Raw genomic sequence first — 71,100 nt, forward strand, 5'->3', positions numbered from 1 at the left:
GCCTTCCTCATCAGCTCTGATTGCATTCCCTGAGAAGCTGGGGAGAGGTAGCACGGTGTCAAGGGCCAAGGATATCCTGCTGTTTGGAGAGGGGGAGCCACAAAACAGAGGTCCCACGGACCAGGGCGGACCCCTCATTTGTGTCATTCATGGGACACTGCCCAGGACCCCTCATCACATCTGTTCAGGCACTGCTCCCCCCAGCCTTCAAGTGGGTTTTCACTGCACCAATTCAGGTGTCAGGCTTTAGCTTGACATTAGTACCCCAGCCCAACTTACAGACAATGTCACCTATCTCAGCAGGAGACAAGAAAAACGTCACACAGAGATGACTCAATCACACTTGACACTTATTAGCAGAGCAACTTTACTCTGCAATGGACTAAGGAAGAAAGAAGATACAGCCTGGCTGGGGAGACTTCTTCAATGAGCTTTAGACAGTTTCCCCATCAAAAGCTGACGAGAGGAACCGTCAGCTCCTTAGTTCAATGCACCATATAGATTTTCTCCCTTCGACAGGCTGACAATAGAAGTTAGGAAGGGGAGCCCTTTACTCAGCCCTTTACATCCCAGCCCATCCTTCTCAGCCCACCTTGGTGGCAGATGGGAAAGGACCTCCAGGACTGACACACAGCTGCCAAGAGTGACAGGTAGAAGCTGTGACCCCATGACCAAGTCCTCTGCACAGCCCTACAGACCTCACCTCAGCCCTCCTGCTCGGCACCTTCCTCCCCCAGGTTTGTCTCCTAATGCGTGTGTTGATCTGGCCAGGTCGGAGGGAGTCTGGCGGTGGCTGGAGGTCGGGCTGCCCGTCCAGGCTCTGCGGAAAGAGCTGGTACTTACGGGGCCTGGAAGAGGAAGACTCTCCAGTCAGCTGTCTTCAGCTTGAGCACGTTGGACTTCTTGCTGTAGTCAGAGGCTTTCGTGGCTAAGGCGTGGTGCACACGGATGGCGTTTTTCAGATCCACTTCAGAGAGGTCTTTGTCAGGTTTATATTCATCCTGTGAAGAGGAATGTTAATTGGATAATGACAACACTAACATTTGCGGGCTACTTTAATGAACCTGCCTTTCTCTCTGTGCTATAATCACGAGTGCCGAGACCAGGAAAAGCACTGCTTTGTACAGTAAATGCTAGGAGCTGATAATGATAATAATTAACATCTGGCAACTTCTTCCATCATTAAGTTCACTGGGAAGATGTGAAGGAGATGAAAGTTTTAAACGTAATTATCAATAGTTATCTCTAACACGGCACACGCCTGAGGCTTTGGGGGAAGGCATAAGACAGGGCCAAGTTTCTGCAGAACTTCACCCACAGCGCAGCTGAAGCCAGGATGCAACTCCCGGTCATCGGCAGGTATCAGCGAGCGCCTGCCCTGGTGCTGCAGCTTTGTGTGGCGGAGCATCTGGGCTGGGGTTCTGCACCGTCTCAGGCAGCCCTGGCACAGCAGCATTCCTGCAGCCAGTGCACCTCCGTGCAGGTGTGGGGCTTGCTGGGCAGTTGCCAGACTGAGCACGGCCCACCTGAACCATGCTTGGTCTCCCTTCAGTACGTGTGCCCCTCTGGCATGGTCTCTCATGTAATTCATTAGATGGGCACTTGCAAATTGCAGCAGCATTCCCTGTATTCCTGCTTTACTTCCTCCATGGAAGGGCAATTTCACACAAGTAGGAAATGTAGCAATAACTATGTATGTATATATTTTATAAACAGATAGAAAATATCGAACATGGGATTCTGAAAGGATGATCTTGGCACAGCCCTTTTTAGGAAAAAAAGGAGTTCAATCAATCCTGTGTTTACCCTTTGCTTTCTCAGTGATTGAGCTCCCGGTCACTTAAAGCGATACCCTCCCTCCCACTCTGCACCCTTGCCAGCTCAACAGCTGGTCCAGCTGGGTGGTGGGATGGAAAGATGGACAGATGGATGGATGCATGCACACACGGATAGGTGGATGTAAGAAAACCTGGCCCTGACTAAAACAAACCACCACCCCACCACCCCCAACCATGTCAGAGGCCGTGTCAAGACAGGGTGTCCCTGGAAGGGCCTGCCTTCCCCTGCTGATTACAGTGCAAACCTACAGGACTAATTGGCTCTTATGTTTTGCTTTCCTTGACTGTCCTTGGCTGTCAGCACAAGGGCAGCGCTGTTCAATGGTGGTGGTCTATGTGTCCCAGCCCTTCCTTAGGTTTCAAGCTAGAGCTTGGTCTGTTCTGCAGATTTGCAAAAAGATGTTTTTTTCCTGTGTCCTGGTGGTACAAATCCAGCCGTTCAGGGAAAAGCCATGCTACAATCTCCTGGTTGCTAACCCTGGTCAGTAAGGCTGTTCTCTGGTGTAGGGTCAGCAAGGTCTCCCCTCTGTTGTTCTTCAGAGCACTGGGGACCAGCACTCCCCAGCCCACGGATGTGGCTCACCCAGACCCTTGCTCCCGATGGGAAATAAGCCTCTGAAGCCTTTCCTTCCCTTCTTTTTTGAAGCAATCATCCCACCTGGGAGAACGGTTGCCATACTGTGTTCACCAGCACGTGATACTTGGCCTTGTGCAAAGAAATGCCAAGGGGCCCAGAGCCCAGAAATGTCTGGCTCACGCAGCTGCCTTCTTAAGAGTGAATGCCAAAGAAAAGCCCTGGCTTTCCAGCAGAGGAAGGGGCGGGTGCTGCAGGCACCCTGCGTTCAGGGTGACATTGGGATGGGCTGTGCTGCGTGGCAGTATAGACAACCTTTCCACAGTGGGGATTTTGGTAGCCAGAGGAAGGGGCTATTAGCCTTTTAACAAAGAAAAACAAATGCTTTGCCTTATGTGGACCTAGTGTGTTACCCCACTCGGAGAGAAATAGTTGCTTGAGGAAGACATTGCTGCTCAGGCCTCATGTATTGTAGAGAGACTTCCAATTCTGGATGTTTTTCCAAGGCTGAGGCTCTTTGGATCTGAATAAATCTGACTGTGATGCCCATAATCCCTTATTTCAAGACAAGCTTTCTGAAAATACAGTGCAAATAGCTAGGCTTAATGGCATGTGACAAGGAGAAACTGCCATGGCTGCAAACTGGTTTGACTAATGACTAATCAAACTGGTTTGATCTTTACTTCAAATGGTATCATCATGTATTGCCTCTACTGGTTTCAGGCTCACAGGCAACAATGTAGGTGTAAGGAAATGCCAAATCTTCTTCTTTTTCTGACACTGGGCCCAGCAATCAGCAAAAATCAGCAAAAGGTTGAATCAAGCAAAGGTGGAATCTCTACCTTCTGCCTCCCTGCTGGTGGAACCAGGCTGTGTTTGCAGGAGTGCATGGTGCTGGAGGCTCACTTCTGCACAGGCCGGCTCTGCCAGGACATCTTAATGCCTGTGCTGCGGTCGTCATCATGGTACCTATGGCTGCTGATGCTGGGAGACCTCTGCGTGCTCTTGAACAGGCACCCTCCGCAAACAGCTCCAAGGCTGTACGATGCTACGCACACACGGCTGGAGCCATCACCGTGTCCAGCACTTACACCGCAGTGTAGGCTACACCGCGTAGCCTCCCCCTGGAGAATAATCCCATTGCCCTTCAGCAAAGCATGTCAGCTCTGCTCCGAAGCCTCCAGCAGCTTCTCTACATTTTGCCCCACTCCCTTTCTGAGCTTTGATGTAAGTTTAAGTGTGTGCATAAACTGCTGCTGAGGAAGAGACGTGTCCAAAAACATAATAGTAACACAGACGCCTTCAGAGAAGAGATTCTGGTTTAAATCTCAATGAAACTGATTTATACTAAAATGTAAGCAGTATCATATTTGGAGGAACTTCAGGCAATGTTTTGTCCACGCTATAGTATCGCTAACCTCACTCTCACCTTTTTCATGGTGTTATCCTGCCATACATTTCCTGGCAAAGGGGTTAATTTGGTATCACAGGACTGTTGAATTTTTGTCTTCTGTGTCCTGCACTGTTCACACAGGTACTTGTCACTGGGAAATGGGCAAGGTATGCTGTGCCACATCATTCCAGTTACTCTTAGCCCCCAGCCCTTGAATGGGTACATGTTTATTTTTCCCTTGCTTCTCCAGGTGTAGGATGGCGGGGGTCAGCAATTTTCAGGGTCTGTTTTGGGGATGTCTTCTACAGGAATTGAGCCCAGGTGTGGACGCTTTGTTTCAGAATCCCTCTAAATTAATTTCATTCACTTTCAGCTTTTAATGTTGATGGTGCAGACAGACAGTTCATGTGCCTCTCCTGCCTGCACAAAGGCTCTGCTTAAGCACGCACGACCACCCCCTTGCCTGGGCTTAGTTTCTGCCATGGCAGTACTCCATGTATTTGGTTCACTCTCTGATGCCAAGCTCTCCCCTACTGCCCACCCCTGCGAGCGGGTGGTGGGAGGTCCACAACTAATGAGAGCTCCCCAGCTCACAGCTTGTTTTGTCAAGAAAAGGCATCTCTCTCTTGTGCCTGCCTTCGTAGGGCACCTGGACGGGGTGAGAGAACCCAGTGTTTTGGTCCTGCTGCTCTCTCCTCTGGACTCAGCACCAGCCCTGAGCACTGATGTGAATATGGACATGGAGCTACAGAGATTTCTCATGCTCTGGCTTGTGAGTGGGTTTTCCTCTTTTCCCTTTTCTTCAGCTCACATCTACCAGCCTAAACAAACCATTTAATGAGGAAAACTAACCACTGCGCCCTTTCAGTCTGGTCATGAACTTGGCGCTCCAAGTAGCACCACCATGGCAAGGGCCTGTCTGCATGGGACAGCATCCGTGGCTCGGGGCTGCGCTGGGAACTCCTTCATGGTTAGGGGCTGCAAGGGCAGACCCTGCGGGAAGACCTGTACCCTTTCCAGCACTTCCATATAAAAGCACCTTGTGCTTTACAGCTTTCCATCATTCCTCTCAACACCCCTCCATGTGTGGTGATTAAGGGTTATTATCCCCATTTCACAGAGGTGAAATAAGTTGCCAAAGGCCATGGAGTGAGTCAGTGCCCAGTGCAGATTAGAGCGCAGGAGAGGTGCGCCCTGCTCCCAAGCCTGCATTTCTTCCTCAAGACTGTGCTGCATCCCTTTAGGGGATCAAGCAATTGCTTCAGCAGACTATGCTAGAACACGCTAATCCAGCAATTAACACCAGCGAGTCAATGACATGTGACATCCCTACATCAGCATCTTTATGGCTGCTGCCTGAATTGCTTGTTACAGACTGACTTCTACCTGTCCAACCCACCATCCACCCACCCACTCTTCTGCCTATCTTATGTCCACCTCTCTCTGTATCTCTATTAAACTTATAGGAATTTCCTATTAAAGCCTGGATCCTTGGTTTGGTCTGAGCAAAAACTGGAACAGGCTGAACCTGTGCTCCATGGCGTCAGGTGGCTCTGGAAGCAGGTACTTTTTCCTCTATCTTCACATCAGAAAATCCTTTCCCAGTGATTTGTGCTCAAGCCAGGTTCTACCTTATGTTTATCTGCAGGTATCTTCCGCTGAGAGCTTGGGAGGCTGGCACACCATTTCCTTCCTGTATTGTGCAACTCTCTTGTTCTGCAAACCACCCCACAGGCAAGAAATTGCACCAAGAATCTACAGGGCAGGTGGATGTTTATCCACTCTCTGTTGTGGTGCTGGGAATGTTTGGAAGTGGCAGGGCAAGGACTTTGTCTTCATGGTCTCATCCTTCTGTCCTGTCTGTGCAAGCCTGATAGACACTGCCTACAGCCAAGCCCAGCCCAAGGAATCCTCTGAAGAGGACCCTATACAGTCTGGCAGCAGCTCATGACTAAGAAACCCCTCTTTGCCCAAATCCTTTTCTCAAGCGCTCCTCAGGTTAATTTTTGTTGTTGTTCCAAATGCTACTTCCCTGGGGCACCCTTGGCAATTCCAGTCCCTCCTAGTAATTACACATCAGTTATGGCTGTTATTTATCAGACACTTTCATAACCTAGCCAAATCTTAGGTGTTTTCCTTTTTCAGTCCTTGTCTGTAAAGAAAGCCCTCAGTCTCTTAACCATTTGCTCCTGAAGGTCATCTAGATAAGAACATTGGTCTTCTAACTGCCACATCAATCTCATCCTCACTTTCTTTTTAAGTTCTAAACACCTAGTACTAACATAACGAACTATGTTCATATAATGGTCTGGATGGTTACTGCTGCTAGCCTTGTACAGCAAAGAAAACCCAACCCCTCTGCCCCGTCAGCAGCAATGACACTCAGTGTCAGCTTCACGGCTCCTTCTAGTGCTGTCCAAGCAGTCAAGAAAATCTTCAGTAAACTGGATTTTGGTCCAGCATGGGAAGAAAATTCTGTCCTGAAAGTGTATTTCGTTCCAAATATATACTCCCTCAACAGACTCATTCCAAGAGACATGCCCTAAAGCCCTTGGTGAAAAATTCATGTAGATCCAAATGGTTCCTGTGGTTTTGATGAAATTGCATTTTTTTTCCATAGAAAAACTGTCATAAAATTAAATGTTGATGATAGTTCTGTACAAGTTAAATCGTCATGCATCACCCATGGTCAGCATGTGGACTCCATGTGCAGACATCTAACGCGACAAGAGACTGAGATGTAAGAAGAGTGCCACTGACTTGAAGAATGCCACACCTAGAAGGCTAGAGGAGATCTGGGCTCTCCTCTATGCTGCAGCTTCCCTCAGCTGCAGGAGAGAGTGGCAAGGCTGTAAAAATACCACTTGGCTAAGAGCAATCCATACTGTAAATTACCATCAGCTGCTGCCAGATTTCTGTTGGCTTTGTGACATGTGCCATAGGATCTGGCAAAACACGAGAATCATTGGGGTGTGCTGCGAGCTCTGAGTCATAAGTCTGTGCTGCCCTGAGGATCTTTCAGCCTTTCTTATATAATTCAATGTTTGTTTACTCTCATTGCTTTGGAGATAATACTGCAATACATAGGAACATCTACCCACAGGGAGTGCTGTTCCAGCAAGGTGAGTTCAATGGGTTACTGCACAGCATGTGCTACTAAGGTAGTTCAGACCTAGTTCAGTGGGTTATGCTGTTGCATGATGAACAGACATTTGGCATCCCTGGCTGGTTCACACTGACATTCAAGTGAGCCCCTATCCAGGCTCCTTGGATTTTCCCATAGAAAAGACTATCCATGGAAATCCTCCTAACGTCCAAGTGTCTTGAAAGGCAGAGAGCTGAATGCTATAGCTCCTCCGTGGTGACTTTGCCTCCCATGAGGACCTGGGATTTATACTTGTGTTGACTAGAGGTGGCTACAGAACAAACAGAGATGAAGAGGCTGAAAGTGTCACTTGGCAACCCATGAAAGGACCCAGCTCAGCAAGGTCCTGAAGGAGAAGAGAAACTTTAAGCATGGTCCATACCAGACTCAGCGAAGCTGCTCATAAACAGCTCTATGCCATCAAATAAAACAATAGGCAGGATAAGACTGCTCTGATGCTCTGCCTCTTCAGCCTCCTATTGCATGTCTCACCAATATCCTATTTCACTTATTCCATATCATCTGTTCATTCATCCTCCCCAACGGCTCCTACTTGCTGGGACGCTTCTGCAGAAATCTTGCCTCAGTGTTCCCTATTTCATACTTCTTTCTGTATGGCCCTCTTTTGAGGCTGTGAACAGTGCCCTTAGCATGAACACCACCACCAAAGATGACAGATCCTCCAGTTCTGTATACTGGTCTCTGAAGGAGCTCTGTAGATGTCCATGCATGCATTAGGACATGGATTCACCTCTACTTGCATCTATGGGTCTCCTGCTTAGGACAGCATGACTGCTTTGGAGACAGCATGAAACAGCAAATGGGATAGTCCACCACAGTTACCTTTTGTAAATAAAGAACGGTCCCTTTAAGCACAGCATAAAATTTCTTCCAACCTCTTCTTCCTCTGGGAGCTAAAAAAGGAAGAACATTTAATTATACATGTTTGCTTCTGCCAGTGCTGCTTGACCTTCACATTTCTGGCAAAACCAACCCTTCTCCTGACCCACCACAGGCATGCACTGATGCCCAGACCTCATACACTTCCAACCTATTGCTTATGAGTGGCTTGTCTGCAGGGACACGTTTGAGAGACTGGGCTGGGAGGTGCAGCCTCCCAGCAGGAACACAAGGAGGTCAAAACCAGAGATGAGCTGGTATAGGGGTACCAGTGGACACATGCAGGAAGTCTCTGCTCCTCCAAACCCAGTTTGATGGTCCTTGGACTAAATGCTTAAGGAGCAGAGACATTCCCTGAGCTCCTCGCTTCAGATGAGTTAGGCAGACATACCCTGGATAAGGCCACTTCTGTTCCACTGAGGAGGGAGCGTTACCACCAGCCGTCTTGATGGACTTGGGCACAGAAAGCTTGCTGGAAGCTGGGGAGGGGCGGGAGGTGAGGGGAGCCATCTACATCACCACAAGACAGCTGATCCTCCAGGCATTAAGAAAGTGCTGGAAGCGAGGGAGGCCTTTGGTGATAATCTCTACTCAAGACTTTTAATCGGCTGCAGTGACTGGGCCAATCATATCAATTAGCAAAAGGGGTTATCCAAGGTTTCATTAACCTCTGCTCATTAACAGTTCCCAAATATGCTTTCCTTTACCTTTCCTGTAATCCCATATGCTGACTGCAGAGCTACGAGGCATCCTGTTGCCCAGCCAGCACAGGGCAGCTGTTTCCAGCACATGGCGGAATATGGAGAGGAACAAAGCTTCCAAGACCAGACTGTCCCCAAGGTCAGGGCTGGGGTGGACAACTGCTGTGGAACCAGCCTCATCCCATTGCTCAGAGTGTGGGATTCAAGATTAAGCCCATGAACAGGATGGAAGACCAGGTCTATCTGTGTGGGACAGGCACTGTTAGGTTCCGTGGCAGTGAGAAGGGGAGACTGAGGCCTCCTGAAAACATTCGTGTCTACAAATGCCTCCTCTACAAACACCCTCCTTTCCCTGTGCCCTGGCACTCACAGATCTGGGGATCTCTCTTGTGTTCCCTGGGACACGGTGAGGAAATGCCTTCGGCAGGAGAGCCAGGGAGAAGGCTAGGGCAAGGCTCTGGTACTGCCTGGGGCACACCTTCTCCTGTCCGCTTAACACGTACTTCTCTTCCCATCCATGTCTGCATGGGTTTTACGCGTGAGGACACCGTGCTTGTAGGTGACTGCGTTCAGCGCTTGGGGGATGTCCAGGAAGGGGTTGCTGCTGTCAACAATCCTTGTCACTTTCTTCGCACTGGCTCCGAATTTGTCATCTACCAGCTCCGAGAGTGATTTCCTCAACTCGTCCTCATCACTTGGAAACAAAGTCAGAGAAGAGATTGAGTGGAGGACATGTGGGTTGGGTCACAGTGTGCCCTATCTGCTTTGGTTTTAAAGAGAGTTATTTATTACAAGACTAGTCAGAGAAAGAAAATGAAAGGAGACGCAGGGACTGTAACACGCAGAGTGTGCCAATGGTGGTGATCTGGACATAGCCAGGGGGAGTGTGGGTGGCAGTGGTCCCACTATGAGGTTACTCGAAACAGGTAAGGGAATGGGTGCTTGTCTGAACACCAGGAAACTGCAGACACACCATTGCTGAGGACTACAAGCATTTCACAGGGAGAGTCTCCAATTCTGTGCCCTAAAATCAGAGCTTAAGGAGGTCTTTGGCTGAAGACCAGGTATCACAGGGTTTCTCAACCTCTGAAAGGCAGCCCCTGGAGCCTCCTAGATACTGCAGGAGCTTGAGGAATGTCCTCTGCATCTCTGAGGAACAAAAGCTCTGCAGACATTAGGGAGATGGGCCACTTGATCAAAAAAACACAAACCCTGGCATAGATTATACGTCAGCTCCCCATTTGTGTCCTCAGGGTGGGCCAGCAGAGAGCAAGGAATGCTGGTCATTTCCATAAAAACTGCTTCTCCTCACAGACCTCCTGGTCCTGGACCCTGGACAGCAAGGGCTGAGCAGCTTAGGGAAGCGTCCACTGACTCCATCAAGCCTGCCTCTTCCTGTTTGGAGTAAAACTTACTCTGACGCATAGAAACTAGAACACGTATGGGGAGTGGTATTTCCCCGTGTACCTGGGACATTAAGGAAGGAGAACAGGGAATTTCTGCCCTGTGTGATACATGTCAATGTCTAAATGGTATGAGTTGTCACCTTAGGTTGCAGATTAGATTGGGACCAAACCTCAGCAGAGGAGTGACCCAGGGATGAATCCACTAGCTGGGATGTGAGCAGTAAAATACCACACTTCCCCACCCGCAGCAAGTAGGTGGCCAAAGCATCAGACACCTCTTGGAAGAGAGGGATGATTTCTCAGCCCTCAGCACCCACAGGAGTCCTAGAGCTTAGGTAGAGCCCAGACACTACGCTTGGGTGGGGAGTTAGTGGGGCTTAGTTCTCTGAGCTGCACCAGAGGGACCCCTCCGAGCTCCTGCTTGCTGCAGGATGATGGTCGTATACCTGCCTGTCCGGCTGGGCTTTGTGAGCTAGGGCATTTCATTCCTTGGGATGGACGGGGACAGAAGGCAGAGGTCTTGCCTGTGCAAGGTTATGAGTCAGTGCCACGTCTCAAAAGAAAACCAGGTACCCCACGTCAGGGAGCATCTGTCCCACAGCAGAGGAGCTGAGAAGTCTCTCATGTTGCAGCCTGTCCATCTTCAACCAAGCAGGACACCCTGCAGCAAGGCAGGTCCCAGGCCGGTGTGGGGCGAATGAGGGGGTGCAAGGATACAAGCAGGGTGGGTGGAGGAGGGCAGGAGGGGGTCTAGATGCTGCTGACTGGAACTGCACTGCTGCAGCGGTGCCCGGGGGGACTGACACCCCTGGGATGTGCCCGAGCCAGGGAGCGTGTGCTGGCAGGCATTGTGTAACCACTGCCCACATCCAGCGAGCAGATGCACTTCTGCTGAACTTCTCTTACATAAACGGTCTCACTGGCACCTTCTGCAGAGCTACAGAGCTCCCTCTCGTGACTGCGTCCACCCACCAACCCGGCCTCTGCTGCAGAGCTGGCATTGCTGCTTTCCCCTCACACAGATGCCACGCAAGGTTATTTTTAAAGTGAAATTGATGCTACATGACCTGCTAAGAAACCACTGCACTTCCAGGGCCACCAGCTGGCTGTGTCCCTCCAGAAGGAGGCACCGGCCCACAGCGAGCATGGCTGCCATCGGGGCATGGCTGGCAATGGAAGCTCCTGCTCTGCAAAGCTTGACCCAGGTAGTTAGGGAGGGAGGTAGGATCAAACCAGACACTTTTCTGGCCAGGACAATAAGAGGAGAAGAGCAGGTGATGGAGCTAATGGCCCAGAAGATCCTGCTCAGTCCCACGACCCTCTGGAGACAAAAAAGGTCTGAGGCTAAGGAGGAGAAGAGGGGAAGGGAAGGGAAGGGAAGGGAAGGGAAGGGAAGGGAAGGGAAGGGAAGGGAAGGGAAGAGAAGAGAAGAGAAGAGAAGAGAAGAGAAGAGAAGAGAAGAGAAGAGAAGAGAAGAGAAGAGAAGAGAAGAGAAGAGAAGAGAAGAGAAGGGAAGAGAAGAGAAGAGAAGGGAAGAGAAGAGAAGAGAAGAGAAGAGAAGAGAAGAGAAGAGAAGAGAAGAGAAGAGAAGAGAAGAGAAGAGAAGAGAGAAGAGAAAGGAGGAGAGGAGAAACGTCCACTGTGTTAGCTTAAGGTCCCAGGTCTGTCATGGGCTTCCCCATGGCAGCAGTGGGGAGGCGTTGGGGCTAGGGAGCACAGCGCATCCCTCGCTGAGGGTCCTGGCCTATGCTCTGGGCAGGAGATGGGTAGCAGAGCAGGGGAAGAAGGGCTGAGGAAGGTGCTGCGTGAACCTGTCATGGAGGCCACCATGCTAGCTGTTCCCAGACTTGTTTCAGGGTAACAAATAATGATCTGTAGGAGGAGACAGAGTGCATCTCATCAAGTTTGTGGATGACATAAAGGTGAGAGGTACAGGGCCACCACTCAGAGGGACAGGAGCCTCACTAAATGCAGCACCCCAGTACTGCACTGGCATGTAGTGGTCCTGCAGAAGTTGGTTGGGGCTGACTGACTGGAGAGCAGCTCTGCAGAAAAGGCCCTGGGGCTCTTGGTGAACAGGAGGGTGAACAGGAGCCAGCCAGTGTGTCCTGGCAGAAACAGAGGCCAAGAGCATTCTGGGCTGTGTAACAGCGGCACAGTGAAGAGGCTAAGAGAAGTGATCATCCTCCTCTACTCTGCACTCATTACATCGTACCTTGATAGAGCAAACAGTATTGGGCCCCCAATTCAGCTAATGGCATAAACAAGGTGGAGAGAGTTCAGCAGAGGCCACCAAGATGCCTGGGGGCTGGAGCACTTGCAATGTAAAAAGTGACTAAGGGAAATGGACTTGTTCAACCTAGAGAAGAGATGGCTTTGGGGGACCTCATGGCAGCCTTCCAATATGTGTGTGAGGAGGTTATCGAGGGGACAAAGCCAAGCTCTTCACTATGGTGCATGGCAGGAGGACAAGAGACAGTGAACATAAGTCAAAAAACCAGCAGTTTCAAATGGATAAGAAAAAAATGTCACTCTCAGAATAATTAAGCATTGGTTCATGGATCCAGAGGGGCTGTGGGTTCTCTATCCTTGGAGGTTTTCAGGATCAAACTGAACAAAGCCCTGAGCATCCTGGTCTGAATTCAGTGTTGACCATACTTTGAGGAGGAAACTGGACTGGAGATCTTGCAAGATCCCTTCCCATCTGAGTGACTCTCTGATACTATTTCCAGAAGAAACTATGTGGAAGAGATGGAAAGTCTCAGTGAACAAAATAACCCTAGATCTTGAGGTCCTTGTGCAAAGACCCCTGAAGCACCTGGAGAGGTACCAGCATTTTATAGGTGTAATAGTAAATAAAGAGGGCATTCCCTTCCTTTATGTCATGCCTGTGGACCCTGTGTCCACAGACTGCCACCAACCTCCCTGTCTGCTTTTGTGTCTAAGCCATAAATAAACCCAGCTTGCCTACAGGAGGGACTTCAGTGCTTAAGGGCTTGAAATGTTCTGGGAGCTTCTGAGGCTAAAAACATGACTCAAGACCTCTCAGCTATTCTGAAAGACACACTATCTCTCAAATGCTTAACATATACTTACATGGCCCACTCCAGCTTCTCATTCTTGATAGAGTTATATAGTGTCTGAAACAAGAACATGGTATTAGCTGTGTCTCTCACAGAAGACATGTCTGGGTTGTGGAGATCATCTCCTCCACACCCTGTCGGTGTTCTTGGAGAGATATCTTCCCTACTGAACTGTCCTGGAGAAGTATTCACCAGTGAGCAGGACAACTGCTGTCCTGCTAGACCCCTTTTTGTCTATGCGCCATGCTAGGTATTGAACTGGACACATCATCAGCAGAGGGGTCCGGCAGCCAGCCTTGCTCAGGAGCCTGTATATGACGTTTTTTACTAATTCTGGGTGCTGCGCCTGTGCTGAGTGAATTCTGGCCTACACAAAGATGGTAGAAGACTCTGGAGTATGCCAAGACACCTCCAGTGTCTCGACTAGGGGAAAGGGATAGTGGAAGCTTGAACGCTGCCCTAAGAATCGGGGAAAGGATGAATGACCTTGGGGATCAGCTTTTCCAGTTCCTCCTGTGCAAAATTCTAGTGGCTTCCCTGGGGCACTGGGAAAGGAGCAGGAATGGGCTAGGAAAACAGAATGCGGAGGGGGCCTTGACCATACCCTACCGGGGTAGGGTGAGGTCTGCTGGGAGGCAGGGGTGTCATCTAAAGCACTATGTGACATCCCTGATGTGGCACTGGTCGTTTCAACCTCCTTCCATACAGCAAAATCCAGGTCAGGTTGCTGGACCTGCAGCAGGTGCAGACAACAGTGGTGGTGTTAAACCATGTGGAAGGAGAAAATACTCACTTTGGGGTGTTTAACCAATATCCGTTGGTACTGAACTAGTTGTATTGGAGCATTATATCTAATTACGTGGAAGTGAAGGCAGGGAAAAGTATCAGTGCCAGATGGTCATATTTGGGGTGGGGGGTACCTTGTTCTGTGCATTGTCTGGTGCATCACAGAGCTACTGTGGGGGAGGGGGACCCCTGGTATGCTCCGAGGGCAGGTGTGCCACAAATCTGGATAAAACACCATGAGGAAACAGACCTCTGGTGGCTCACTGCAAGTTAGCAGAAGCTATCCATGTGGGTTACAATTCTTCTAATGAAACACTTGTGCACTGGAAAATGCTGATTCAAGGGCTCAGAGTGTCCCAGAAGGACTAGTTGGCACTACAGTAATAATGACAGTATCCCACTGTCTATTTATATCACGTTACCTTCAGCAAATCCTTTGCAAAGTCCTTCCCATCGTTCAGCCCATCCAGGTTTGCTATGAACTGTTGACATGACATCTTTTTGCCAATATTCTGTAAGGCAAAGAAGCAGCTCATTAAACTTCTGGAGAGTTTTGACTTTAACCAGAGTGTCTTTTAAAGAACAATTTTATATGTATAAAGCCTGGGTTTCCCCCAAGAGCTCAAAGCTGAAAGGTCTTCTGTTCTGATTTTCTATTGGGCTCTTTTCTTTATTTGCTCATGCCAGCACCCAAGCGTTTCAAATGACCTCTTTTTTAATGGTGGAGATAAAACACCTGAAAATAACCTCTCCAGCTCTGGCTCCAAACTTTCTAAGTGATCTCACCTCTGGTCTCCAGGCTGGTCCTGTTACAGGGTCTGTGTCTCAAAACTCAAGACAAGCACTCAGACTGCCTTGGAATTGCAACGCTTGGATGAGTCTCCAAGCCTGCCGTGTGTGAAATTGTGTGAGCATGCAGTGTCAGCATCTGAAGACAGCCAGCATTGGGCAATGACTCGTCCTTCACAGAAACTGTTATTTTTGATTGCCATTACGAAGAGAGGTGATCTAGCTACTGGTACTGCATGAACTTGAGTGCTGTGGCATGTGAGGGCAATACACGTACACTGGGAGAATCTCACAACCTGGACACACTCATCACCAACTAATGCCAAGACTACTTGGTGCTGATGCTGCCAGGTCATTTGGCATCCCTGATATCAGTCTGTGGCATCTGTCTTCCCAAACCCTTTACCCTTCATAGCCAAGTGAGTCACTTTCTCAGCCTGCAAGTGTCGAGGGGTTGGAGGCAGGCAGCCTTTTTCCAAGCCTCCCCCTGCAATCCTACCTCTCCAAAGGACTGGAGCAGAGGTGTGGAGGAGCCAGTGGGAACTGTAGGTTCAGAAGAAGGAGTCTGATACTACAAAGGAAAGACAGGTGTCTCCAGGGCCATGTCATATTTGCAGCCTTCACACCCTGGAGTGAAGTCCCCAAAGACAGACCCTGTGGTGACGTCACATGGAGTGGACAACGGAGTTAGTGAGAGGAGAGCATGAGCTGCCACCAGCGGTCCTAAGGATCCCAACAGCATCCTGACACTGGGTGGGCTTTGCGTCAAGGTATCGACAGGGTGGCCATCCAGGAAGACCTGGGAGGATGGCCAAGAACAGCAGAGCCAGGACCCTGCTTAGGGACTCAGTGAGGAAGAAGAAGGGCCTCACTGGGCCACTGGGAGGGGATGGAGCTGCAGCAGATGATATAGGATGTGCCCTGCAGGGCAAGATGCGTCCTCTGTGCAAGAAAATAACCTCTTGAAAGAGACTGACACCAGAAACCCCTGCCCACAAACATGCACAACAGATGACCTGGAGGCTTCTCCCCAAGTGAAAGCATCAGCAAAGAGTGAGGCCTTGGGATTAGCCCACAACAGCCCCCACACCTGCCATCTCTGTGTGCAGACATACTCTTTGGCGACACAGGGAGCCGGCGCTGCCTTTGAGCAGCTCTGTCTGATACTCCTAATTATGCCTCCTGTCGGTGCCAGCTCCAGATGAGCTGGCACCCTTGAGAGATGAAGAAAAAGAGGAATAAAGCACTGCTACAAATCTGCAGTGCCTGGGGACACGGTGCGGCACAACATGAGGCTCAGCCATCTTTGCTTTCTCACAGGGGAGCCCCACGGCTGGCGCCCGCAGCTGGACCCCATCGCTAGAGGCTACTGCCAGCTAGTGCTCAGTGGGCACACTAGCTGCAGAAGAGCTGTGGGGAAACCTGCAGACATGCTAGGTTTTTTCAGCAGAGGGAAAAGAGATTTGTGTGCTTGCTGGCGGTGAATTACAGCCAAAAAAAAAAAAAAGCCAGCAGCACAATGGCATGTGGATGGAGAAAGGAAGGAGGCTGAGAGAGCGCATTAAAAAATGCCATAACGAACCTCCACGAGGGAGGGAGTTTGGAGGTGAGGTAGGTATGTTGCCTGAGACCTTGAGGCACCAAATTACTTTGCACAGAGAGAAGGTGATTACTTCTACCCCTGCCTTGAGGCAGGAAAGCAGAGTGCATAGCACAGGTCTTTCTGCCTGCAGAGATCTTGCTGCAGTGATCCAGCAATGAATGCAGAGGCCAACACATTTTAGGAAGTGAGTGGATACAGTGCGATAAAGTGGCACAAGTTACCAGCCTCATAGGCCCTTCTTCGGGTTTCTCGTGTATTGCATCCAGGACATATATCAGTCCCAGGAGATGGCTTCTTTTTTATTCTGTGATCAGTCTCTTTTTCTTGCGCAAAAAGATCTCCGAGCTCAAACTGAGACAGCAGCCACACTGTGGAAAATCAGCTAATTGCCGAGCAATTGAGAAGGATGAAAACATACCCTTTCTCTGACAACCAGAAGAGGTGATGAGAAAGCTCCAGCAAGGATGCTGATACTGTGAATCAGCTTGTTGGACAAGGTTGTCGAAGCACTGCAGAGGCAGGGGCAGGATTCAGGCTGGCTGTCAGTAGGATTGAGCACAGGATGCTGGGGTGGCTCAGATGCAATACAACCTCAAGTCAACAATATCTTAATACTTCAGCTTGCTGCTTTGAGAAATGGGCTGGAGCCAGCCACTGAAATACAAAGTCCTGCAAGTGCCTCCAAATCAACACCAGCTGAATAGAGAGAACAAAAAAACATCCAGGACACAGACTTTGCAGCTTCACTTGATCAACACTTGCAAAGAAACAGTTCTGTGATCACAAGTGCCTCATTATCAAAGGCACCAGCACCAGGGACCATCTGAGCTTTCGCACACTGTAACAGTATTTAGCAAGTATGGGGAATCCCAGGAACAACTCTGGAAAGGGCCACTATGAGGGCGCAGTGAGGTGCCTTCTCATGCAGAGGCCATCTTGCTGATTCAGCAAGATCATCACGTGGACATAATCTTCAGGGGAATGGATCTGCACACCTCAAAGCTCAGTGTTCAGATGTTCTATGTCCTTTGCTGAACTGGGACCTCTGGGTAGGGAGATGCATCTTCACTTCTGGCCAGCCACACAGATGGGGGCATTTTGGTTTTTTGTGGTGCATCAGTCACTTACCAGCAATAGAACAAGCCAGCGAGGCTGCTTCACAGCCACACATAGCTACTATTCCCGATACGTCCCCCTGGCAGAAAAGAACTTCATCCATCTTTGCTTGCTCCAGCCCATGCAGCAAAGCATGAGAAATCACTGTCAGACAACCAGCTAGCACCATCTGCTTGGATCGCGAGCGAGTGAGCGAACAGTGGATTAAATAGATGAGAAGGGATCGATAGTTAGATGAACGGGTAGAGACAGTATGGGAATGGATGGACAGAGGTGGATGGGTGCAGACAGTGTATGAAAATGGAGAGTTGTGCAAGGAGCACAATGGTGGTTAGAGTGCATAAGAATAAATTAGGAAGGATGAGATTGATCTGACGGTGGTTAGACGGGGCTGATCCTGCCGTCCCATTGTTTCAACCCAGTGTAACTTCCCTGTTTACGGTTGGGTTCTTGCCTCCTCTGGGCCTCAGCCATCTGCTGCTGAGCTGACTCACCCAGGATGATCGCAGACCATCTCCTGAAGTGTCCAGGATGGCTCTATCCATCTCCAGAAGACTCTGGGCTGCAGCCTGGCTTTCCTTGGCTGCTGCCAAGTGCCAGCATTAGGAGGCTGGGCAGGTGAGTATGGAGCCGGGTGCTCAGTGGGAAAAGCAGGTGCCATGTGAAAGCCCCAGGAGGAGAAGCAGGTTCCTGGGGGCCAGAGGCCGTGAAGGGTGTCTGTCTGGGGTGCTCTCCCCAGCACTCCCTTTGTGAGGTGTTAAACCACTTGGGCTTCTGGGCTGAAGGCCCCAGGTATCAAACATCTCAGCTGCAAAGTAGTGGGTGGAGTGCATCTCCTGTGAGCTCCCCAGCGTGAGCATCGTGCTCCTAGCAGGCCCTGCTTTTACTCAGGCTCTTTTAACCTCTCCCAACTACTCATCTTCAGAGGAAAAAACCCATACAACTACCTTCATGCTTCAGCGTGAAGTGAGGGTCATTGGTCTGACTGGACCAAGGGATCTGGTAGTGGATGTGTTCTAGGCTGCAGAAACAAAATCACCCCGCTGCAGGGAACAAATCTGCAAACTTTGGGTACCAATGACCCCTGGGCCACGCAAATCTGCTGTGGGCAGACTGGTCACTCTGCAGGTGATGCCAGCGGCTGCTCGTATCTCACAGCTTTTCAGCTCTCCCAGTGCTACTAACATGGCAGTATTGCTAACACCAAACCACAAGCTTGGCATAAGGAGAATATCACAGGCTTTGCAAGATTAATAGTGCTGGACATGTGGAGTTAGGAGCTGCCAGGGATCCCATTTCAAGCTTTGTTCAGTGGCCATGAGAGCTGCTGGCCTGCTTTTTCAACAAAAGCTAAAGCTTATCACATTTCAACGCGAGTCCAGAAGCTGGGCTTTGCTGAAGTACCAAAATGCAACCGTGAGTGCTGGTGATGCATAGGTGTTGATTGGTCACTGTCCTTCCGTGGCCAGCAGTTCCAAAGAAGGAGGTTGAAACATTGAGTTCTGACCACTGATGGTTGAAAAGGAGACATCCCAAAGCTTTGTCTCCAAGGGGCAGAGATGGAGCAGAGGAGTACTTTGTCATAAGATCTCCTGGAGCTCAAACAGCACCAGCAGAGCAAGGTGGAGAGTTGCAACAACCTGGATTATACTACAAGGCTTGTAATGTTTGTTGGTGACTGCTCGCTTTTAAACACCAGCTCCAGGTGATTCTATGAAAATGGAGTGTCTCAGTTTAGAGACAGTAAGTTTCCTGGACAGTTTGGAAACAGGGTCTGAGTGCACCTGTGGTAGAAAATCAACAGTACTAAGGCAAAACTCCAGTGTGGCCAGGTGCAAATCTCATGTTTTAAAGCTAGTCTCATTACTTTTAAGCCAGGACTCAGTATATGTGGTGGTCACTGCTGGAATGGTGAACTAGCCCATTCTAGAGACACTGCTGTAGGGAACTGCCCCTTTACAGAGACATATCATCAACCACCCTTTCCTAACCAAGGGAAGTGCCCACTCCACAGCAATGCACAGTAAAACACTGAAACACACACACACAATATTAAAAAAGGAAACAAAAAGTGATATGCAATATCATTTCAGCATCTTTAACAAAAAGGGGTGAGAGATGAAGCCACACAATCCCAGGTACACTGCAGTTTATGGAGGTTTCTTTACACAAGGAGAACTTCATGTGATGCACACCAGCTGCTAATGGGTTGCTAAGTAGCGAAGGACACTGCACAAGCACTTAGGAATCCAGACAAACAAAAACCTTTTTTTTTAACACAGAGAAAAACAAGTCAAATGCCAGTGCTTTAAAGCAAAACACTAGAATGACTGCACTTACCACCTGATAAAGGATTAAAGAGCAGAAAGAGAAGTTCCAGGAGCAGAAGGAAGAAAAAAAAACAGGAGGAGAAGGAGAAGAAGAAATTAATGTTACACATGCGGAAAAATAAAGAGAAGATTTTTCAAAGAACAGCTCAGGTGTTTCTACACCTGGTCAAAAGAAAGCTATTTTTTCTTCTCCTAGATAGCATGAGATAATTTCTTCTTACCAGGCCTCTTAGCCAGCTTGTCAGTGAAAAATAGAAATGGTAAGGTTTTGGAAGTTTAGGGGTTTTTTGGCCTTTTCAATAATTTCTATCTTCCCAGAGACATATTTTGTATCTTTTTAATTAAAAAAACTAGACAAAATAAGCTTATTTTGGAGTGAAGTTGCATAGTTTGCCTCTGCCACAATGCTGCTTTTGCTGTTGCAGGAAATGCTTTGATGAAAATATTTCCTTGGCTCCAACCATTTCGGATGTTGAAATGAAAGATGAATGCTGTGTGAGACCCTCCCAGAAGCCATTCCCACTGCTATCCCACCGCGTGCAGAGACACTTTGCCTAGACATGTTACTGGCAGCCATGTGGGTGGGAACAGACCCAGTGGCCAGTAACGTTAGTCAAAGGCTGCCCGTTCCCCAGAGGATGAGGCTGCAGCAGCTTAACCAGCTTGGTGCAGGCCACAGTGCACATCTGGAAAGGATGCTCTTGCTGAGACCAGTAATTCCCTTCACTGACTGCAGTGTTCAAACCTGGCCACTGTCATGAAGGCAGTATCTGTGCTGTAATGATGGGGAGGGTCTCCCAGGGGGACTGTCAGGATGGCAGCGGTGAAGCTGGTGGTCTTTGCATCTTTGCCATCATAGGTGAAGAGCACTCATGTAGTGTCCTCTTCCCACTCCCACAGAAAAAGGCTCCTCTCAAAGGTGATTATAAACCAGTAGCAAAAAAAGAGCTAGGTTATGGCCTACTGTGCCCTCATTAACAGGCTAATGAAGAGAAAATCAGGGCAAGTCTCTGCAGATGCACAACAAATCATTACCAGCTGGAGGCAGAAGAGGACTCTGATGATACAGCTTGGAAATCTTGGGATTGTAGGGCAGAAGAAGGGTGTGCAGGTTTCACATGCACAGGCTGCTATAACAAGCTGCCACCCCGCTACAAGTTCCGGGGAGTCTGTGACTCCAGGTCTGAGCTCTCAGAGGGGCTATGAAACAAGGCACCTCAGTGACCCGAGACTTGAGGAGCCCCTCTACCCCTGTAAAGGGGGCATAGCCCTTAGGCTCACAGCCACACTCTATGCCTGCACCATAAGGCTGGAGAGCAGGGAGGAGATCTGGGTCAACGGTGCCTAAACCTTCCACAGCACTGAGCAGGGCGCAGAGTCCATGCACGCTCCCAGATGTACGCTATGGCAGGGGTCTTCAAAGGCACACAATGTCCCAGTGCTGTCCCCTATGCCCAGTCCCATCTCCCCTCTGCAGTTATTTTTCCTCCCACTCTGCTCTCTTCTCTACACTCTGGTTGACCTTTTAGGAACAAATCCAACCTATGCCGCCTGAAAGAGCCTCTAAAAGGTGGTGAGAGATCTTCTTAACAGCCTCTGCTGTTTTCCAACCACACCTTTGGGCACTGGGCTCTGCTCACCCTGCTCTTTGTCCAGAGGCCTCTCTGATATGAAACTCTCCAGTGGCTGTCTGTTACATCTTGGGGAAAAGGAACAGCTGGGACTTACTTTGTCTTTTGGGAAGGAAAGATCAAATCTAGACCTGTATGAAACCACTGACGCCCTTGCAGCAGTTTCTGGGATGAGGGGAGCCTCGGGTGTCTGCACCACAGAAAAGAGCAGCACAATTGCCAGCTCCAGAGACTGGTGGTGCAGATCCCTCCATGAGAGCTCCTGGGAGAGGGCTGACGCATGCAACAGGTCCTGGGAAGGAAGCTGCATTGCCTGTGCCTGTATAAGATAACCGATGTCAGCAGGAGATATGCCTTTGGCCTGAGTGTGGAGTGACACTAAGAGGACTGTCCCCAGGTCTGGGCCTGGCAACCAAAGTTTCCCGTGGAGCTGGTCAGAGTACTCTCTGCCAACCGATCTCCATTTTCCAGCAACACATCCTGCATAAGGGGACAGACCTTTATACTGGGAAGGAAAAATGGAAGGATGCATCTCGAGTACTACTTACATGGCCATGAAGGTCTGTATTTAGCAGCATCAGGGCACAGGTGAGCGTATGAATCCCATCTGAAACACACAACAGTCAGATGGCTGTGATTACTCCCCTTCCCACACGGTTCCCATGTTTGCTGTCTTGGCAGCCCACCCACTGCAAAACCAAGGCTAGTTGCTATGTCTGAGACCCTTAAAGAATACCTGTTTCTTTCAACTGTGCAAGACAGTTTAAAGATAAAAATAAAAATCCCCTTTTCCTTCAAACTTTACCTTTTCCTGAAATGATCACCAGGTAATTGGCTTTAAAGCAGTTTTGTCAACGGCTTTCTAAAGACCAGACTTTCTGCTGAGTCTTCCTCCATATCCATTTTGTGCCAACGCCATTGCAGAATGGGGCAGAGACTCTGGCAAACAGAGCTAGTTTCCCCCCAGCTGATCACAGTCACCTCATGGATTTGTCCTGAGGTCTTTAGCCATCATGCCCGGGCAGCCTGTAAGCTCGAGTTGTTCAACAGACATTACTACAAGTGAGTGCAGCATTTTTGGCGCTCTGCCTTAATGAATCTCACATGAAGTTTTCCGTCCCTTTGAGACAGCACAACCACCACTTCTGTACCAGGTAGCCTGGTGGCTTGCTGTTATTTCAAAACCATGCTGTGTCTTGAAGCTGGTCAAGGTCAAGAGACTAGTCTCCACGCAGCACCTCACAACAGTGAGATGCAAATGCGCTCTGGCACATGAACTGATCCTTGCAAGGACCTCACCTTGCAAGGGCTAGAGAGCACCAGGGAGGAGGCGGGGCAGAAATACTACAGCCTTGGTCTTTGGCCCTGCCCTTGGCATGACTTGGTGTGCTCACACAGATGGGCTGCTCCACAGACCAAGCCAGACATGACATGATGCTCCTGGCTCATCTCCCTTGTGCATCCTGCTCTGTGAATTGATGCCGTAGGGTCAGGCTGTGACTTACCCCCAGGCCTGGCTGGGGAAGTGACACTGGTCTCTTCTTGTGGGGGTAGATGTGCAGCCACAGAGAGACAGCTGTGGCCCGTCCCCATCCCAGTCAGCCACTAAACAAAGGCACCATTTGTGTGGAATAGTGACAAGCCTTGAGCACCCCATGCTCAAGGCCAAGCTCTACGCACTGCCAAGTAAAGGCAACCAAACACACGAGCCCAGGATGAAGGCAACTGAGCACATGAGCTTCTCCCTTTCCTGGAAGTAGTATGGTCTCTGAAGAAGGAAGGGTTTCTCATGGGAACATCACGTATTTCTCTATGAGGGCTGACAGTCCTGGGGACATGGTGTGATGGACATCCCCCTTCAAGAGAGAATCACTTCCCAAGAAAGATGCTTCCTTCACTTTCACAAGAAGCAGCTTTGGGCTTAGGACAACGTGCCTCCCCAGTGCATATTTTGGAGTCTCTGTGGGAGGCTCTGGGCTGACATCTTCATCTGGCTTTACTGTACCACTCTGGTCAGGTAAATCATGTCCCACATGGCCCCAAGGTGGAGCTGGTGTCCCAAAACCTGCTATTCTCTCGCCGTTGCTTGGCTCAGTTGCATTCACTTTTTCTCTCGGTTCACGCAGTGTCACAACACAACCATATAGTTCTTCCATGTCTGGGCTTCATCAGTACAGGAAAGCACTAATAATGTGTCCAAGACACCACTCTCTGGGAGAAAAACCAGCCACCCCACTCAGTGGTCAGCAGGTCAGAGCTTCTGCCACCCTCATCTGCAGCATCCCATCATACAGGCTGAAGTGACCCTTGGTGTTGCAACAGCCATGTCTCCATCAGAGGGGGAGTTATTGAATCAGCATGTAGCAATGCCCTGAAATGTCTTACAGGGCCTTAAGACCTCCTCAGCCACCTGACCATCTCCAGACAAAACTGCCTTGACTTTATCATGCCTCTATGCCAATAGACCATCACGGCCAAAGGTGTTTCTTTAGAAATCTAGATAACACACAGTGGCTCAAATTTCATCTTGGTGGAACATCCTTTGCAAGTTTAGGCTGGATGCAACAAGAAGGAACTGCTTCCTGAAGAAAGAGCTTGCAATAGCTTTCTCAAATTACCACGCATCTAGTGCACGCTTTTGCAGTATCTGCAAAAGATGTGACCTCAAGGAGCCACTTTGCTTCCCTCCATTGCATCAGCTTCAAGTAGTTGGATTACAACTGTATTTTTCAAGCCCCATTCAATTCCAGTACTGAGTGCAGCTCTGTCCTGCTTGGGACTCATTCAGTTTACATTTGGTCTGCAGTAAGTGGTCCTGCCCAGCCTTGTGAAATGTGCTGCCACCATCACAGGCAATGCTGTGGGCCTAAATGTTAATGAACAGGTCATGACAGCAGCAGCAGTAATGTGTTTCAGATCCAGTTTTCCTTACTCTTAATAGTTTTGTATTGTTCGGGAGTGTAACATTTTTAAAACAGGTCCTACCAGCAGCAGTGACATCTCCACTGAGGGCCATGCAGCTATGGAAGAGTTTAATTTTCTGGCTTCATTCCTGCTTGCATGAGCAGGCACCTTCTCGCAGAGTGCTCAGAACTGGGATCTAATTTCTCTTCTGAACAGTTACCGTAGCACGGCTCCACCAGCAGCTTTGTAACCCACATTGCCATGGCAAAGCTTGCGTTTTGTTTGACTTGTCACTGCCCTCCAAACATCCTCATGCTGAAGGGTGTGGGACGGAGTGGGAGATCTGACCCTCTGTGCTCCAGCTCAGCCTGTGCTCAAGGTGGTGTGTGCGTGCCCTCACAGTGGGTGTTAGACAGCTGAGGACCAGAGGGGGAGCAAGGGGAGAAAGAACTCCTCTGTAGGAGTGGGGTGGGTGCAATATGGTTGGGGATCACTTCCAGCGGGAGGTGTTGAAGAGGGTCAGGACTTGGCTATGGGATATTTCAGTTGGGGACTGCTGCTGATAATTCAGCCTGCAGCTTAATGTCTACAGGTGGAGGACCCTTCGCAGGGGAAGGTCCTCTTTGGATCAGTGGGGGAGAACATCACACAAACACAGGGAAATGAAATCTAAACCTGGACTTTATTGGGATACCACTGATAAAAACAAAGAGGTCATTCTGTTTTGAGAACAGCTTGTGTCCAGTTAGCTTGGCAGAGGGACTGGAGGGCTCAAGTGACACTAGGCACTGCTGCTATTTGGGAAGCCTGCAAGGCAGTGACAAGCAGGAGCTCTCAGACACAAGTGGCACAGTACATGCTGCAGGGGTGGAGGAGGACAACTGGCACTGCAGCCTGATTTCCACCCATGGGGGCATTTCTAGATGCCTGTAAGCAGGTGTGTAGAGACATTCATGTAAGTGTGAACATGGGCATGCTCATGAATGGATGTGTGCATGTGCACGTGTACCAGGAATAACCTTTCCCATTTAAAAATGTCAGAATAAACTGTATCTACTTAAAAAAAATAACGGAGGGGGGCTGGAAGTAGCTACAAAATTTGCAACTCCAGTGAGCCCAGAATTTTACCCAGCTGTGCTTCCTCCTGCTGCAGTTATAGATGCAAGGAACACAACTCCTGTGTGAGGCAAGCCAACAGCATTCCTCAATCTGAATGGAAATGTCTTCTTCCATTCAACGGACAAGGTCTTGGGCTGAGCTAGCACCAGTCACTCATTTGCCCACTGCCAGCAACCACTTTGCAAGCCACGACTGCAGTAATTTGCAGCCCCTGAGAACACTCACCACTTCCCCTGGTGCTGGGCAAAGCATGGCCACTGATCCAGGCTACAGCTGAGGAGCTTTCAGCACAGCTCATATGCACCTGGGAGGACAAGGCTCCCTGGGAGCCCACACTCAGACCCTCGGAGAGCCCCCCTGGCTCTCTTGGGGGGGTCTGTGCGGCACCTGGTGTCCCCCGTCTCTCCCAGGGCAGGGATAATCAGCAGGGCAGGATCCCAGAGAAGGGGAGAAACTGCAGCCTTGCCCAGCGGGTGCTACGCAGACCCGGCTGTGGACGGCCGGTTTTACACTCAGGCTCTGACACAGGTGCACTGTGAGTGTGCAGTGGACACCAGAGCCAGGGAAGGAAAGCGGTACCTTCAGACGTGCTCTCCCCGGGGTTGCACTGGCAGTATCGCCGGGAGAAGTGAATCAGCACCCGCTCCCGCTCCTGTGTCTCTCCCATCAGTGGGAACGCTTTCAAGAACGTCCTGCAAAGAGAAAGTGATACTTAAAGATGTCATGGATCAATCTGCTGGGCAGCACCCATGCTAAGGAGGGAGATGGAGGGGGTCCTCAGAGCCCAGGAAGGCGTTTGTCCTCCCCCCAGCCTGCGCACCCCTGGGCCCCTGCAAGTGCCGTGCAAAAGGTGTCTACGGAGCCAGCCCTGAGCTGTGTAGGGAAACATGCTGCCAGCTGAGACCTGACCCACCTCTGGCTTGATGGCACCAGGATGGGTTGTCCGTCCCCAGGGAAGAAGTTGCTCCCACTTGCTCTGATTTTGTACGGGATGGGATTCCTGGGAAAGCTGCTCTCCACCATGGGGAAGCAGGTTGTGGGCCCTCCTGTCAAAGCCCGCTTTTGGTGGCCGTAGCTTGTGCCAAATGTGACACCAAAGCAAAGATTAAACGACAACCTGGAGCTCCCCCCAGTCCCTGCTCCTATCACATGGGCAGCCTCCACAGCGTCGGGAAGCCCGAAGGAGAAACCCACCGCGCTGCTCCGCTCTGTCCAGCCCAGGCCCTACGCGGGAGTGCCAGAGACCAGCTCACCTGAGTGCTTTGTCAAGGGTCAGGCCAGTGAAGTCAAAGAAGCTGAGATACTCCTCTGCTACCAACTTGCTAAATTCGTTACTGTAATTAAAGAGGGAGTAGTCAGCCCTTTCATCAGGGAAGAAGACACTGTCTACAAGAGGAACATCAGACTGCTGCCTCCTGGCCAGCCCAAACTCCCAGCGAGACACTGCAGACCCAGGGGGACTGTGATCCCAGACCCAGGGGGACTTTCTCCTAGCTTGAAATGCCGCTGGAAGACCTCCAAAGGGCTCTAACGTGCCCACAGCCTAGCACTGCGTGGCCAGCCCTAGACACCTGAGAATGAGATGTGGGCCCCCAGTGCCCCCCTCTGCTGTGCTGCTGGCCACGCAGAGCCTCCTCCCAAACCAGCCAGGAGGAGGAGGCCATAAGGATGTCCTGTGCTCATCAGGCACCTTCTCTCCTACCTAGTCCTCTCCCATTGCTGGACGTGTGCCCTCCTCCTACCGCAATATTCCTGCTCTCCACTCCATGTTGGCTCCCATCCCACCCTCTCACCACAGCACCTTGCTCGCATGTCAGATGGATGCCCCTGGGAACTGGAGCAGGAGAGCTCAGCCAAGCTTCTGACCCTGCTCATCACTGAATGCTTCTCCAGAAACCATTCCCCTGCCATGTTTTTGAAGGATGCTTGGAGACGTGTTGCCTTTAAAGCCAAAATGGGTGCTGTTAAGTCCCTCTATCTACACAACTCAGGTAGCAGAAGTGCAGAAATAATCAATGAATGCTGGCAAGAAATGGGAGATGATCTCAAGATGCTCAGCCTTTGCCATATACAATTCCTTTTCCTTCTCCCCACAAAATGAAAAGCGTATTGCTACACATTGCACATCCAGTTTCACCCAGGACATGTTACAGGCGAACTCATTGCTTTTCCTACAGCATTGTTTCATCTTCTGCTGTGAGGTGGATGCTGTAAAGCCTCTGGCATGGATGCTGTTTGGAAGCACGACACACAGCGGGATCAAGCAGAGCAGCGTGACAGCTCCAGGGGAGAAGTCCAGGCTGAGTTTTGAGAGGCAGAACATAAGTATTGGTGCTGGAGTTTGTGCAGGAGACTGTTTCAAAGCCATGTGAAGCCACAAGGCCTCACACTCATAAAACAATCTTATCGTTTGGGATTGCTAGCTCTGGGAAAGAACATGTCCTCATGGCCCCATGGCCCCCGAGTTAGTCTGTCTGAAGCAGTGCCACATTGACTGGCGTGCAGATTCCTGCTAGCTTCCCAGGGACACTGCTCCACTTGTCCTGAAACTTCACCGCAAGGTGATGTGAGATGCAGAAGATGACCACGTGTTTGTGAAAGGAGATGTCACCACATCTTCACCCCTGTGCCAAAGAATGAGCAGAACCAAGCAAGTCCCAGGCCTCCTCTGGGATCCTCTCGGCTCTAAGTCTGCAGAAGACCTCATGCATTGGCTGTGCCAGTGCTGGGAACTAGCCAGCACTCTCCCTTCCACAGGTCAGGTCCCACTTCACACATGCAGCAGTAGACTCCCAGAAGAAAATGTTTGATTCCTTCTGTTTGGGCACCTGTTTACAAGGTCTCCTGGGAGCCTGCTTGGGCACTCTGGGCACTGGGCACACAGCAACAACTGCCACGTCCTGCAGCACTGCAACGATCAACAGGGGAGGACAGTGTCTGACTCCCCCCACTTAACTCAAGCTGGGCTTGAAGGACCGGCCTTGCCCAAGACTCCCTAAAGCCAAAAGACTTGGCATGTCTATAGCCCAGCACAGACCTTGGTTGGGCTGAGTTGCTCTTGAGATGTCTCCATGGCCTACACTGGGAGCTACACCCTAATTTACATTCCTAACTAGATCTATAGTCAGACAGGATGAACGTGAGTGGGAGCTCCCCTTCACCCCACTCTCCCATCAGGGCAGTCCGGGAAGGTAGGCAGGCCTTGCTGCCTGTCCTTCAGCTCACTGGGTCTTGCTGAAGGTCAGGAGTCCATAGGGAATTTGTGACCCCGAGGACAAGTGGTCTGTGTCAACTGCTGTGGTGACAACAGTCCCCATCCTGGGTGCCCATCACGCCTTCCCGTGGGCCTCACTTGGTTCCTCTCGGCTTGGAAAAGCTCCAGGCAGGGACTGCCAGCTCTGCCGAGGGAACCAGACAGTGTTGCAGGACACCTGAAGGCAGCCAGCCCCCAGGAAGCAAAAAACTCCTGCGTCTAGCCAGGGGCTCAGTGACATTGATGGGACCCTTCTCCCTGAGCTCCAGAGCCAGTTAACATGCCCCAGGCATGCCTGGGACACAGAGTTCCAACACTGGCCAGGGCAATTCCATGGCCTACACTAAGGTGGGCTTAGGTGCTTGCCCTGGTTTCCTCATTCAAGAATTGGCCTTCTCTCTCTCTGTGCCAGTCCCAGCCCCTCCTGCAGGAACGGGTGACGCTTCCACCATGCAGCTCAGACACGACGGAGACATCCCCACAAGAACAGCAAGGCGTTTCCCATGGGGACATGTCCAGCATCCTCTAGCTGGTGGCCCTGCCACACAGACAGCCTCTACAGACCTCCTCTCACCTTACACCCCAGCTTGACACTTCCTCCCTCTGCTTGGTTTGGGAAGGTCCAGGCACCAGGAGTGCTTACTGCCCTGCCTGGGTCACAAGGCACCCCGGGGGTAACACAGGAGCCCTGGCCTTTTCTCCCGGTTTCATTCCTGCGTGGCTGGACGTGGACAGATGTGTGTTGCTTTACAGCCTGAATCACGCTGTCCTACAGAGCTAAGCCTGTATTGTCCAGGATCCCTTTTGTGCCACAACCACCTGGGTCAAAAAAAGATTGTCCATAGGAAGTTTGACTAAGTAAAATTCACCTAATCTCCAGGGGAGGAAAATACGCTATGTGCCCATGCCATACTGCCCATGGGACTCTGACAGACCCCCAGTTCTCAGTGCACTGCGATGCTGAAACTGTGCTCTGCTGCCGGCTCTGTTGCTGCCTGCGTGGTTTTGTGAGCCCAGTGCTCTCTTGGGAAACCTTGCAAGGAAGAGCCTGGCACTACCATCTTCATGGTCTGGCAGCTGAGACAGCTCAACCTCCGTCCAGCAAGAGACGTGTGACCGTGGGTAGTGACCGAGCTGAGACAATGCCACAGACAAATCCAGGAACAAGAATCTTCCATGCAGAATTCAGTTGCCAAAACACATGCTCATCAGAGAGACAAAGGTGATTTCTGGATTTGAAGTCAACTTCACCGAATCGTGTCAGCTGGAAAGAAACTATTTTGAGATATCCAACCTCCATGTCCTTGTTCATCAAGCCTTTCCTACTTGTTTGACAATGATGAATGGTTTTGGGTTTGGGTTTGGTTTGGTCTTTTTGAAAATGTTCACAAAGAAAAAAAAGGGGTTCAAATGAGTTAAAAAGCTTTAAAATGAGATTTTACTTTTTGAACAATCCTCCTAGCCAGTCCACCTCCTACATGGCGCTGGCCTGAAAGCATCACTTAAACTTACCCTACTCCCACCACTGCAGGTTGGTCTTACATCATCTTAAGCGAGCAAGACCAACTTAAAACACACCTATCCTCATCCTTCTTCCTTTCCTGCTCTGCAAATGCACCTGCTTGGTCCAAGAGCCTGCAGCCCTATCTAGTTCTTGTGCTGGGAAATGATTCAGATGTCAAAAACCCAGCTGATCAAAACAAACGTTTTCTTTTAGAGGCTGTGTCAATTCCCAAATGTGGGTCACCAAACAGCTTTCCAAGGTGTGAGGATTGCAGGTGTGAGTGAGGACTGCAGGAACTACCAAAGGGACACACTCAGATGCACTCCCAGAGACCAACTGCTTGAAACTTCCCTCACTCAGTGAGCTGGCATGGCAAATTTGCAAGAAAGGGGAAGGATGCTAGACCTGAGGCAGCAGCAACCAGCAATGCACCTGCTACAAGAACCACAGCAAAAGAAGAGAACAAGGATGCTGCCAGGTGATACAAAGAGCCTCTCTAGGAGATCATTCATGGGCTCCTTCTGTCCCAGGACTAAGCTGGGAGTCACAGACAATCCTTGGTACTGAAAGCTTGGGTATTTGCTGAGGGACAGTTGTGTCCTGCTGATCTGGACAGGAGTGAGACATTTCAAGGACAGAAAAAAAACCCCAGCAACACAGATTATATCTGATCCAGGAGAAGGATGATGGGGATTGGTGTCCTCACACCCACTGGCATCCTAAAATAATCTGTTACTGGTACACTCGTTACTGTTCTGTCTCTTAGAAATTTCTGTAACTCTCCCACTTTTGAATCAACACTTTTTATTTCCCTTCTGCCTTGCCCAGGCAAGTCTACCAGTTGAGGCGCTTGGACCTCCAGTGTGTACCCTGCTCTCTATCAAACCCTTCCTGCCATCTGTGCAGACTAGGCCAGGAGACACTGCAGCAAGAAGATTTTGGGGTGCAGACATTAAAAACCTGGGGACTGGCAGGGAGCCCAGTGCAGATCCAAGTCTGGATCCCAAACCCTTCAGCCTGGGGATTGCTTTAGGCGGGGTCTTGCTGGGCCTTTACCAAACACAGGAAGCTCTTGGTTCTGGCGGGCAGCAGCTTGTGGCAGTTAATGTCCAACACAGGCAAGCAACATGCAGGATTCAGATTGCAAGGGCATTGGACCTGGACCAGTTTCAACTGCAAGGATCTCCAACATCCCCGACTCCATCTAGCAAGCCCTTGTAACAGCAGGCTTGTCCCTTCCTGCCTTTGTCCTGTCCTCCCAGTACAACCAGTGCTCCCCCAGACCATCCCCACCACAGCTGTGTTTCTGCTGGCCATGCTCAACGCTGCCGTCTCAGTCAACCCCCTCATAGGGTTGGCTGCAACCCAAAGCCCCACTTACTTTTTCCCGAGCTGGCGTGCCACATCGCAGCGCTTGAACCCTTCGAGGTTGTAGAGGCGCTTGGCCAGCCTCTTGGCAGCCTCGCTATCTGCCCTGCAGCCGTTCGCCAAGGTGTCCGTGCTGCCCTGGTCAAGCTGCTCCGTGCTGCCCATCTCGGAGTCGGAGTCTGACAGTGCATCTTTCAAGCTGGCGTCGCTACACAGAAACAAGAAACAATTCAGGGAGCAGCAATATGACTTGATGAAACCCACAGAAAATGCCACATTTTGATTTCTTCTTGTCCTAACCAAAAAATATGAAAAAACAACAACATGTTTGTGAACTGGACAAACCCTCTTTCATTTCAGGTCAAATGAAATAGTTTAATTTAATAGTTTAATAGTTTAATTTCAAATTTGTAGAAAAAGATTGAAGAGAAGGTGACTGATCCCTGAGAAATGAGGATGTATCCATTCAAAGCAAGCAGCCCCAACACCTTTTTAAGCTTCCTCTCTCTCCGCTGGTATGGAAAGGGGTACCAAGTTCTTCCAGAGCTGTGGACGTTCAGGAAATCTTAGGGATAGATGGTATGCTTTTCAGTTCAGATTATTGCCGAGGATGAGAAACTGCACTTACACAATGCCCATGGGACTGTGAGCCCAGGCCCGCTGCCGCTGGTGGGCTGCTCCTCTCCCAGCTGCCGCTGGCGTTGTGGCCAGCAGTTCCCACAGACAACAGGCTGAGCGGCCCCACTGGCACGTGTAGGTGGGGCTGTGTCTCTGTGTTTTCTTGCCCAAGGCCAGATACGGCATTATGGCACCTATTTGCAGGTTTTGGGGCAGCGTGGCTCATGGAAGGCCTGATAGCTAGCTGGAGACACGGCCGCGCTCCAGCCCTCCCATGACCTGGCTGCTCACCACCTGGCTTCCTCATGCAAGGAACTGCCCTGCAGATGAGCTGCTGCCTGCCGGGGGCGATGGTTTGGGTCTGAGCTGGTCCAGAGGATGAAGCCTCTGCTGATCTCCTCACTGCCCGCAGAAGAATCTTTGGGGAGGCCTCTCAGGGGCACCCCGTCCTAAGTGAAACCTTGAGGCTTCCCTGCACGTCAGAGCACACTTGGGAGTGTGCCTGGCTGCCGCCAACCCGCCAAGGCCTTCTGCAGATGTCAGGCAGACAAGGCGGTGGCCTGCCCAGAGCAGCCCCGGCTTTGCCTGCTGTAGGAACAGGAGGGACCTGTAGCAGCCAGGTGAATGGTGGTGCCCTCCAGAGCAAACGTGAGCACAGAGTGCTGAGCCTGGGCTTTTCTTGGGCTCGCAGGGCTCCTGCAGGACCCCGCAGCTCACCTGCAGGTTGGGGTCCCGGGTTTGAGAACAGGTTGGGCTCAGACAGAGGCCTGCTGGGGACAGGCTGGTTAGTGCCACGGCACCTTGGTCCCCAGCTGCAGTCCTAGCCTACAGGTAGGAAAGTTTTTCCTGCTGGTGTTCGGCCTCTCTGCCATGACAGCACATGAAAGGAGCGCAAAGGGAAAAAAAGCAGCTCCATCTCCATCACGTCCTCTGAGCCTTGCTCCTGGACTGGGACCCCATAAGACAAGGAGCCCTTTGCCCGAGGAATTCCCAGCCTGCCTTACCTGATGGAGTTAATGATCTTGGTGGCATCTTCCTCCGACCCTTCCACGTGGAACCCATTTGGGATACTCTTCAGGGACAACCGGCTCAGCACGTTCTCCGACCTGCTGCTGGTAATTGAGTGTCTGAGAGGGCTCCCAAAATCCCCCTCCACTGGCTTTGCTGCTGCCTGCTCTTGCTTATCAGCAGCCATGTGGTGAAGGGCTTCTCTCTGCTGGGCTACCAGTTTCTGCTCCAAGAGCTCTGGGCTTTCCTTGACCCTTTGCTGGATCAATGGGGTGAGTGGGGCCTCAAAACTGACACAGCTGTCTGTCTCGTCTGTGAGAGAGAGGACATCCAAAGAGTCCAAGCTGCTGTAGTATGTTCCCTTCATAAGGTCAGACTCAACGATCTTCTCAAAGGTCGAGCTGAACCCATCCCTGATGTCTTTGAATTGAAAATGCTCCTTGTCATCCTCACTGTAGCTCAGCTTGGCATCTCCAGAAGCAAACCTGGACCAAAAGGGGAAATGCAGAAAATACTGTTAAGGTAATTGCTTGCACTGTTCCACTTGGAGCTAGGAGGCAAGAGAAGAGGCAGAAATGGAAGCTGTGATTATAGGCCCTCGGGACCTTTCTGTGGTATAACCTGCCTGGTTCCCTATTCTATTACAAGCTTCCAGAGCTGAAAAAGGCACAGTTTTATGATGAGCAATCCCAGGTGCCCAGCCAACCCTTAATTTGGTCATGCCCCAGTAAAAAGCCAGACCTCTGAACTGGAGACGTTTGCATCTGACACCTGCTACTGGATCCACTGCCAGAATGGATTTAATCTGCAGGTTATCTCTCACTTCAAGTGCTCCAATTATGGCTACTTCAAAAGCATAAATATCCTTAAGATTGAGGCCATTTCATCTAACTTTGAATGTCGGCAGCAAATGTCCTTGATCCCTTTTATAGCAGAGAAAAAGCAGAAGCTTTTAGGGAGCAATTCATATGCTGTAACTTAAGCCTTTTTTCTTAGATGAGGCACCCTAGAAGTGCAAGGCACCCTACAAATAGTTTTCTCTCCACTGAGAGGGATGTAAAAGGCGATGGACACACATTCAGGCAGGGGAGGCTCCATGTCACTTTACAGCTAGCCTGGGGGATTCAGGCGTAGCGTTACAGGCATGAGAGGAGGCTGTGAAATGCATGAACCTCCAAGCCTAGCTTCCCGGTAAGCATGGATGATTCTCAGCAATCCCAACTGTTGGCTTTGAATGCAGGGGCATTCATTCCAGTGTACATCTCAATACAAACCCATGCTGGGAGAATTCATCTGAGTCAAATCCAGCAACACCCGCTGTGCTGGGAGCCCTGGAGAGCTGGGAGGGCTCAGTCCCTCCTGGAATAGACCAGGCTGCAAGGACCTGCCTAAAGCACCCCGGGTTTCTCAGGTGAAGCTAGCCTCCCCGCTTCCAGCAGACGCTGCTGTCATTGGCTTTGTCACAACCTGGCATTTCATGCTGTGACACGGGTGAAAGCTAGGGGAAGAGTAAGCTGCTTTTCCTCTGCCTGTGATGGAGTTAACTTTCTTCATAGCAGCACATATGGTGCTGTGGTTTGGATTTGTGCTAAAACAGTGTTGATAATGCACCAATGTTATATCTATTGCTGAACATGCCTGCAGAGCGTCAAGGCTTTCTCTATTTTTCGCTCCCCAGCAAGTAGGCTGAGGGTAGGCAAGAGGCTGGGCAGGGACGCAGCTGGGACAGCTGACCTGAATTGACCAAAGGGATATTCCATGCCATATAATGCCATTCTCAGGAAAAAAAAAAAGTGGGTTTGTTCTTTCGAAATAGCCATAGCTCAGAGACTGGCTGGACATCAGTCTGCTGCTGGGAGGTGGTGAGTGATTGCTTTTGCATCACTTGGTGGGTCTTTTTTCTCTCTTTCCTTCACTTATTAAATTGCTTTTATCTTGACCCACAAGTTTTCTCGCTTTTGCTCTTCTAATTCTTTCCCCCATCCCACAGGGGAGGGTGGTGAGCAAGTGCAAGGATAGGTGCTTAGTTGTTGGTTGGAATCAATCCACTGCACCTCCTCACTATGGTTGCCTCAGTTTGGAAACTCTGTGTCAGCATCGTGGCTGTGCCTAGTGCCTCTCCTAACGAGCATGGCCTCACTTTGCAGTAGACTACGTTTCCCTGAGATGAATTCTGGGGGGGGATCAGGGATGAGCAAGTTTCTTGTGCCAGCTGAGGAGACGCTGTACCTGTGCATGCCCAAATCCAGCTACTGTTGGTAATGTTTCCTACTGGGCGCCAGTGACAGCCCACTCCCAGCCTTGCAGAACATCACCTGGCACAGAAGAGATTGGAAGTGGATCTTGGGAGGCAGTGGCTCTAGCACAGAGGCAGCAAAGCACTTGTGAGCCAAACATGGCAGAGCCATGAAAGTGTCTCCCAGGAGTCCGGACACTTCTCAATGCACTTTACAAACCAGCTCAGTCTTTTTAGGTGTGGAAACTGAGGCACACACCGCACTCCATGGAATTGCTCAAAGCAAAAGCAAAGAGAGGTAGAGAGATATAGCTGTCTCCACCAGCAGACAGCAGAGAACAGGGAAAGCTGTCCCCCTGACATCCCCCACAGCCAGCCACATGTTTCCAGCTCCCAGCTATATCTGCAGCTTACAGATGCCCTGATCCAGAGACATTCAGCCCATTTTGTCCAACAGACACAGGCTCCCTGGTTTCACAGTGGAGATGGACCCCTGAACATCACTGCCATGCCTGGGCAGAGGCTCAGTGGAGCCCTGAAGCCGGGTCTACCCATACCATTACAGAGTCTGGGGTGCATATTTCCTTCTCTCAAGGCAGGAGGGATTTGCTTGTATTTCCACTGCACAGCTAAGCAAGTAGCAAGGAGGGAAGGCTGCCTCTTGAGCAGAGAGCAGGTTAATAAGGCCCAGAATTTACTGGCCCAGATATACCGATGTAGTGTCATCCATCCCTGGAAACCCTAGCCCTTCAAAATGCCTCAGGCAGGGTGGAAGATGGCTGGCCATTTCAGGACACAGTGGCCCTAAGGGCTAGGGAATGTACACCCTGCCACCGATGATAACAGACCCACCTGGGAACCATCATCATCATTTTTGTGGAGCAGCCAGTTCTCATGGACAGCACAGGATTCACCATGCCTGAGCGGTGCCTGATGCTCACATGGACCAGTTGTCCTCCAACACCCTCATCAGCATGGGCAGCAAGAACTCAGCATTTACATGAGCACTAATGCCCTTCACATAGGGAAGCCCTCAAGGTTAGCACCCTTGTTTGCTACACCCAGTGTGTTTAAAGACCCAAGCCTGCAGGATAGGAGGTTCTCTGCCAACAGGGATCTCCTCACCCCAAGAATCCACAACAACCAAAGACATGAGAGGGGATACAGTGGACAACTAATAGAAAACCAGTGTAAGGAGGGAAGACTGCAGAGGTGCACATAGCCCCGTTGCGGCAGTAAGGAGCGGGCACAAGTCAGCTACCAGACTTCTTGTCCCCCATCTCTGAAAGAAAAGTGCACTTGGGGAAGGATTTGAACAAAGGTAGATTTTCCTGCTTCTAATGTGCCATTGAAGAGGAGAGGACAAATCAGTGCTCTCAGTTTTCTTATTTCTCAGTGTCCCAAGAGCCTGAGGAACGCAAGCGGGACAGGGTCCCATGAATTGGCTACGCCACGCTATCTTCCCTTCATGATGCTGGATGCCAGGCCAGCAGGCTGGTGAGCTGCGGCAGGAACAGGGGATCCTGGTGCAGCAGGGAGCAGGACAGACCCACCTGAAGGTCTGTGTGAGGAGGAAGACAACCATGCGTGGCTTACACTACGTTCATGAGACCTGACAGGCCCTGACAAACAAGTTTTTGCACCCTTTGAAAGTTCCCTCTGATGTCTGAGATGCTGTTTTCAAACCTAGCTCTGCAACCACATGGGTAAAAGCTTACATGAATCTGTAGACCCACATAATCCCTTGATTCCAAGAGCTCAGGGCTTAAGAAAACTCTCACTCAGTTCATCAGAGCTGACCATGCAGCAAACCAGACGTAAGCAGAAACGAGGCAGACAGCAACAGCTCCACAGACTACCTGCTGCAGCCCAAAGGCCCCTCATCCTCAGGAACGCTTGTCTTCACAAATCCATCCAGGGTGAACTGCAGTGCCTGGCCATGACTTTGTGTACAGAAAAGATCCCCTCCTTCCACAAAGCAGGAGGAACTGTAAAAACTTCATCCCCTTGCGACTTGACAGCCTTAACTGCACCCAGCGGCGGGAATTACGGACCTGCCTCGGCAGCTTGTCCCATGCCAAACTTCGTGCAGCAGCCCCCATCCCCAGTGAACTTCCATGTCCCCTCCCCCACAGAGGGTCTGTGTCCTCCCCACATCAAGGGAAAACCCTGGGCCTTTGTGGTTTCCCCAGGTCCTCCAGGACAGCCATCACACACCCCTTGGCCTGCATCGCTTCACTCCCATCACCAGCACGGCTTTGTGCGGGAGCACCCATGCGGAAGGCATGCCCCGGCCCATCCCCGTGAGGTTTGGTGCACAGCATGTGTTTCCAGGGGTGCTGTGCACTGCAGCTGTGCCTGTAGGTGTTCTCCTGGCTGCTCCTGAGTATCGAGCCCATCAAGAGCCATCAAGGTCTACACCTCCTGGGTATTACTTAGCAGGTCCCACATTGCCGTAATCCCAAGCCAGACAGCTCCCGCTCTCTCGCCAGGCTGAACAGAGTAATTTCCATTAGCCGTTCACACCATAGAGCTTGTATTTTCCAGCCCTTTATTTATTCCTTGAGCCCGGACTCGTACAGCAGGCAACAAAGTGAGAAAGTCTGTGTCCCTGCAAATGCCCCAGCAAAGGCTGCGTGGGACAGACCGCAGAGACCAGGGCAGGAGCGGTGGTCCTGGATGGGTCAGTGGGCACCAACAAGTCAGGCACATCACATCTCTCCTTGCGTGGTCCCAGAGAAGACGGAGGACAAAGAGACTTTCTACAGCTTACACCAGCCCAGGAGCACCATCTGCATCTCATTCAAGCAAAGCCAGGCTAAGGTGGGGGACAGTGAAAGACCTCGCTCGTGTGAATGAACCTGACATAGTCTCCCCACAGAGAAGTGTCGCGTACTTATTACACAGCGGGGAAGGCAATTACTTTACTTAAATAAGGAGCAGTATATTTATTTGCATTGTAATCACAGGGTTTTGTAAGCATATTGAAGTAACACTGTATCTAATTGCCTGTGCTGCTTTCCCCAGTCATCTCTGAAACGCTGTTTTATTGCTTACAGCAAGGCGCGCAAAGCAATGCACTTGGTTATTATTGCAGCTGAACCGTACTGGATTTTTATACACTGAGTTGTTTACATTTTACTTCTCACTGGTTAATTAGTTGTAATAAAGTAGAACCTAGTTTGCTGTGTTGGTGGAGTGGGGAGGCCTGTCAGAGGAGGACATGATGGAAATCAGGACTTTCTTGCCTGTTCACTGCAGGCTTTCTGCGAAGTTTTTCTGAAACTTTATTTAATGGAATTTGAACTGCTCAACAACTATATGTTGCCATGGGAGGAGACGTCTGGGCAAAGGCAGCAGTCCCAAACCTGCAGGTACTAAGTGCGTCTACAAGCCAAAGGTGGGGATTGCTCTATTAACAAGTTTGACCTTTTTGCATGATTCATGGGGCTGAAAGCAGAGAGTATCATTCACTGGTGAAGCTCTCAGTTGGACTGCAGAGCTGCGAGCTCCCTGAGATCAGCAGGGCCAATGTTGGGGGCTTCTGGGAAGGTGAAAGACCTCTAGGCAACACAGCCGCAATGATCGGAAAATGGGGCTACGGCAAATGGTGTATGGGCATGCCAATGGATGCCATGGGATAAACCAGAAAGGGGGTTAAAGGGATTCAGTTACTGCAAACTGCAGCACAAGCACTGAAGCGTGGCTTCATTTCCTTGACTTTTTTAACAACCATTCCCCGCCTTCAGCGGGGCAACCATGGTTTCTTTCTCCAGATCCACCACGGAATCAATGACCTTGGATGACTTTTTCCCCTTTAATTCTCCATGGGTTCAGCGGGAAGAGCAAGACTCAAGCCCTTCTTGTAAAGTACTTTAAGATCCAGGGACAAAATGTATCATACGAGCACCAACATGCAGATGATGACAGGTGATTTTTTCCCCAGGAATGAATAGTTGACTGCTCATCTCTGCGGTCTGTCCCACGCAGCCTTTGTTGGGGCATTTGCAGGGACACAGACTTTCTCACTTTGTTGCCTGCTGTACAAGTTCGGGCTCAAGGAATGATCGGTAAAATATTAGGCCAGAGAAACCCCAGGTTCTCCTATATCCAGAACGGGTCATAACAGAAACTGCAACAGAAGGCGAGTAAGGAAAGAACTGGGGAATCTCAGAGATGATGCAGGATGACAGTGACTTCTCAGTGCCTCGGTCCATCTGTCAGCTTTGTCACTCCTGACCCACATTGATCTGGGAGAGCCAGACAGTTAGCTACGGTCAGGAAAGACCAGCTCCATGCTGTGTTTGGCCCAGCCACATGTTTCTGCCTAAGATAGGTGATCAAAGTACTAAGGAGCTCAAACACAGCGAGCTAAACCAATCCCTAGGCAATAAGTGGTTTCCCAGATTTCAGCTCTGTCCCTGAATTTTTCCAGCTGCCCTTCTGCCTTTGAATATAGCGTCTGACTTGTCCCTTGTGCATTCAGCTTCCCCAAAGAGTTATTTGCTATCCAAGTGAATATGTTTAGAGCATAAAATCATGGGCTGTGCACGCAGAGCCCAGTCAGATTGCATCATCTCCAAATCCTCAGCCTGCCACTTCTCCCAATTCACACCCTAGTACCTTAAAATAATTGCACTTCCAGTGATTTTAGCAGCATTCACTGACCAGCCTTCGCTGCATCTTGAACTCACAATCTCTGCCAGGGAGCCACATACCAAGCAAATATGATTCCCTTGCAACCTGAGGGACTTGCAGACATCTAAGACCTGGCTGCAAGGCTTACAGGGCTCGTGGGACCTGCCTGGGGGTGGACCTCTAGCTCTGGACACTCTTCCTCTTCAATACCTTCAATTGCGCTTGTTGAAATAGCACTGCTCCTTCTTGCCGGGGGCCTTGGGTAAATCAAACCACCAGCTTTTTATAGGGTCTCTATAGTTCAACAATAGAGATGCAATGAATTAGGGACGCCTGTCGTCAGCCCGCACGCTGTGTGGCTTCCCAGCTCTGCCGACACTCCTGCCTGCACTCCAGACAGTGCTCCGAACAAACGGCTCAGCCTGAAGCCTGCACTGGACTAAAACTAGGAGGTGATTCACAGGCCCCTCTTGGCCACCCTGTCCCTTCCACACCATCTCCTCTTAAGAAGGCCATGTTCCTCTGTGACAACTTCTGCTGCTCTTCTCCAGCCCCCTCCTGCTTGCAGCATCTCTCCTGTGCCAGGCTAGGTACGGCAGGGCCATAAGATTCACAGTGGCCCTAAATCCCAATACAGACCCCTAGATGATTTCTGGTGGCAAAGGGAAGCATCTGTACTCCTCCCACAGGGATGGCACGGGAAGCATCCCACCTCATCCCAGTGACCAGTCATTTCCCTTCAGCCCCCCTGCAGAGCCCCAGGGAGTCTAGGCACTTGCAGAGACATGAAATCAGCTGTGGAGTGTCCCCCAGCCTGGAGAGCTCTCCCCTGAAAAGAGGCTGCCAGTACAGAGGACACAGAGACCGGGGGCATTGCACACGTGCTGGTTTGTCTCAGGCACTTGAGAACAGGATGACACTCGTGTCTCTCGTCTCTCACTGCTACGCCTGTGCCACCCAGGCACTGGTAACACCTACCACAGGTGCAGCAGGGAGCTCTGCTCTCTCTCTTACTAACGGCGTGGTCCTCTGGATGCAAAGCTGTAACCTCGCTAGCCCAGGGACTGCCAGAGGAAGCCATGCTGCCAGGGACTTCCAGGGCGTACCAGGCTCCTGGACAAGCCCTGCTCCTCATCATCCCCCGGCTGTCGTGCTTGTCCTAAGTTATCTCGGGTAACTTTGCCACAAATGCTGCAGCTGAATCTCCAACTTGCAAGTGGGACACCCCCAAAGAGAGCACAAACAGCACCCAGTACTCTTGAGATGCCTAAAGCTGCTTCTTCGCTTTACTGACTCTGTGGGCAGACACTGGCTCTAATCACAGCTTTTCTGCATTTGTAACAGGGAAAAGCAGTGTGAGAAGCCCAGAGAGAAAAAGAGTGAAAAGCCACAGTCAGCCATGAGAGCAGCTGCAGCTTTTTAAACTGATGAGTTACACACGGAGCAGAGTAACTCGAACCAAGGAGGCTTGAGAAACAACACACGCAAACCAGCACTGAGCTGACATTACAATGGCTTCACACTCACCCGAGCTGCTCCTCCGGCTCGTCGGCACTTAGAGCTTCTGAGGAGCCCAGGACGCTGTGACACCACTCCTTGCTGAGGGCCTCACTAGGTGTCTCCTGGGTGGGGGAGCCCCTCTCCCCCAAATCCGTGCTGCTTCGGCTGGGCACGCCGCCGTCCCGCTGCTGCAGCGGCGTCTGCTCCCGCCCCGCGGCCAGCTCTGCGTCCACACCGTTCGCCAGCGCCGGCCCGTCCTTACGGCCGCTCTCACTGGTAGCGTCTGTCCCCGGTCCCTGCTCTCCCTGCCTCTCGCCCAGCTCCACCGCCGCTTCCAGATGTTTGTCCCCCTGGCCCCCGCGCTCCCCCTCGGCGCCTCGGGAGGGTTGAGCATCGTCCCGGGGGCTGGCTCTCCCGCTGGCAGGCTCCGGAGGCTGGCTGAGCTGCTCGTCCCCAGCACTGCAGGCCAGCGCGGCCGGCTGTGAGCCCGAGGAATGCAGCTCTTGGCGGTCTGCAGCAGACCATGGAAAGGGGCTGTTCTCGCTCATATTCCGCTTGTTCTCCCAGCGCTTATGGGCTCCCTCCCCGCACTCAGCTCAGGCTCGGTACTACCTACAACGGAAAACAAACCATGTCACGAGCGCCCGCGAGGGCTGTCAGAAGGCACGGAATTGTTGATAACAGCTCAGAAAGAGAGCATTTTGAAGCAGAGCACAGGAAAATGCCACCCACCCCTCTTGACCTCTCAATATAAAAGCAAGGAAGGACCATACCGGGGTTTGCTGCTTTTGCAAAGACTAGTGCTCATTACCCAGCACAGTGAGATCTGGAGAAGAAAATCTGCTGTTGTGGTCCTGAGCCATTAGGGGCCTGGGTACCCACCTTCTCCTGCTCCTCTCATAACCCCCAGACAGCCCCAGCCTGAAGCAGAGGGGACCCGTACCATGCGGGTTGGTGCCCCAGCTGTGGCAGGCAGCTGCCCAAGGCTGGGGACAGGAATGTGGCATGCCTGCTTTTCCCAGGCTGCTTACCGGAGTGCTATTCCCAAGTACTCCCTGCCTGCAGAAATAGGAGAAATAGGGAAATAGGAGATAGGTGTGAATTTTTTTTAAACACTTCTAAGGAGTTGTGATGTGCCAACCTGTGTGATTCTCCCTGCTGACTTCGCATTTCTGCAGAGCTGCTTGACTGCCAGAGTAACACTTTTCCCAACACAGGTACTGCTGAAGGGTGCCATAAGTTGCCAGCTAAGACTCTGGCGAAAGTGTCCTTATTGAATATACCCTGAGATGCTCTCTCTGTAGGGCAAGGGAAGGACGCTGTGTTGCACCAAGTGAGACCTTATCGGTGAACATGCCTATCGATGCAAAGTGTGCCAGTCTTGCAAGCACCATCCTGAGCCATGGGCTGTAGCCCCACAGTGCTGTGCCAGCTTTTCTCCATTGTAACCCCTGCAGCTGCAGTCAAGTGACCATGGTGCCACCAGAAATGATCTCTTCTGGAAGCAGAAGTTTCTGTATGGGGCTCAGGCTGAGGCATGATAACAGCTGATTTTGTTTTAAAACAAAAAACATTTGTCTTCACCTGCACAGAAAGGATGGCTTATCAATTACAGCAGGCAGATGGGACCCTGCGTTCTCCCCCTAATTCTGTTCCTACCTCACATCTCAAGCGGATCATTTAAGCTCACTGCCTCAGCTTCCCTCTCTGTAAACCAGGGATTATACATCACCCCTGAGAAGCCGTGAGGGTGCCCAGATGTCAGCAATGGGCTCTGGGTGCTCTGACTTGCTGAGCTACAGCTCTCATTAGCAGTAAAATCATTAATTGCTTGCCTAGTGCAGGGCTGTACGAGTTCTTGGTAACAAGAGGTGCTGGGCTGCAGCTGCCTCTGCTCTTACAACCCCTTCCCTTACGGAGGTCACGGAGATGTTAGCAGCCTCCCCCCTGCTGCTGATTCCTCTGCACCGGGGCAAGGAGCAAGGGAGGGGTGGGATTCGACCCCAAACACCCCGCTATGGCCTGGGTACAGACAGATCCACACAGGTGCGTGCTGAGGTGCTGGCTGAGCAGGACAGATCCGAGGGGAACCCCAGTCCTGGGCTGACTTTGCTCCAGTCCCAGGGCCAGGCAATCTTGGACCCAGGATCTGGCCCGCTCTCCATGCACTGCTCCCACAGCTGGGAGATGTGGTGGGCCAGGGAGTTCAGAGCCCCACATGGGACGAGTTTGGGGAGAAACGCTTCTCGAGGGTTGCATGTGCCACAGTCATGAGATGGGGCAGGTCCCTCCTCCAGACAATGCAGGCAGTTTTACCTCTTCTCCACGTGCATCCGTGTGCATCCCCCGCTGTCACAGGGCGCGCAGCATCCCCACACCTATCGCTCTAGGCGCAGCCAGGTGCTTCCGACAGATGGGCGATCCCTGCCTGTAACAAGGGACCAGAGAAACTGAGACCCAGGCCAGAGAGGAGAACCCCACTGACCTCCTCCCACCCCGCCGCTGCTCCATATCGGGCTGTTTCCCAGACCCGCCCCATGGCCCGATCTTTGCAGAGCACCGCAAGCAGTCTTCCCTCTGCACACTCTGGTCCTCCCTGGTTTTCAGCCATGGCAGTGCAACAGCCAAGCGCAGGAGTAATCCTTAGAAAGGGCTTCTGACTTCTTTATGAAGTCCCCCCTGACCAATTAAAGCAGAGCAAAGGACTATGTGGTTGCAGGTTTCAGGAGAAACTTGACGAGCCCACCGAATGACCAACTTCATCCACCTGTGTGGCAGATGGATCCCCCCCAACAGTCCTCCCCAGCCCCACCAACAAACCAAGAGCCAGATTAGAGGTCTTTGAGCTAATTGTAAACAAATCTGAAGTAGGAAAATCATTGATGTAGTGACATTTCCCTTGCAGAGTGTATTGTACAACGCAGACTGGCAAGGGGACAGCGATGCCTCTCCATGAGGTGACTCTAGGCTGGACGAGTGTGTCTGATGGCTGTAGATGGTGTGTCATCTACAGGCAACTGCCTGAGCTAGCAGCCAGGCTTGCTATAGGGTTGATGGAGACAGACAGACAGGGCACCATTGCCTGTGCGCTGTTAGAGGTCTGCCTCAGGCTGGGTGGATCAGGCCCCAGATGTGCCACCTGCTTTCCAATGGCTGGAAAGAGCCCATGGAGTTGCTTGGCAGCAGATATCGGTGTCAAGTCCCTGTGGAGGTGGGGGATAGATCCCCTCACACCCTCTCTTGGGCTTGCCCCCGCAGGCCTTCGGCCTCTCTCTCAGCCAGCCTGCCTTTCCCTGACAAGAGAAAGGCCAGCCTAGACTTCCAGGGACACCAGCACATCAGCCTCCTGCGGCCCAGCATCCCACCCGCAGGAGCTGAGCCCACCCAAGGGGGGTCAAAACAAGCCCCCGGGACAGTCCTCAGGTTCGCACATGTGGGCCAAGTCTCCTCTTCTCCTCTTGCTTGTTCTTCTGCCATCCCAAATGAAGAGGAAAGACCTGCAAATCTCTTTCCCACCAAATCCAGGACAGAAAATCAGTCCCAGGCACTTGGTCTTCCCACGTGCTGACAGCAGGGCCAAGCCAATGCAGCATCTTCAAGGAATTTACCTGCAAAACTACCAAGACTCTCCTGAGCATGACTCTCCTGTAATCTCGAGTAATACTGAAAACCTAACACGGGCCAAATTTTGACTTTCCCATAGTGAAGGCGTAATACAGACGTGCAACACAGAGCCAATGCTCAAATCTTTGGAGGAACCTTTCCAGCAAAGTTTTGCTGGCCTTTTTCTTAACATGAGATGAATAATGTGCCTTTTTTGAGTCCAAGTTTTTAAAACCAGCCAAAGGGTTTGGGCTGAAATTCCCCACCTCCCTGCCATCCATCCAAAAACTCCAGTAGGAACCAGACACCACCCAAGCTAAATTCCAGTCAAATAGCTAAAGCTTGGCACAGCTATATGCAACCAGAAAACAGGAAGCTAAATGCGGTTAGGAGACGGGCCTGAGTAAGAAATGTTGGCAAACCTTAGTAATTGTGATGTCCCATCCATCCCTCCTAACTTTAACCAACTTACATTATTAATATTAAAAAAACCATCTATGTTATTATGCATAAACTACTGCGTTATGCCTACTCTGTTTTACCCTCTGTGAAGTCTAACTGGGATGTTTATGGTCTGGAAGAAGGGCTGAGGAGTCAATAGTTAAACTCTTAGGCATGCTCTTCCTTGGCCTGGGTTCCCGCTGGAGAAGAGGACTGGGGAAGCCCTGGGAGGGTGCATGCACAGACTGTTGCTGAGCCAGGAAGACCATCAGCTCCCAGCTTCCAGTGTACTGGTCTGAGCAGAGTCAGGAGGAGAGATCCGGGCCTCTCGCAGCCTCCTGACTCCTCTGAGATTTGTACGTCTCCTGTTGGATCCGTACTCCATTGCACACACATGGATGGAGGCTGTCCTGTGCACCTGAAGTCTGCAGGCAAGCTGAGTGTGTATCAGCCCATGACAAATTACTCAACAAGTCACTAGCTACTTGATTTATGCTTGCGGTGACAGTCGCTTGAAGCACATCCAGGTTATGGGTGGCTGAGGCTTCCCAGAAGCTCCAGAGGAAGTGGGAGGTTGGGTTGTAATGGGCCGTGGCTCCGTTCCCAGCTGCTCATGGTGATGCCTTGTACTGAAGTCACGCAACTGACTCCTGCCACACTCAACCACGCAGCCTGGCCAGCGTGTCCCACACTAGCTGCAGAGGGTCTCTCCCATTCTACAACCCCATGAGACAGCCACGTGTGGTAGGGCTCATCTGTGAACTGCTACCTTCCCCAGCTGTGTGGGGTAGGTACATGGGCAAAGGAAAAGGAGACAAGCTGTGATGCCACAACTTGGACTCAAAAGAAGACAACAGAGGGTGGAGCAGCTGGTTGCAACTGTCCACATCTGCCTCCAGCAAATGGTTTGAAGGTTACCAGCGCTGGACAGAGTCCAAAGACGGACTCTTAACACCCTTCTGTTAGCTCTGAGAAAGCACCAAAGTGCAGCTCAGCTTCTGGCCCAAAGCAGCCACAGCTTCAACCGTGCTGTTGGGAGAGGACACACTGCAGCAGCGGGGGAAGGGGTGGGGTGGGGCTGGTATTCGGAGGTCCCCTTCTGGGGCTCCTTTCCATTGCCCCAAAGCAGTACAGCCTGGCAGACAGGAGGCTGAGTTGGACCACAGGCTGATATTCCCCATGTCGCTGCTTGTTTCTTTTTGTTTCTGCTTTGCAAAGCGCTCTCCAGCACAGGTAAGGGCTGGAAGGTGATATCTGGGTTCCCACCAGTGGATTTTTACACAACCATAAGTCCTGCCCTTTCTGCAGGCTCAGGCATCCTCTCAAATGACTGCTGCTTCCCTAGGTCCTATGGGTAGGGTGGGCATCCCATGCACGTCCACTGCTCCCAGCCTCCAGCAAATGTAACATGGGTTAGCACACAAAAAATGGGTCTGGCAAGAAAAGGGAATGTCCTGGCATATGTCCTGGCCAGGACTGTTCACACTGATGGCCACTTTGGCCCTGCTGAGTTGTAGACAGCCGATAAGCTGCAGTTCCATGATTTGGACCAGAGGAGCTCTGTAAGGTCCACATAAGCAGAAGAACATGGATTCATGCTGGAAAGAGGCTATTACTGCTGTAGGAAAGGCTAAGGGAAGCCAAGGCATCCATGATCCAGTGCTAACCATAGCCCTTCTGTCTCCTCCCCGGTGCTGGGGCTTGGTGCTTCCACCGCAAGATGGGAGAGAGGCAGAAGGGACTGGGGATCTCATCCCCTGCTGCCCTCTGATGCTGCCCTTTCTTGCAGGCCAGATCCAAGTAAGCCAACTGCTATTAGCTTCATTTATCAGAATCCCGGCAACACCAGCCCACCACGTCATGTGCCCAGTGCCACAGGATAGCAATGCACGACAGCCACCAACTCGCCTGCTCCAGCCCTGCTCTGCCCCCGGGGTCCTGCACGGCCCCTGGACCACGAGGAGACAGGGCAGGGCTGGTTAGGGGGGGGAGGAGAGCAGAAGTGCCCCGTCACCTACTTTGGGATGGTGGCTGGATTTGCAGTGGGGCCAGTGAAGCCAGGCTGGCATCCACTGCAGGAAAACACCAGTCCTGAAGAGGCTGGGCAGAGATGCAGCAAAGTTTGCCCTGATTGTGTGAGGGGTTGGAAACCACACAGCAGTTCTTTCAGGGACTGGCTCTGGAAGTCTCCCAGCTTTTGTTGAAGCTGAATGGCTGGTGGGAAATGATTTATTTTTAATTTTCTTCCCTGTGTTAGGAACTGGAAAGGCTCCCACTTCAGTTTTGTGTAACCGCTTGGCTGCTGCGACACAGGAAGGCTTGGAGAAGAATCCTGCTGCTTAGTCGAGCATGAGCTTTTCCTCAAGCTCACGCTGAGCTGGGCTGCTTCGTGCTGCAGCCTTGCTTTGCCTTGCTGCTCCGCATCCTGTTGCCTCGAGCTTGGCGGAGACGGGGCAGCAGCTCCTTCGTGAGGGCTCTGTCCTCACCTTGGCACTGCAAGGATGTCCAGGGGCTGAGCGGGAGAGGCAGGCATGACACAGATGAGAAGGGCGCATTCTGATGAGGCCCTTGTGGTGCTGGAGGTGAAGCAGAAAGCGAGCAGATCTTGCGCTCATCTGACAACCTCAAGACCAGAAAGAGAGAGCGGGTGTCAGGAAGGGGAAGGGATGGCAAGGCAGGCTGCCCTGCTGCGAGTTATGCTGGGGTGCAGACCCCGGGGAATGAGGGCGCTGGGACCCTGCACCTGCTTGTTGTACAGCCTGTAAGTTCGGAAGATGCAGGGCAGAGCAGGACTGATCCTTCTGGGCCTTTCAGCAAAATTGTAGGTGGCCTCACCCAGAACATCACCATGCTCCACCAAGACCTAAGGTGGTGGCAGTGCCAGGAAGGGGTGTTGGGAGGTCCTGCTGCTAGCAGGGACGAGTCAGTTCCTGTGAGTGTGCTCAAAGCAGGCTGGGCGATGCAGTGGCAGCTTGGCCCACATCTTCTCCTGGTGCATGGAGGTGAAGGCTGTCATGAAGGGAAAGACAGAAGATGTCTGTGCTGCCACTCAGGTGCCACCAGCTGCTTGGCCCACGCTGACAGCTGGAGCACGGGAAATCACACGTCCAGCTTCAGTTTCTAAATGTCTTGTACGTGGAGGTCCAATACCAGACACGATGTCCAGGTGTGGTCCCACAAGCCCTGGGTAGAGGGAAGTCTCTCTTGCCATAAGCTGCTGGCTGCGCCCTTGCCCACACAGCCCCACACGCACTTGACCTGCATTGTACTCTGCTGACACGGTGATTTTCAGCAGAGCAGCCACTGCGGCAGTCAGTCCTCAGCCCCTACCTATGCCCTGGGTTACTCCAGACCAGGCTCAGTTCTGCCGCATGGTGCTGCAGGCAGAGGCTGGGGGACAGCTTCTTCAACCCGTGAGAACCCCACGGGATGGGATTCGCTCAGTGCAATGTGAATACAGCATAGACGTACCCAATGAGGAACATCTCAGATCTCCATCCTCTGAGCGGCCCCCAGTCCCACGCACTCAGACTACCAGGTCAGGAACCCTTAATCATGATCTTTCTAAGTTATTTTCACCCTCGGGGCAGGAGGCACCCCCCTCACACCTCGTTTGCTGACCACCACGAAATGCAGACCTCTGCAGAGGTCTCTGCCCCAGGACCCTTTTCCAGGCCATTGTAAAGTAGCTGCAGACTTCTCAAAATGTTGATTTCTGAAAGACACCTTCCATCCTCTTTTTGCAAGAGTGAAAAGCAATTTTAGGCGTCAGCTTTCATGACGGGAAGAGTTCTTCAGCAGAATTCAGAAAGACACGACAGGCAGATGTTTCCTGCTTGGCCTTTTTCCTCGATGCAGCCCGTGCCATGCAGACGTGCAGCCACCACCGACACAGGCAGCTACAGCTGGGCCTTGTCCCCGCCTGCCTTACAGCCAGCCTGCTACCAACGCCTTCTGCTTTTCTTAGAGAGGGAAGCGCTAATGAGCCGAATCTGTTTTCCGGGCATCTGGCTTGGGTTTTATAAGAGTTTAGAAATTCCCTTGGTCACTCTGGTTGGAGAGAGCCCTTGAGCTCCTTGGCCGAAAGCACCTACAGTAACAGCCTCTGCTGTGATAAACCACGAGCTCCGAGTTCCCATCCCCTCTGAGCAGGAACGAAACGCGCCGTGCGGCTATTTGATCTACACGCTGTTGATCCCATCCATAATGTGGCTGGTGAAGGGGAATGGATGTGCTTTTATGACCCAACTCACCAATGAATTTACAAAATGCAGGTGCAACACATTACCCCGGGCAGAGGGTGTGTGCATGGGCACAACGAGGTTTCTTTGAGCAGGTAAACCCGTAGAGAGATGGAGAGGTCACAGCCGTGGTTCTTCCTTTTGAAGTACATCTCTCCCCTCATATGTCTGTGCTTTGACCTCTGCCCTTTCAACACAGCTGAAAATAAAAACCTTTTACCATTCTCATTGTGAAAATCCTCATTTATGTCTCCCGTGGCTGAAGACTTGGTTTTATATGATTTTGAAGACCTCAATCATATCACCTCTCAGCCTCTCCTCTCCAGATTGCAGTCCCTGCCGCCTTAGCCTGTTCTCGTAAGACAGCTTCTCCACCCCCCCAAGCATTCTGACTACCTTTCTCTGGATTTTCTTTAACTCTACTACTTCTATTACTCTCTTGTAGTCTGGAGATGGGGAAAGCAACACTGCATAGTCAACTCAAGATGTGGGCACACCAAAGATTTACACAGTACCAAACTGATGCCCTCTGTTCTGTACATGACTCCCTCCCTGATGGAGGCTCTAGCTCACCTGCAACACCTCTGCTGAAGACCAGGGTCTCAGGAGCAGGGCTGGGCTGGGGTCTCAGCCAGACACTGATTATTTCAAAGGTGCTACTCTAAGGCAGGATAAAGAGGAAAGTGGGCAGAGCTTGAGGGACGCAGTACTTCCCCACTCTCTGTTCTCGCCTTACTGTTCCTCTGACCATGCTACCTTCGCCATTACTCTGTGAAGCCCTTCCCTGTGCTCCCAGCACCTGCCCGACCCACCAGAAGAGGTCCTCCAACATCTAGTGGAAGGCATCTGTGACTATATTACCCATGCTGTGTAACAACTAAGAGTTGATGTGTGCAACTGCTCATAGCTCACATGGTGTCCTGGTTTGGGTGGGGCTGTGTCCCCTTCCAGTGTCCATGGGTCCTTGGAGATGCCCTTCCCTCTGAAGATCCAGATGGGATCCATCTGCCTGGGGTAGTCTAAGAGGGATCCTGGCAGTTTTGGTTACAGTCTCAGCTTGTGACTTGAGAAACCCATCCCATCCCTCAGTTCCCCGCTTTGCAACAGCCTTTCTGAGACAAGGCAAATCATTCAACCGTGTAGTTCTCTTGCTCCTGGAAACCTGGTAGAAGAACACTGCTCTGTGCCTGGGGAGGAGAAGGCTGGAAGGCGTGAGAGATGCGCTCCAGACGGGGAGGGATGGACACCCACCATGGGGGTCAGGTCTGTGTACTCTCCACTCCAACCCACATCCTCAAGCCTTGCTGTCTGGGAGGGACTTGGGGTGGACAAGGGCCAGTGCAGTGCTGTGGGCGCCCCAAACCAGGCTTCAGGCAGCCACCTGTGAGCGTCCCCAGGGCCAGGCTGCCCGTGCCAGAGCCAGGGTGCCAGTTGTCCTGGCTGGGTGCCGCTGCATGCCAGCGCTCACCTGGGCTGAAAGAAAACGTGGCTTAGCAAGGAAATATGAGCACTCACGGCTGCTAGCGCTATGCTTTATAGAGCCCCTGGGGTACTGACGGTCATTGCTCATGGGCAATATACTGTCCCAGTGGTTTCCGTCCATCACTGACAGTTGAAACTGCAGGTCCTAGATCCTTCACTTCCAATGCAGAAAAAAGGCCGTGGATAAGACATATCCCATAGACTAAAATAAAACAGCTACATGCTAAAAAAGGAGCCTTTGGGTAATCAGAAAGCACTGTGCATGGAACATACTTTTTCTTTAAGCCAAATCCTACAGGTCCTTATTTTGAATTTTTATTAGAGTCCCCAGAGCAATTAGTACACATTCAGATCCAAACAACTCCTGCAAAACTTCATCTTGGGGAAACAATGGCAGTTTTTCGCTTATAGAAAACAATAAAACTGAGTCTTAAAATCCTTAACTGCTTTCCTGTTTGCACTCTTTGGCAGTTATTCAAAGGGGGAAAATAAAACAATATACTTAGTATTTTTCATGTATTCCTTTCCTTGTACTGACACCTTGGCTACAGCACTTTGTGCACTGAGCCTTCCTCTAGCCCTGGGCATGCATCATGCAAGCCTGACTGTTCTTTTCACAGGGGAAACAGAGTCACGGTTTCAGGCTTATGGAGGTGAAAGCCTGGACTGCACCATCACTTGGTGATGTGGGAGGAGTTGCTTAAGCTTCCACAAAAAAATGGGCCAAAGCATAGCAACGGTGAGTTTATGTGTTCCCCAGGAGAAGCGTGAGCTTGAGAGGGAAGGTCCAGGAGACTGAAGAACATGGACTTGAACATCCCTCTATTCTAGACAGCATGTTGGGTCTGTAATGTTCCTGGAATAGGCTCCTTTAAAACCCCATCCAGGGCTTCCAGGTTTGGCTATGGGAGGACAAAAGTCCCATCAGTGATAGAGCAGACAGACAGCGGGGTCTGTCTGACCCTTAGATCCCTGCTCCTGCAGGAGCAAGCCATGACCCCCTTGGAGACCTTGCAGGGCTCCCCGCAGGTCCACCTGCAGAAAACTGCTGTGATTCACAGGAATCCTCTTGTTGCTCAGAGAAAGAAGGAGCCTCCAGAGATGGAACAGCAAAGGAGGGCAAATTTTTGCTGCACCCTGGGGGAAGAAGAAGGGCAGTTCCCATAGGGCTGTCATTCCTGCCTCCCCAGGATGACGCTTCCCAATAAGTGGATCTGGCCAAACTGGTTGTTTGCTGCAGGATCTCAAGGCCATGAGCCTGTGGCAGCAGATGTAAAGCCTGCAGCTGTAAAGGCAGGTCACAGGGACATCAAAAGACTCCTGCATGTGCAAGGATCCCTACCACCCCTTCCCTGGTGTGGGAGTAAGGGCAGGGGAAAAGGGGCAGAGGCTTTCTGTGCCCTTGCACCCCACGAAGAGCTCGGGTGCAGGGTGCCTACCTGGGCAGCAGGTGGGTCCCAGTGGCTCAAACCCCGCGTTAGTGCACAACAAACAGCTCGCAATCAGTCCATGTTGTTCAAGACAGGAGTTTTCAAAGGGTACTTCCAGACAAACCTTATCCCTATCTGGCTGTGAACAGCAGGGTTTCTTAGCTCAGCTCAGAGCTGGCTCCATCCTCACCTCTGCCTATTTGCTCTGGTGCTCACTTTCTCTTGAGGGGGAGCTTTATAGTTCAGGTGGCTGTAAACTGGGCTTCTGTCCTGGTTGTAGGTTGTATTATAAAAACGGGCTGTTTATGGGGCCTTGCCACTCAGTTCCGTGCAGCATTGTAATTGAATTCATTAATACCCAGCTTTCCCCACAGCCAGGGTTACCTTCTATAAAAGTCCACCAGAATTGTAACTGCTTCTCATAACCCATAAATGGAAACAGCCTTCTTCCCCTCTTTTTTCCTCCCTTTGCTTTGATCCTCCCTCCCCACATTCTCCCAGTATCCAAAATAACAAAACAGGGCTGGCAGCTGACTCAGGCCCCAGAAAAGGAAATTCCTGCCATGCCGTCTACACTAAACCCATGCAACGCCTCGCTGCAAGACCTTAGCAAGATTTCAGGAGGCAGCAGGCAAGCCCATCCTGCTTGCCCACTAGGAGAAACATCCAGCGTGATGGAGACCAGTATTGCAGAATGGAGTTTTGAGAGGTAAGTAAACTTCCCTTCATACTCCAACACATCCATAAAACTCTCGTTTGGGGATACAGGAGAAATCGTTTCCTGATAGAGGACTAGTAACACACTAGATCTCCACAGACATGCTCTGTCCAAAGAAGTTGGTAGACAAGCTGTTTGAAGACAAACGGGCTGCAGCCCAAGGGACATGGAGTCCAGCAGCACCAGGAGTCCAGCTGCACAGAAACGTGCAGAGATGGCTGGGCGCTGGCTTTGGGCTCCTTGGGAGCTCAATGTGATCCGGAGAGCACTGCAGGGAACAAGGTCTTCCTGAGCATCTCCCAAAACTGTTGGGAAAGCTGGAAGAGAGCAATGAGTTTGTGGGCACTAACATCAGAGATAGCTGTTTTTAAACCCAGTTGCTGGTGCCCAAAGCTGACAAGCAGTGCTCTGCAACACCAGATAACTCCTGACTTGTTGGTGAGAGTGTGAAATCTCCCTTCTCTCCACATAGTGCTCATTTGTGAAGGGCAAGGTCTATATATTCATGCAGGCAGACTGGCAAGTCCATCCGTGGGGAGCCACCAGGAAAAACCTGTGGCATTACCGTGAATGGGACACTCTGGAAGCTGGAGGACCAGGGAGAGGATCCTCTTTCGAGGAAGAGAACAATAAGCATTGGGGAGGTCATTATATACATTTACAGACATCTCAAAAGGTCTGCCTTTCTGTCCTGGACCATCTCCAGAGAAAAAGGAATAACCTTCAGCCTCTTCTTTCTGATGACAGGAACTAGGCTCCCTTGGCAGAGAGGAACAGTCGTCGTTTTGCTCAGCAGAGACTCAGCCCTGGCCTCTAAAGGGCTATCCCTGCTCTATCAATCAGGCGTGTTTTCCTCTGCACTTTCCACGGCCAACACTGCTCTGCACTTTCCAGGCCACAGCAGCACACCACTTTGGAATCCATGTCCTTGAGACTCCCATGTAGATGACAACTGGCTCAAGACTCTTCGATGCTACTGAGTGCCACCATGTCAACCTGGCCGACTTGCATTTCCAGCTGGCCTCCAAACCAAAAGCATTGGTACCAAGGCATCCATGACTAGGTAGCACATCTCTTGACTGCTGAAGATGTTCAGGCCCAAAAGGCATCAAGTCTAGAAAAGACTCCTGGAGGAGGCCAGGAGATTATCCAGATCGGACTAAGCCCTCCAACTGACTTCAGCAAGCAAAGCCTAAAATGGGATCAACTAGTGTCCACTTTGGACTTAAGGTGAGACAACCAAGCCCATCTGTGAGGGAAACAGTTGGGTTACGCTCACACCAGTGGGGATTTTCTGTTTTCATCCCTGTGAAGGAAAGGAAGAACAGTTTCTCTCACTCCTCCCACCCCAATCAGACTGAGATGCACTGATTTGGCTAGAGAACACAGACTCAGCCAAGATTTGCTGACAGACAACAGGGCTGGAACTTCACTGCCTAACGTTACAGGGTGTCAGGGCATGAAACATGGCAAGTTAGCAGCTCTGCTTGGGCATAAAGCTGTTTGCCCAGAGGACCTGCAAGGAAATAAGAAAGAAAGCCTGAGAAAATAAGATCTAATATGAAGGGACTTTAATATGTCATCAGGACCAAATCAAGACATTTGGGAAGCAAACTGGAGACAGCAAGGCACTACAGAAGAACAGACAGGACAGTGCTCTAGGAAAATCATCTCCTCTCAGACCAGGAGTGAACATTTTCCTAGTGAATACTCTATCTATATGCTCACTAGTTCTGCAGCCCACCATTTTCTGTTTGGTTTAGACCAAAAATTCCCTTTCAAAACTGCAAGAAACATTCCTACAAAGGAAGTGTGGGTTAAGTAAATCCTCCTTTTCCAAAGGAAAACAGATGATCACTGAACTTCTGAAAACCATCTATTGGCTGTAGAGCACCAAGGAGGTGTGATGAACTGACAGTTCATCATCCTTTCATGTTGGAGTCACGCTCATACTGCTAGCTGGCAAAGGTGTATGTTCTGCAGGTGGCATGACCACTTTCCCTCCTGTGTCCCAAGATCTTTCACTCAGGAAGAAAGATCTGAGGCCCACCTACATTTTTGGTTGGTCCATCACACCCATGTAGTAATGATGTGCTGCCTGTCTAGCTCAGTCTCCTAGACTGCAATCTGCAGGGTGCAGCGAGTCAATGAAATGACTGAAAAGATAATTGCATATTTATTTCCAGAACTTACAGACTGGGATGGAGCCACTAAAAAAACCCAGCTCTGTTAGGACGTGGTAAGTTATCATTACCTTTAACGTGGCAACAGGAGATGCTAGTCAGAACTTGACTATACCAGAACTTGCTTGAACACATGGTAAAGCACTTTGAGTGGGATTCATCTCACCCAAATGTAGACATCTCCAGCTGAGCTCAGCCCCCAGGCCCTCTTCAGAGTCAGCAGAAAGGCTGCATCTGATCTGTATTAGAAGTCTGTGTTACAATGAGAAAATCACATTCTGGTGTTCACTGGCCAGACTCCACAGCCCGGGACAGCAATCCCAGCTGCTGATGTTTATGTTGCAGACACCTACTCTTAGAAAGCGAGCCTCCTGCCCAGCACTGCTGACCACGTTAGGCTGCAAACTCTTCCTCTGTGCGCAGCTCTCTGCAGAGATGCTTCTGCTTTTACAGCACAGATGAGTAAGGAACACACTTTCCCGAAACCTCCAAGTCGTCTTTTTTCTTCCCACAGCCAGTTCAAAGCAGATCCAGTTCACATTGCTGTGCTTTCATTTTCAGAAAACAGGTGCTTCAGAAAGAATTGGTGAGATTTTCCGAGTAAATTTCTCCATTTTGGAACGGCTGCTGTTGTGAGGACCCTGGGAGCGACAGCCCCCAGGAACATCACTTCCCAACATGACCAAAACAGTTGGATTCGATGATCTTAAAAAGATCTTAAAGGTCTTTTCCATCCTAAATGATTCTATGATTCTAAAACTGGTTTCCCAAAGTATGGATGCCTTGAGCAGCTTGAAACGTTGAAGTTGAGTTGCTTTGAAAAATGAGCATGTTTCCCAGAAAATACTACTGAAAACCTGATGTAGCCATTTTGCAGATCCTGTGATCTGCCCTTAATGGATGCGCTGGATAACCATGCTAATACGAGTGTGATTTTCCTGATGAAGGCATATAGCTCTAACAGGCATGCTCCTACATTAATGTAAAGGTGCTTTATAGAGAGGGCTGTTTCTTCTCTACAAGGGAGTTACGAGCAAAAAGCACCATTAGGTTGACATAATGGCATCAGGACAGTGCACTGTTTCAACTATACCTGCTCTTGGATCCAGAGACTCTCCTAGTCTCCCAACGTCCAAGACACCCTGCACTAGCTCTTGTGACAAGGCTACAGGAGAGTTGCTACACCAGACTGCAATCGGTCATTTTGCCTCTTGGCGGGCTTTTTTGAAGTACATCGTTCTCAGGGCTTTTCTCCTGTTCCTTAGATGTCATTACATTTAGGCATCAGACAACGATTTTGGGAACTGATGAATTACATCCTGGACTGAGTCTTCACCAATGCACAGAGAGGCCAGAGGGGCCTGCCAGAAATAAGTGTGTTGTAAAGATTAAACAAAGGTTCAGGCGATGAATGCCGTTCAGCCTGGTTCATCGGATGACCCACTGACATAGTGGGACAAGAGGACTGGCCGTTGGGCTTGCTGTGGGAGCACGCAGCCTGAGACGACTGTGCAAGCTGCACATTGTACATCTGAGACTGGGAATCTCTGATTTTTATAGCGTGCAAAATTAAAGGGACTGTGTCACCAAGGTGCGCTCCTTACAGTTTGCTGTTATCTGGAGAGCTGTGGATTCTCTACCATTCTGCTTGGGCTTACAAAAAACATCTAGGTCATTAAAGCACAGGTTCCTGCTACAGGATCATTGCTTACATCTACCAGGAGCTGCTATAATTTTGTGGCCGCTTTCCTTCTCTCTTGGTCTGATGGCAGTAATAGTAACACATCTGCATTTTAGGTGTTGCTGTCACGCTGTGCTTTTGCTGTGGTGCTGCACATCCAAGTCTCCTGCACTTCACCTGGGTTGTTACTCTGCTCCCGGTCCCCAGGCAGCTCTGGTCCAACACCCCCACCAGGCGATGCAGAGTCGCCTCCTCTTGACGTTATCACAGTTCTCACACCAGGTGCCCGTGGTAAATCCAAGCTTCCTGAAGCCGCATCTGAACAACCAACCCTCCCCCTTCTTGCACGCAAAAATGAAAAGACTGCGGAGGAAGCCTGGAGAATACCAGAGCTCAAAGTGGCAAAAGGAGACAGCTCCAAAAGTTTGGGATAAAAATCTTTTGCTTTTTTAAGACAATCTTATGATTTGGGGGTGAGGGATAATGCCCATCCTTGTGTCCCATGTCTCACCGTGCGAGGTGCCGTGCCAGAGGCAGGTCCTAGCTGTACACGCATCAAACACCTTTGCACAGCACGCAGGTGCCGTGCACGCGTGGACCCTGGAAAGCACCTGCGGGAGCAGGCACCGTCCCAGGCAGAAGTGGTACACGACGGGCTCCATGGCCGCGGTGGGCAGGGATGCTGCTCGGGGGGCTGGCAGCTGCCCGTGAGGAGCAGCCAACAGCAAGGACCACCCGTCGGAGGGGAGGAGGAGGGGTGCAAAAGAAAAGGTCACACTTCATTATAAAGCACATTTGTAACTAGTTTATAAAGGGTTAATGAATGATTAGCAGAGGCTTTCAGCACCTTGCAGACAGGCCCTTCTGAGCAGCTCAGAAACAGTGCCTATAACACGGGAGGCGCTGCCTATTAAAACCGCTCATCACCTGCCCTAATCCTTTCAAAACAACTTGTAATTAGATGGAGCCTAAAACCGAGGGCTGGACTGACAGGCAGGTGGGATGTTTTCCTGTTGTGAAAGGCAGTTGTGAGCTCTCCTCCTCCACTGCTGGGCTCAAGATGGCCCAGACGAGAACGGCCGAGTGCCCCGGCTCCTGCCAGGCTCCTCGGCTGGCGGGCACAGGGAGGCTGACGAGCCTGCAGTTTAACGAGGAGACGAGCAGGGGCAGCAGGCTGGGAGAGAGGAGGCTCCATTTCTCAGGGTGGGAAGGAGCAGAGTGGCAGGTCACCATGACATGGGGGCTGCAGAAGGAGACTCCCAATAGCAATGGCTCTTCTGCAGGGGACATGAGCCCCACCGTCCCCCGCTCCACCAGCACACGCCTCGGCAGGGGCCCGCGGCTGCACTGAGCAGGTGGGACTGGAGAGCAAAGGATGTTGCAGACCAGCGGAGTCGAGCCCTCAGGCTAGGGACCCTCAACCCACCCCACCCCATCCCAACTCAGCCCAGCTCAGCTCAGCCCAGCTCAGCTCAGCCCAGCTCAGCACAGCCCAGCTCAGCACAGGACAGCACAGCACAGCTCAGCACAGGACAACACAGCACAGCACAGTCCAGCCCAGCCCAGCTCAGCACAGCCCAGTGCAACACAGCCCAGCCCAGCCCAGCTCAGCGCAACACAGCACAGCTCAGCTCAGCTCAGCACAGTCCAGCCCAGCCCAGCTCAGCACAGCCCAGCCCAGCACAGTTCAGCTCAGCCCAGCCCAGCCCAGCTCACCTCAGCTCAGAACACCCCAGCGTAGCTCAGCCCAGCACAGCATAGCTCAGCTCAGCCCAGCCCAGCCCAGCCCAGCCCAGCCCAGCCCAGCTCAGCTCAGCCCAGCCCAGCCCAGCTCAGCCCAGCCCAGCCCAGCCCAGCTCAGCCTAGCTCAGCCCAGCACAGCACAGCTCAGCTCAGCCCAGCCCAGCTCAGCCCAGCCCAGCCCAGCCCAGCCCAGCCCAGCCCAGCACGCCAAAGTCCATGCAGGGGGGTGGCTGAGGGTCTCGCAGCCCCCCCACCCCACCCCAGTTGAGGGGATCAGGCCAGAGGTGGGCCGGGACACCCTGTTTCTACCGCCGTGTCTGTGACCGGCTCGCTGCCCGGCGGTGGCTGCCCGTGGTGAGGACAGCCAGCAGCGCCGTGCCGGGCCCGGGGCAGCGCACAGCCAGCCCGGGACGTGCCTCCGCATGGCCGCCCGGCAAAGGCCACCGTCAGGCCACACGAGGCCATGGACCAGCAGTGCCACACGCCCGTCCCACCAGCCCCTAGGAAGGAGCCGTCAAAGGATGCCCCAGCCGCTGCAGCAAATTAATTCCCTCTACTTCTGGGAGGAGAAACAAAGTTATGGTTAGGTGCTGCCTCAGTTTCCCCACCTATGCAATGAAGAAAGCTGCCTCCTGGGACCTGGGGAAGAAAGAGAGCTTTAATGGTGAGAGAATACCACGAGCCCTGGATAAACAGCCTTGAAAGGACAACGGATGCCCCTTCCTCGAAAGGCAGGTTAACACTCCCAGCTGCAGGCAACCAGCTCCTGCTTCGGCAAGCTCAAGGCTCTGGTGAGGGGTGGCTCACATAGCTGCCCTTGCCTGGTGTTGCTAACTTATGAGATAAAACCTAAATACTCATTAAAGCAGCACTTGGCAGAAACCCCATCCTCAATTACAAAAATCATTTCATTTTTTTTATGAGTCTGAAGCCTTTGGGGCCTCATAATCTAATTAAATAAAGCTTTCTCACTTTCCTCTTGCCTGCTCCCCTAGCTTCTGTTGCACCAGCAAAGACAAATATATATTTTTAATGTAGCAGAATCCCTCTGCATTGTGTATCCCCATGCCTGTGTCCTGCTTGGGCAGGCTGCGTCCACAGCCTGGTTGCTTTTGTTCCTAGAGAGTGCCCGAAATACCGGGGTCCCAGTCCGCCTCCATCCACTCACACTGTCTGGGTACCCAGTGCCCTTTTGGGGAGCAAACACGCAGAGCCTGGCAGGAGCAGAGCCCCACCCCAGGTAAGCTCTGCGCTGGGAGCGGTGCCTCGCGCCACCGAGTGCAGATCTCATCCAAGTCTGCAAGATCCGTCTGCCAGGACGTGCGGCGGGGAAACGATGCTGCTTCAGGACATGCAGCAGGGAGAGGCTGCGGGTGAACTGGAGGAGGTCCCATCCTCTCCTTCTGTATGTGTCCAACACCACCCAACATCAAGTGGCCGTGCACGGAGTGGACAGAGACCTCTGCAAGCAGGAACAGGTCTTGCTGTGGAGAACGCTACAGTCAGCAGGTCCTGCTTTATATGGAGCAGCGCATGGATGTGTCTCCGAGCTGGGCTCAGACCACCCAGCTCCGGATGGGGTGCTGGAGGGAGGCAGGAGGGTACTGCAGAGAACTCCCTCTCCACCTCTATGAGGCTCTTTCCTAGAACCGTGTGAAATTTTTGGAAAAATTATTCATTGGCTGAAAATTGCAATTATAGGTCAGCTAAATCTTACCTAGATTTGTGATGCCTTTGTGCTGAAACCACTGAAGAGCTGGATTTAAAAAAAATCCCTGAAGTGTCAAAAAAAAAGGTCACAAGAACCGAGCTTTATGCTTTGACTTTGGAGCATGTAAGCAAATACAGAAAACAAAAATTGAAAACAAAAATTGAAACCCTTCAATTTAGTTTGGTATTACAGCATTTCCCTACAATCTTACAATTTCTTAAGGATTTAAAAGAAAAAAGATTTGGGTCAAATTTGTTTTTCATATTAAGAAAATAATAGAGAGACAACTGTCACACAGGGCAGAAGTTAGAGAGGTGGCTGAGCTCACATCATTTTCTCTGGGTTTTTCAGTAGGGTTGGTGAACCGTAAGCTATCAGTCTCCCGGGTCTGATGCAAGTTTTCCTGCTGGATGCTGATCAGGAGAGCTCAGAGGCAGGTGCTCCAACCCCTGAAAAAGGGGCAGCACCGGGATTTACTCTCCTAATGCAGACCTGCAGGTTTTGCCTTTTGAGGGGGGGTTGGATCTCCATCACAGAACCACAGAAAGGCCACAGAGGGAGGAGGAGCTCAGCTGCATCGCCTGGGAGGGAGATACAGGACGAGAAGTGACCGCACAAGCCACCAAAACCAGCTCTGAGCCCCTCAGTCCAGAAAATACTTCATCCAGAAGATCAGAGTGGTCCTGTCCCCAGCGCGCTCCCTGCCTCAGTCACAGCTGAAAGCTCCAGGAAAGACGGGGGCCTCGTGACGCTAAGGTGTCTCAGCTGGAGAGCAGGAGATACAAAACCAGTGGACTAGGGCTTTGCCATAGCGGGGGCTTTGGGAGATTATCCTAGGAACCAAACCATGCCCCGTGCTGTAGAGGAAGGCAGAAAACGCTGGGATGAATCCCGTGCCCATCCTGTTTGAAAGGAAACCTTGTCCCTTCCCTGAGCCCTGAGGAGGTGTCCAAGGCAGCCGGCAATGACAGGGCATCCCCCCAACACCACCTTTGTTGGGAGCCATTTAGGATGCCTCAGAGGAGGACCTAGGAGGAGAGGATGCAAGGCCTTCCTGAGCTGGTGGTACCACAACAGTGATGCCCTGACCAGTTTGCATGGGACCCCTCAGAGTGGCACTGGGAGGAAGCCTTCAGGTGTGGTCTCCTTTTCCGGGTCCTGTGCAAACACGGCTCCTGCCCAGGACATGGGAATCAGCTGTTCCTTCAAACAACCCTACAGCAGATAGCCTGAGCCACTGCCAGCCCTGCCTCCTCCACAGCCACCAGCCAGGCCCTCCAAGACTGGCTCACGAACCACAGAGCTGAAAAACCATGAGGGAAGGATGTGGTGCAACGAGAAGGAGGAAGAGGAAGGACTGGAGGACATATAAGCAGTGGTGGTGAAGAGACAAGGAACAAACCATGCGTCCAGTACCAGGCTGAAGCCCAGAGCCCAGATAAAGCATGGAGCGCAAAAGAAGGGGCTCAGGCTCAGCTGCACCATCTCTGCTCAGGCTGCCTGCAGCTCCTCGTGTTCTGTTGCCCTGCCTGGTGCAAGTGAGGGAGCACTGGGGCTGCTCCAGTGACAGCAGCAGCCTTTGCTCTAAAGAAGGAATCACCAGTATCCCTACCTGGGACTTGAGCAGAACTAGGTGCTGCCCAGGGTCAGGAAAGCCAGATTATGGGCTGTAGGGAAGGACCTCCCTGAACATCTCAGCCGTTCATCTCCTGGAGCTCCTGCAGGAAGACAAAGGGACAGCAGTGAGGATGAAGGGTGAGGTGGTTACTGTCCAGGTTGGACAAGTGCCTCTCCACCGGTGAGCCCAGCCTGCCAGCCACCTCCCCAGGGTCACAGAGGAAAAGAGGGAGGGAGCCAGAACTGACCCCATCCCTCTCGCCTATGATTCCTGCACCATAACGGCCACAGAAAAGCATCGTGAGGCTCATATCTGGAAGGTACCACTCCTTTGGACCCATCTGACCACTGAGAGCCTGGATGCACTGAGCCTCACATGGACCCTGTCCCACCACATCCCTGGGAAAGGCACTTCCCTGCTGAAAGGGTGAGGAGGACGCTTTCACCCTCAGCAAATCTGGGAAGGAGATGCCTCCACAGCAGAGACCTTGTCAACCAGCAGAGCAACCAGCAACTTCAAGAGATGTGGCCATTTACAGAAGCAGATCACCCGCTCTGCACACATGCAACCTCCAGGCAGGCTTTTCCCTCAGCAGGAATCACTCTGCCCACAGCCAGCACTTTGGTGGCAGTAGCAACAGCTCCCTCCCAGCCAGGGAGCATCCTTCTGGCAACGCCATCAACCTGCAAGACAGCAGGGCCACACACAGATGTCTGAGCAGAGCAGGCCTTTCATTTCCTTCTGGCAACAAGCACCAACTCCAGCTTTGGGCAGAACCACGGACACCACACGGGGCAACTCCACAGATGGAGAAGGCACTCCAGACTTCAAAGGAGACTTTTCACTTCAGTCCCTTTAACGTGGTGGCCTGACATAATCAGCGCTGTGTGCCTCGTGGCAGGCATAGCACATAGAAATCATGGCGTAGGCTGGAGCTTGTGGTAACACCAGATGGAGGGATCTTCATCAGTGGGAAAACCCATGGAGGAAGGGGACAAAAAGGTGTCGGATGATGGGATGGAGGGAAGAGAAGGCATGGGGCCATAGGTTGAAGTCAAGAAGAGCAATACAGGTATTACAGCATGGGAGATGAAATGTGAGCAGCACCAGCAGGGAGAGTGGAAAGCCAAGACACCTGTAAAGGCTTCACACTTAGAGCTGGATGCAACCATAACGAGAAGTAAGGCAGATACCTGCTGCCAAGCACTAAGTATTCAACTCCATGTGAAGAGCCATGTGGTGGCTCATATAATGAGGACACCGGAAGGGGGCTTCATTTCAGCTACCCCGTAGGTGGGGTCAGAAAAGCATGTCCTCATCTTGGACAACACAGAAGCTGGTGTACAACTGCTTGACTCCCTCTTGCCACCCACTGTGCAGCTCTAATGAGTGGCCTCAGCAAAGAGCACCCTGACTCCATGAAACAGTGCTGCTGCCCATCACCGCCACCCTCCCACTGCACCTACAAACAGGACCGCACCATCTGGAATTGGAGCTGGCCTGGTGGTCAGAGAGGCTTGCTGGCAGACCTCCTGCATCCTCTGCTCAGCGCTGCCGCTGTCACCTTGCCAAACTCACTTCATCGCGCCAAGCCTCAGTTTCCCCAGAGAATAATACAGCCATGTCCTAGGGTGGGCTGAAGAGCGATAATGTGCTGAGACAGGAGGAAACTCAATATTAATTCAGAACTACTTGGCTTCCAGCCTCAAGGATCCAAGGGGATCTCCAGAGAAAACCACCCACTTCAACGCCACTTGTGCCTAACTTTTAGGGGGAAAGAAGAGACAAAATGAGAACCATCCATTTTGTGAATCAGCATCTCTCCGACTTCCCCTCTGGGCTCGGCCGCCCACTTTCAGACTTTATCCATTGTTTGCTTGGACTTGTACAGGAAAAATCACGTTAAAGAAAATCCTAGCTGAATCGCACACTTTGGAGCAGTTGCAATGGACAATTTGACAAGGACATGGGGCTTTAGCATATTTTTAATACGAAAATATCTAATGATAATATGCTACACTCCTGGCTAAAAACATTATCTACTGGCATGGGGGGAATTTAAGCTGTAATACTAGCTACTATAATGCAGGCCTGGAACTCCATGCAAATATTACCCTGATCCAACAGCTACAAAGCTCTGTTTATCCTAGTAATTAATTCTCTCTTATGTTTAGTGATACAATTAGAGAAACACTGCCATTCTGATGGGCTTGTTTCCACCAGTGCCTTTTACTATATTTACATCCCCACAATAGGCTTGGTCTTACAGAAAAGGGTGAAATTGCATTTATGGAGACAACGCCACATGCATTCCCAAAGCATTTTATAGATGTAAAGTTAGGCTCCAAATTGCACGTTTATTGTGTGAGCACACAATGAGCTCAGATTAAATATTGACTAAAGCCAGCCTAAGACCCAAAATAATGATGAGCACAATAGTGTGATTTACTCCCAGCCGCTAGAGAAATACACATCTGTAACATATAACATGCCCTTCCCACAGATATACTCTTTGTATTCTAGCCAGCCTTAGGCAGGAAAATTTCATTCTCATAAATTATGGATTTTCTTTCCCAACTGCCAACACGTTCATATTACCAGTTGCAAAGGAAATAAATATAATAACAAAAACCAAATGCCATTCCCCTGATACAGGGATGAGCAGGTGACTGGCTCCTTGTATCCTCAAAGTTGAGGCAGGAAAATGGAAGATAAACGTGGCTAAAATCAGAGAATCCTTTCCCTTCTGTCCCCCAAGATGGGGGGGAGCCAGCAGGGAGGTTGGGCATGGCAGGTATCTTTTTAGAAAGTACTCCCAGCCCTAGCTGTGCTCTGGAAACTATCTGCTCTTCTCACGCCTTCCTCCTCCCCAGACTTGTAGAAGAAATTCAGGGAGACACAGATGCTAATATAACAATTACGATAATAACACAGCGCTGAATGGGGGCAACACGCACCCTTCACAGCAGCTCGACCTCTAAATCCTCTAATACAGTACTGCTTCATTCAAGATTAAAAGAAATTGTAACCTGGCAGAGACAAAAAGACACAGGAGGCAAGGCAGGATCTCACTCGGCAGTGAAGCCCCACTCCAGCCCAGATGCAGTCATATCACTTCAGCTTCTCTGTACCATCTCCATGACAACCATGTAATTTGGATGCAATAACCACTGCCGAATTGATCTTTAAATGTAGCTTTGTTATAAAACGTAATACTGAACATGTCAGGCTCAGGATAAAGAAAAGTAGCCCCCTACCAATGAGGACTGTGATTTAAGAGCCCCCCTTTAATTTTCAGCTGCCAAACAGTCTTGCTGTTCCAATAATTGCGTGGATGAGCGGATTTTAAAATCAGTAACAGCAAACACCATTTGTGTGTGTGTGTGTGCATGGCATGCTGTAGTATAACATCTCAAACGAGACACCACACTGAGAGCTGGAAAATGTGTCAATGTATATTCAGAGAATGGGCATCTTTCCACAGGCACGCGCATGCACACGCACGCACACACACACACACGTATCAGGGAGATTCAATCTCTAGCAACTGAAGCATACCGCTGATGCATCAAATAATCCTAATAAGAATCAAAAACGGTATAACTAAGCAAAATGGGATGGGGAGTCAATGTACCGCACGTCAGACAATGAGAGCAGGGGAGCTCACATTTGCACTTACCCGAGCAACGAGCTGTTTATTTTTTGGTCCCTTCACAAATGCAGCTCCCTTTTCTCTTCAACAATCCATGCAAAATAATCTGCAGTCCCACCGACGGAGGAGTGGCCCCGTCCCTCCCCCTCCACCACCTTCCTAGACCTCCCTGTTATTGGCTTCCTTCTCCCTTCCCTCCTGCTCTCCCTCTCTCTCGCTGGCGACGGTTACACCTCCCAGCCTTCCCCCAAGGTGTCAAGAGACTGCCGGGGACGGCAGGCAGGGTGGGAGGGGAGGGGAGAGGGGGAGGAGGCAGGCAGTGATGGTGAATGGACCCCGTGAAAGGATGGAATAAAGCCCTTGCTGGAGAAGCCCCCGGAGGAGCACACGCAGGAGCAGACCTCGGGCTGCGCGGGAGCTGCCAACAACATCCCGGGGTGCTGGGCTTGTCCCCCCACGTGCACCCGCAAAGTGCTGGGGGACAGGTCTGCTTCCTGCAGGAAATCACCGCCCTCCAAGCGGAGAACGGCTTGAAGTTTTGGCTTGAAATCCTGCCAGATACTCACACTGTCTTTAACAACTGATGCACTTCCATACACAGATGTACAGCACTGGAAACGCCTCAAGGACCCACCCCGGTGCAGACCCCAGCACTGCAGCTCGGCTTGCTCCGTGCCTCTGGGCACTCCCACCTGCCACAGCCTCGTCCCATCCCATTGCATCCCATCGCACCGCATCCCATCGCATCCCACCCCATCCCATGGCTGAAGAGCCCTGCTGGCCTTCAGCACCTGCCTGCCAAGCTTGCTCCAGAGCCACCCCCACCACGGCGGGCCGGACCACGCACCCGCTCACCGTCACTGGGACCTTCTTTGGCAAGGCTGACGCATCGCCGTCCTCACAGCCTTTGTGTGCGAAGGCGACGGTTTTGTCTACACACTAACACAGGCATCTGGCTCACCGCGACGGCGGGGGACGCAGCGTGGGGTGGAAAGGCACGGGGACACAACACTTCTCCTGCTTTAGGGGCCTCCTGACTTTACTTGCAGACCTAATGCTGTAGGGAAAACACTGCCTCTTGGCCCTTTGGTGGCTGTAGTGCAACAGGGGTTTCCATGGGCGTACAGGTGAGAGGCGATGGGTGCTCTCTGGTTCAAGTTGCCCAGCTGCAGCACAAGCCGGTGGTCCCTCAGCCTGAGCTGGCTGGGGCACTGGCCAGCCACCAGGATCCTTCACCTGGAGCTGGCACACACCTTTGGGATTGCCCACATCTTGGTGACCCACGCGACCACTGGGATTGCCCACATCTTGGTGACCCACGCGACCCAGGATGCTCACCCATCTGCCTGACTGCTCCGCAGGGACGTGTGATGCCTGCCCACCCTCAGCCCTGTGCTTCACGGTGCCCACAGCACCACGTGCACGCACCGTCCTCCCTCCTAACAGCTCGCGGGGACTGAGGGTCCCACAGCAGCACGCAGAGAGAGCAGCCCCAGGCTGGGCCTTTAGGCCAAGGAAGAAGGGTTTGGTGTCTGCCCCAGGCGCATGTTCCAAGACAGCCGATGGCTTCCTGATTCCCTGGAGAAAACCTCTCCCTAGACCTCTGCGCCTCTTGGAAAGATTGTTCCAGAGGATGCACACTGCTGAATGAGCGGACAAATCCCCAACATCCCAAATTAAAAATACCATTACAATGTATATTCATACCTCCAAACACCGAAGCACAGCCATTACACGAAATAATGTCCTGGAGCAGCTTGGCAGAACACGGCCGTATATTCTTCCAGGAGGGATACCCCACAGCACAGCACACGGGGTTGTTTGCCAGGGATAGTATCGGTAATGAACCATGTAATGAGCCACCCTGCAGCTATACTCAGGAGTTATCCAACACATGCAAGTGTGAATGAAGGTTACTGTGCTGGAGAGACACATGAAATGGATCTCATGGCCACGGACAAGGGCAGTACAGTACACCCACAAATCCAGGTGTGGGACTGTCAACCTCCCTCGGGGTTCCTTTGTCCGAGTGACACAATTCGCCTTATGCCATTACAAAAGTCTGTCCTGCTCCACTCTCTGATCAATTCTAATGTATTTGTAATCAACCAATTATCAGGTTAGGGTGCTCTAACCAAAAAAATAAAATTAAAAAAAAAAGCACGATCAATATTCATCAGCCTGTTGTACTGTTCAGGTCTGAAGGCAAGTAACAAAATCCAATTTCTGTGCAGCCAGTCTAGGAAGTGACATTTTGCAGCATGAGAAAATGAGGTTCTAGTTTCTAAGAATACATCCACTAGTGGGGCTCCAAATAACTGGGTTATCAATCACTCTGCTTCTGGGAATGAGCAGATCAACAGCTGGATTCAGGGAGAAACCTCCTCTCATCCCTTGAGCGGGGTGGTGTGCTTGTCCTTGTCATACAGGAGACACTCCTAACAGTAACAGAATACTCATATTTTCCTGGATTGCTGGTAGATCTGTGTTAGATGCCTTGCATGTGTCATAACGTTTTTTTGGAATTAAGAAAACTCCTGAACTATAGCAATTTTGGACGTGCTGTTTAGCTGCCTGGATGTGCACGTGAACGTGTAGATGCCATTTGCTGCCTGTGACATGAGTTCCCTGGGAAAGCAGGAGCAACCTAGGGAGAGGCCACCTTCCTCCCACGCCGACACAGGGGAGCCACCCCTCCAGCCACAACCAGATGGAAACACACATCTGGGAGCCCTCCAGGCAGCAGGGAGCTGCAGGCACCAGGACTAAACAGCGCAGACCACACGACAGGCACAAAAGTTAACCAGCTACACTCTCGGACCATAGAAACACTCCAGCTAGGCTGATGGGAGAGGCAGACATCTAGAGAAAGATGGGAGCTTGTGGTCCTGAGATTGTTCACGGTCACGTTCCCCCATGGGATCCGCTGATAAACCTGAGCCCCGAGGCGGCTTCAAGGCTGCTGCTCTGTAGCCCCGGCTCTGCTCCCCCCCTTGCTCTGAGTGGAGAAGGCAGGAGCACTCACCCTACAACCCACGGGGTCTGTTGACTTCACCTTGAGTCACTGTGCTCCAAAACACCATCTTCCCTCTGCTCGTGGGGGTTCCTGAGTGTAGGAATTTGCATTTGTCTTCCTGAGAGTCCACCATTGACATAAAATCAGCTCCCCAAGGTGAAAACTGTATCCTCAGCAACTGATCTGATCTGAGCACGCTCTGGGAGGTCCAGGGAGTCTGCTGTTCTTCTGGCTACAAGGGGTCTGCAGCATCTCTTCCATGGTTTATTATATTCCAGTGCAACGAGTCTCCCCCTTTAAAGTCTTAACTTTAAATGTTAAGACATTTAAAAAGTGTCTTAACTGCAGCTTAGTGCCTAAGTTCGAAATGCTGAAGTAGTTTTCCAAGCATGCCCTGCTCATGGTGTGGCACACAAGGACACTCCTGGGTGCTGCTCAGCCTTCTCCTTAATTTTTTCTATGAAAACATCACAAGTGTTCACATGCGCCCAGGAATGATTTTGCTTCCATGTCCTCCCACAGCTGTTTTTCTCAGGAAATCCCTTGGATTTCCCAGCTGGGACTCACTAGCTTTCAGTACAAGTCACTTTGATGGAAGCCAGAATTAGAAGAAAGCTCTATGAGGACCTTGCTGCATGCTCTTTGCAGGTAGTGTAGGTAGGGGGATGTGGAGAGGAATGACAGCCCTCTGAAGAGGATGGGTCAGTCCTTGTGAGCCTTTGTCTGCATTTCTCCTGACACTTAATATCAGCTCTTTGCTCTGGATGATGGCTGTCCTGAAAAGTCTGTCCTGGAGCTGTTTGATCAGACTGCTGAGATATGGAAGCGGTGGTTCACATCAGGGGCACCAGAGCTGGTGGGGAGACGGCTCTTCACGGATATTTTGGGGGGCTGGGAGAGCTGAGATTTGTTAGTCTCACCCTGGGCGGCTGGATGGCAGGCAGAAATGATGCTTTAAAAATAATCATGAGCAAAAGGCTGCATGCAAAGAGCTCCTTTAGAGCTCTGGGGCAGAAGGGCTGCTAACGGGTTTGTAAGCCTGGGAAGACGGAAAGGGGCGAGGGAATAGCAGAGTCTCTCAGAAGAGGATCCAAGGAAAGCGTACACCTTTGTGTGCGTGTGTGCATGTGCACCAGTGCACGTGAGCGCGTGCACCTGGAGAGACCCCACAGAGTGCAACGCTTTGCTGGACTGGGGCTGAAGCCTCGGACACTGAACACGAGACCCACAGCTGGCTGCTCTTCTCCAGTCCCATCGGTTCCTGCTCCACAACGGCTTGTTCTGGGGTGGCTCATGCTTGGTGGGGGATCACAGAGCCCCTGGGACACCACAGTGCCATGATGGGTCTGGAGATGGTGTGGGGGGGAGATGCTAACCTTGTCCAGGCTGTGAATTATAGGGATGTTGTCAGGAGCCTTTGCTTTAACAGCCAGCCAAAAACTCTTTGGCTTGAGAGGTTTGGAAAGCCCAGATGAAATGTGTCCTCTGGTAAAGAAGCTGCCACTCTTGTACAGGAAAAAAGCACCTTCACCCCGGCAGAAAGACTCCCAGCCTGTAGGCTGGTGTCACCCTGCAACCATTGGCTCTTCTTAGATGACAAAACCCAACTACTGCAAGCATTTTCCCCTAGGAAATTTTTTTTCCCATAGGCTGTGACCAATTCCCCTTATAACCTCCTCCTGGATATACACACAAGTGGAACTTGTTTAGTGGCTCCATAGGAGTCTGGTTTTCTACACCCTAGTTCGTCCCTTGAGCTCCTCAATAACTTTCTGGGTGCTGGGCCAGGACTCAGACTTGAGTACCAGCCTGGCCAGTGCCCAGCACATCCACTGCGATCTCCGGTGCCCTCTGGAAGTCCCGAGATGACACTGTGCACAGCGCGAGTCTCCTGTGCGAGGATTAGTCACCTCTCTCACACATGCAAAAGAAATTTTGATGTGCTCTGGAGGTTTTTGATCCCCTGCCCAGTGTAGGCATTTCTGCCTGGGAAATCCCAGCCTGGAATATGGGACACATCATTCCTGGCATTTCAGGTTTTGGCAGAAGGCAAGATTGGTGCTGCTGGATGATCGCTCTGTTCACTCTCTATCTTCCTGCATGTCAATTTTCAGATGAGTCACTGTGCTCCAAAACAC

The 71,100-nt window shown here is 51.3% G+C and overlaps 1 protein-coding gene across 1 annotated transcript; it reads right to left on the bottom strand.

Moving 5' to 3' along the window:
• Positions 1 to 355: 355 nt before the first annotated feature.
• On the bottom strand, positions 356 to 43,871 carry PSD2 (pleckstrin and Sec7 domain containing 2). Its single transcript, XM_075163853.1, has 12 exons — positions 43,760 to 43,871; positions 41,471 to 42,055; positions 33,066 to 33,554; positions 31,457 to 31,651; positions 26,572 to 26,652; positions 25,898 to 26,010; positions 21,844 to 21,902; positions 14,249 to 14,338; positions 13,054 to 13,097; positions 9,055 to 9,245; positions 7,794 to 7,864; positions 356 to 1,001 (listed from the first exon to the last, which is right to left on the bottom strand). Exons 2-12 carry the CDS (start codon positions 41,989 to 41,991, stop codon positions 840 to 842), a joined length of 2,016 nt encoding a protein of 671 aa, XP_075019954.1. The 5' UTR covers positions 41,992 to 42,055; positions 43,760 to 43,871; the 3' UTR covers positions 356 to 839.
• Positions 43,872 to 71,100: the final 27,229 nt, after the last annotated feature.

This window comes from Calonectris borealis, chromosome 15, assembly GCF_964195595.1.
Source record: "Calonectris borealis chromosome 15, bCalBor7.hap1.2, whole genome shotgun sequence".
NCBI lineage: Eukaryota > Metazoa > Chordata > Aves > Procellariiformes > Procellariidae > Calonectris > Calonectris borealis.

Bases quoted from the DNA above. Each gene is read 5' to 3' on its own strand.
- PSD2 (XM_075163853.1), bottom strand. From the start codon at position 41,991: ATGAGCGAGAACAGCCCCTTTCCATGGTCTGCTGCAGACCGCCAAGAG. The intron at 31,652-33,065 runs GTAAGGCAGGCT...GTTTCTGTGTAG, and splicing joins AAGATCATTAACTCCATCAG to CGACGCCAGCTTGAAAGATG. The intron at 13,098-14,248 runs GTAACGTGATAT...TTCTTGTTTCAG, and splicing joins TTGCAAAGGATTTGCTGAAG to ACACTATATAACTCTATCAA.